This window comes from Falco punctatus, assembly GCF_963210335.1.
Source record: "Falco punctatus genome assembly, chromosome: 1".
NCBI classification, from domain to species: Eukaryota; Metazoa; Chordata; class Aves; order Falconiformes; family Falconidae; genus Falco; species Falco punctatus.
In genome coordinates, this window is record NC_137580.1 from 20118475 (window position 1) to 20185372 (window position 66898).

At 40.6% G+C, this 66898-nt stretch overlaps 2 protein-coding genes and 1 long non-coding RNA gene across 6 annotated transcripts; 1 reads left to right on the forward strand and 2 right to left on the reverse strand.

Annotated features, from left to right (window-relative positions):
• Positions 1–4710: 4710 nt before the first annotated feature.
• On the reverse strand, positions 4711–39894 carry LOC308058197. 4 transcript variants are annotated; one of them, XR_013925719.1, is made up of 4 exons: positions 39540–39894; positions 39179–39247; positions 8404–35272; positions 4711–7791 (listed from the first exon to the last, which is right to left on the reverse strand). It is a non-coding gene; the product is annotated as an uncharacterized lncRNA (long non-coding RNA). The 4 variants fall into 4 exon arrangements; XR_013925720.1 differs by having other exon boundaries at positions 39179–39894; XR_013925721.1 differs by having other exon boundaries at positions 4711–5640; positions 8404–8479; positions 35083–39894.
• Positions 39895–39989: 95 nt separating this feature from the next.
• On the forward strand, positions 39990–42791 carry MAD2L1 (mitotic arrest deficient 2 like 1). Its single transcript, XM_080373610.1, has 5 exons — positions 39990–40139; positions 40271–40417; positions 40485–40605; positions 41325–41428; positions 41980–42791. The coding sequence occupies exons 1-5, from the start codon at positions 40064–40066 to the stop codon at positions 42150–42152; spliced, it is 621 nt and encodes a 206-aa protein (XP_080229736.1). The 5' UTR covers positions 39990–40063; the 3' UTR covers positions 42153–42791.
• Positions 42792–43793: 1002 nt separating this feature from the next.
• On the reverse strand, positions 43794–47649 carry RPL7L1 (ribosomal protein L7 like 1). Its single transcript, XM_080373608.1, has 7 exons — positions 47498–47649; positions 47261–47369; positions 45312–45475; positions 44997–45134; positions 44623–44732; positions 44169–44381; positions 43794–43921 (listed from the first exon to the last, which is right to left on the reverse strand). Exons 1-6 carry the CDS (start codon positions 47509–47511, stop codon positions 44173–44175), a joined length of 744 nt encoding a protein of 247 aa, XP_080229734.1. The 5' UTR covers positions 47512–47649; the 3' UTR covers positions 43794–43921; positions 44169–44172.
• Between the last annotated feature and the right edge of the window lie 19249 nt (positions 47650–66898).

Genomic DNA, 66898 nt, shown 5'->3' on the forward strand with positions numbered 1-66898 from the left:
TGTTGTGCCTGATTTGGGGCCTGCTCCATTAAGGATACTGATATCAAATTTTTCTAATATTTTATTCTAATGCTGACCTCTTAGCCACATATGACCAAAACAATTCTGGGGCAAGGCAAGTTCACTGTGAAACTTCCAAAAGACTTGAACTAAAACGTTAAAGTAACAAGCTCTTTTTTTCTAACAGTGCCCTCGAAGACACAGCCAAACAAGAATGAATCATTTCTAATCTGTCAGAATGTCAGCTCACTGCCCCATGGAGAATGTGTACCAACAAGAGAGGTTAACCATGCTTGAGAACACATGCCATGATATTCTAAATATTGAGTCCTATAACATAGGTAGAGAAATATTTCAAGCTTCAGTTTCAACAGAAATTTTGAACTCTGAATTACCTGCATTTTCTCTACAGGCCCTAGGTAATATTACAATTCAGAGATGCAAAATTATTAACTCTAACCCAATCATGCCCATAACTGTTCCAAATTTGGTTCCAAGTATCATATCCAACTGTTTGGCTGGAAGCTTCCAAATTCATAAAGATCAGTATAGGACAAATTCAATCCTGGTGTTAGTGGATGCAACTTGGCAAAAGCCAATGCATTCACAAAAGCTCTGACAGGTAAGCATTTCTCAGATGGTTGGAAGCTCTACATTACTGTATGGCACATGCTATCTAAATCTAGTTAGCGCCAAAAGAACAAAGTTACAGTGTTTCTCTTGTGAAGCATCCACTAATTTATTTTGAATAGCAGATGCAAAACCATAACAAAACCGAATTCCATAAAAGAACACTTAAAGTGTAATTCAGAACAATTGAATAAAACCAGAAAAGCAATAAACTGCAAAAAAGCTCAAGGAAGAAGTCAATTCACAGGAAACCAGTTGATGTACTTCAGCTGTCTAAACTGCCCTCTTGTCTGTGCCCTCATGCATGTCAGAAATGCCCACACAGCCATACCAACAGCTGGCGGTATGCAGCTATTGCATAACATGCACCAGAACGTCAAAGGACTTAAGCTGCACTGGAAAGAGAGAAATGAAACCCAAAGAGGAGGAACAATGCTCTTCTAGTAACCCTACCGACTTAAACCCAAAAGCAAGCCTCTTCCCCAATGGGCCTCTGTAACTGTCCTGGTTTCAGCTGGGATAGAATTAATTTTCTTCCTAGTGGCTGTTATAGTGCTGTGTTTTGTATTTAGTATGAAAACAATGTTGATAACACATTGACGTTTTCAGTTGTTGTGAAGTAGCATTTACACTCAGTCAAGGACTTTTCAGCTTCTCATGCCCTGCCAGTGAGTAGGCTGGGGACACAAGAAGCTGGGAGAGGACACTGCCAGGACAGCTGACCCGAACTGGACAGAGGGATGTTCCATAATGTATAGTGTCATGCTCCATATATAAAGTGGGAGGAAAGCTGGCCAGGGGCCTCTGCTTGGGAACTGGCTGGCAGGTTGGTGAGCAATTGCATTGGTCATCACTTGATCTACATATTATTATTATTGTTGTTGTTGTTTGTTGTTGTTATCATTATCATTATTTTCTTCCTTTTCTCTCCCATTAAGCTGTCTTTATCTCAACCCATGTTTTCTCACTTTCACTCTTCCAGTCCTCTCCCCCATGCTGTCAGGGGGAGTGAGCAAACAGCTGTGTAGGGCTTAGGTGCCAGCTGGGGTTAAACCACGACAGTAACACACAGAGAGACACCACCTCTTAAATGAGGTCATTGTGTCTGTCAAAATTTTCATAGCTTCTCTGTGTCACACTGTCTGAAAACATTTTCTAGAGACCTGCATAGCCTCAGCTCCTCAGTGAATGTAAACTAGTAAGTCCTGGAGTACAGTCAATGGCTCCAATACCTAGCCACAACAGATCAGAACTTGGACTCCAGTTTTTCACATAGCTTTTCAATCTTTGTTTTTCACCTGGCCATGACAACAAAATGGACTTTTTGCTGGGGTGTGCAACTTACACTTCCAGTATTACCCTCAGTGGATTACAGAGTCAAGAAAACTGTGATTCTTTTTTCATTAATGAAACAATTCTCAGGCTGGATTGCAGTGATACAATACATTTCAGACATTCTTCTTCTCTGAATTAATGCACATGGGACTACTAATGTAGTACTTTTGACATAAGAGATCTTTTTTGATTGTACACTTTGTGTTACATAGCTTTACTAGAAACACTAATGGAAACATTAGATTTCTCTATTCATATTTTTCACTTTCACTTTGAACCATCTGGTAATCTCAGCCAGGTATGAAGTAAATTACGGATCTCCAATACATTTTGAGAACACTGTCTACTACTTAGACTAGGTAAAAACCACATTTTAAAAATATGATATAGACATTTAAAATTTGAAAGCAACGTTATCACAACATATACAGTAAGATAATGGAAGAAGGAAGGCACATTTTTGGTACTGATATGTACTTAGAAAGAATTATACCTCCATCCTAAAATCAGTTTTAGCATAATACTGCCTTAGGAATTCTGTGCTAAGAAAAAGACCAGATGGGACATATTGGTCCAATACCTCTTAGGGAGTAAAGGTATTTGGGTTTGCTCCTGTTAGAGTAGATTAATGTCACGAGAATGGCTATGAGAAATATGGGAGCTGCTGGCTGAAGAAAAATTACTCAATCTTGAAAGCAAGCAAGCAGTGTGGGCCACCAGTAAAGCAGTCCTTAGTGTAAGATACTGACCTCTTTTGTAATTTCATTGGTTTAAGAATTTAGAGTTCTTGCCCATGTCGGTCCAAAACATGATAAACGTTGGTTTGTGTTTCCATAAAAAGTCTATTGTATTTTCTAACTCAATTGAAGAATTGCTTGGTATTACACCACACTCTTCAGGGCTGGCAGCAAGCTAGGCCTGACTGACTGATCAGTATTTGTGATGCCAAATTTGCATTCTACATCAAGAAACCAAAATGCATTCTTTGGTGTTGAATTCAGGAGTTTGTGGTAACACAGTACCATATGTAGTAAGTTCTGTTCCAGATAGCACAAAAAAAATGGCGCAAGAAAGTCACAGAATCATATAATCATTTAGGTTGGAAAAGACCTTTGAGAACCATCAAGTCCAACCATTAAACCAGCACTGCCAAGTCTATCACTAAACCATGTCCCTAAGCACTGCATCTATGCATTTTTTTAACACCTCCAGGGATGGTGAATGAACCCCCTTCCTGGGCAGCCTGTTCCAATGCTTGACCACCTTTTCAGTGAAGAAGAAGAAATCCATGCAATCATGTGAGCAAATTACAGTGAAGCTCAGTGGGGACCATACAATAAAAGAGGATGGAAGTTTGGAATGGCTCAAATATTTGGAGGGGAGAGGACAGGATTGAAAACTGGGAGTAATGTGAGACAGAAAATCTTGCCAAAATATTTATGTGTGTCTGACCTAGGTAGGCTAGATCTTCAGATGAGAATCTGTTTGTAACCAGGGGCAGCTAATAAAAAGTAAAATTTATGGCTTTCTCATCGTAAACACTGTCCCAGATGTTCAACCACAAAGTACATAGGTTCACCACCTAACCAAATACGAGGAAGATCAATAAACCAACATCAGGGTATCCTTTTACCAGTAAAGGCAGAATATTTGACTAAAGAGCAAACAGTATATGATATCTCAAGTGACACACTAAAACTCTTACCATAAAATCATTGGGGATGTTCATATGAGAATTGCAATATGAAGACCAAACACCGTATTTTTTACTCTTCTCCTTTACAAGGGGAGTAACAGAGCAGGTCTTGAAACCTGGACAGGACTGATACTGTCCCTGATAGGTTATGAGAAGTTCATATAATGAGATAAAACCCCTAAAGGATGAAACATAGAATCATGCTGCCCTTTTATTTGTTCGGATGTAATTTCACATGGACTTTGATCTACATGCTAGCAATAATCTACTTCCTGCATTTCTGCACAAAGAATAACATTGGAATTACTGTACCTGTGACCCCAGTGCTGTACACCACAAAGTACTCTATCACAATCCTTCACTTCACCCATCAGCTGGTTTCCAGGCAGGCATTGCTGTCTTATGTATAAATCTGATTAATCACTGTGCACCCTTCACATTCTACAGCCAAGAACATCCAGAGCTTTAACTGTTGAAATACAAGACTTCCCTTGTTGCTTGCTGAGGAAGTCCAAAAAGCCTCAGCCTTAGCTCAAAATGCCTGTTGTCACTTGCAAATAAGCTTTCTGCTATTATTCATAAATTTTAGGGCTAGATGCATGAGTATGTTAATCCTCATGATAAAACAGCAATAAACTTGCAACCAGCAAAGGTGAATAGTCCCTGCAAATGATGGAAGACTAGAACAGCTTTGTGAATGTTTATGTGGACCAAACTTCAATCTTTTGTAATATTTGCCAGCAGACAGTTTTCTGTTTGCCTTTTTCAGTGTTGAGGCTTATGACCTCTTGTTACATTTTACATAAAAACCAGACTTCCCTGCTATTGCTTATTATACACATTAGAGAATTTTTGCTACTGAATTTTCAGAGATCATTGATGATAGACAGGTTGAGTACATCTTGCCTCTAGTAAATTTGTGAGGACACCATATGCCTGGTCCTCCTAAATTGTCTTAGTGTTTTTGGCTCACAATGTAATGAGAATGAAAGATGATGACTTATTCCATGTGAGAGACCTTAAGAGTTTATTGGGGGGGGGGGGGGGGGGGGGGGAACACACACGACAGTTTTGGAAACACATAGATGTTGCAAATTTTGGTTCTGCTTTGCATAGGAGATAAATGAAATGCTTGTCATTTGCTGAAAAGCTAGAAATAAGCAGACTGAAAAGAATTACAAGAGTTGTCATCATTTCTCAAAGCTAAATTAGAAGATCAAACAATTTAGAGGGTTGATCAAGGTGTGCAGAGACACACTTTGTTTTTTTGGTTTGACTTTCTCATAAGCATAGCACAATTAGCTATTCTAATCGGTAATTTGCATCTCAGCTACTTTTCTCCATCCATACCGAATGATGCAGTATGATGAGGCTCAGGTTTTGAGCTCTAGCCCACTGTTTCTGGTTAGCCAGGGCTTGATTTCAAGAATTCGGCTTTCAAGGTCTACAGGTACACAGATGCAAGAGGTATTAATGTAGGTTTTGGACCGCAAGAATTGATTATACACTCTCTTTGTAGACATACATAGCTGATGAGTATTATTTATGTAAAAGGATTGCACTGGAGCAAGGGAAACTTGGAAAGTGTAAAATATTCCATATTCTTTTAGACCATTTTTGCATTTAATGCCAGGTGCAGTTTTAATAGTCACTTTCTAGCTATGTTATTTTCTTTTAATCACTTATACCCCAGCATAGAAAGGGTTGTTATAGCTTCCCACTTATGTGTTGATGAGTTTAATTTTATTTATTGTCATTGTATAATTTTTCATGGAAAGAAAAAAATCACATCATTGTTTGAAATAATTATATTCTGCAGCATTCTGTGGCAGTGATGTGAGGCTCCATCTTTTTCACTGTTTCTGACATTACATTCCAGGATTATTTTATCAATATTTCAGTTGCTAACATTCAGTCCTGTAAGTGTTTATATGCATGATGTATTCTTCATCAGTTGTATCTCACAGTGATCCTGTTACCTAAAAAGGAATGCAGACAATTTTGAATGGGAAGCCCAACAAATTGTTAGATCCCTTCTCTTTCCTACTATATACTGCTGCTCAACACATCAGAAAATCATCTCTGGTCAGACCAAAGGTCCAGCTAGCTGAGTAGCACATGCTAAGGAAAACAAGGTATTTAGAGATTTATCCTTCCCTTCAGATGCCCTCTCAGGTCCTGGCGCTAAGTCACTCAAGAACCACCTGATGGCATCTAACCAGGCACCTCTTTTCTCTTATTGGAGCAAGTAGATTCAGGATGGAGTTTATTTTTCTGTGCTGAGATTTGTGAAGCCTGTCAATCTTCATGCTACTTCCTCTTAAGTGTAATAGCCTGACATACGTTACATGCTCCTGACTGTGGAGACCAGTTCTGGTTGCACATAAGACTGATCTGTTGTGGGATTTGGGACAGGACACTTTTTCTGTTTCCTCTCATACCTAGTACTGGCATGGTGTTTAACATAAACAGGTTTCAGCTGAACCTCAGCATTCTTGTAGCAATAGTAATAACACTGCACATTGCATTTCTTAACCAGTGAAAATAATTGCTAACATGGAACTCGGCCCCTTAGCTCTCCACAGTCAGCATCTGCATCTTCTTCCACTACTCTTCTCCATGTTGACAACACTTCCTTTTACCCTGTTTCCTCTTTTTCCCCTATTTCTGCTGGTATCAGAGGTAGATATACTGCCAAAAACTAAATTTTCCAAGGTAAAAGAGGTTTTCTGGGTTCTTGGTAGCAGATCTTTGCTTCTGGAATGAAGTAATTTTACTATCCTTATCCCATTACAAAAAAAAGAAGATGGGACAAAGGGGATTTAAAGACAGCTGAAGCCTATAGAGAAGCTGCGAAGAGCCCACCTTTGCATTGTATAGTAGGAACCCAGTAATCCACCACACTGGATTTACTCATAAAATGTTTTTTTTTTTCCATTTAGTTACAGTTTCAGCCTTTCCTTTAAAGACCACTGCTGTGTCTGTCTTCAACAGCCCATGTTTCTGGATCAAAACTTTCTTTTCTTCCTTGAAGGATACTGCTCTTTATTATGTCATTTGTAACAACAGAACTATTAGGCTAACGTAAATTTAGTCCAAATTTCACTTCCTTTCACGTTCCGTTTTTCCTGAAATGAAGTAGATGAGAAAAATACAGAAACTTCAATGGGAATAATCTTGCACAGATGGAGGGAACCCAGATGCATTTAGTAGAGCAGCTCTTTGTCAGTCAAAGGAGTCCAAAGGACAGATGTGTTGTTTGTTAATCATTCAGAAAACCCTTGTGATTAGGAACTCCTAGATCTCAAAAAGGCCAGCCAACTAAAAAGGATACACTGTGCTTCAACACTCATAGTAACTCATTTGGGAGAATAAGACGATTCCTTGCCCAGAAGTAAGAACAATGTAAATAAGGTTATTATACCTAAAAATCAGAGTGCATGCCCTAGAGGATGAGGAGATTTCAGTTCTATAAATCAGCTAGGAAGAGCTGGCAAAGTTCATTGTTCAACTGGCTTACAAATTTACAAGAAGACTAGTGCAGACATTTCTTTGAGAGGCTTAAGGAAAAACAGAGGTAGATTCAAGCCAATTAATTAAAACATTAAAGGCAAGTGAAAGCCATTAGTAAAGAACCTGAAAGCAATACACTGTGATCCCCAGAGAGTATCCCCCAACTGTACAGAGTATAAGGGTGGAGGAAAAGCAGAGCATATCCAATGAGAGCTAACATAAATAAAAGCACAAAGTCATGTGGACTATAGAAAGAGTTTAGAAAATAAATCTCTCCATTTTATATAATTCATGTGATACCCTGGAACTTCTAACTCCTGTTACATTTAATCAATATCATAATTAAAATAAATTTTTATTATTAGTAATTATTTGTATTACTTAGGACATGATCCAAAATCAGGGACTCTAGTTGCTAAACAAACAAAGTATATAGCTGCTGTCCCCAAACATGGGCAAATAATACAAAAAAAAAAGAAACTAAGATTAGTTAACAGTATGATCAATCATTTCAGCACATCTGCATATTTGCCTTCAGTATTTCTGTAGACCTCATGACCAAGTATCAGAAGCTAAAGAACAGTTTTGAAGTGCCTTTGCTAATTCACAGGGAGATCCTTCTAAACATAAAAGACAACTTAGAAGAAAGCACAAGATGCTTGTCTGGAAGTCTGTGTAACAGGGGAAGATGCTCTCATGGGGAAATCAGTTTGGCAGAAGTAGCAAAGCAGTGATGGAGCAGTGGCTCACATGGTAACTGGAACAGAGAAGAGGAACAGAGTTGTTGAGCCAAGTTGATGGTAAAGCATTCAAGAATGAAAGCTAATGGAGAATGGCAAAGATTTAATTCTGGACTAAAGGAGACAACTGAATGTCCTTGTTGAGAGATTATCCAAGGTTAATATGTAGAAGGAAAAGATGAGGAAACCAGAGGCACAACACCCCCACCTCTCCACCCCCCAGAAAAGGAGGAGGGAATTGGAGAGGATCTGCTTGGAGGATGTGCTGAGGGAGGAACTTAGGAGAGAACAGAGGCAGCAGCCAGACCAGGCATGATCTCAAGCAGACAAGCCCAGTTGGATGGGTCAAAGAGAATAAGCAGGGACAATGGTCAGAGACACCACTAACTCTGGATAGAGCTTCAGTCACACAGAGTTATGAGGCAGCTGCAACAGCCACTGACAAAAACTGGGCTCAAATACACACCATATTTAAGTATTGATACTCACTCACTGGTACTGCACAGCAAAATCATTCCTTTTTCTTGTTATTCTCAGGTATAAGGACTGACTGGGTATTGAACAGCTTTATGGTCTGTCTCTGGGATAACATAGCAACAGAAATGATACATGAACAGTAGGACCTTGGTTTGCAAAAAAACATGGATTAAAAAAAAAAATCTTTGTACACATTTTAGTAATTTTTTTCACTCCAAGTAAGCACTGAGCCCTGGAAATAAACAGATGAACACACCACTGACTGTGTCATAGGTAAATCCATTGGGAACAGTTTTCTTCTACCCTTTTTCTACAGATCTGAGTTAATTATTCCCTGCAGGTTTTATTTGTTGTGCTTATTCTTCATGTCATGGCCTAAAATATTTCCTTACTCTCTTAATCAGTCTGCCTCCTTACTGGTTGCTGCCCCTCCTTTTAGAAATTACTGTACATATCTCATTTGCAAAAACAATAAAAGATAACAGTTAGCAGTAGCAGGGGAAAAAAACCAACGAAACAGAAACAACTGGGAAGTTTCCTCCTCTCTAAAAATACTACAATGAGAATAAGTTCACTGTAGCATGTTATTGTAGATCATGAGCCTGCTCATTGTAGCACTGCACCTGAGGGATAAAAGTAGTTCTATAGGTCTGATCAACCAGAATTTAAAGTTTAGCTATTTTATTACACCAAATTAATCCACATATGAAGAGCTTGGAAAGATGTTAGAACATTTTATAATCAGTAATACTAATGTTCTCTCATTATGCATACAAAATATCCTGGACGATTATATATTCAGTACATTATTTTCTTGTTTTGATTTGTTAGGATAGACTAAAATCTCACTGTCTAGTATCTTTCACTGTTCTATATTTTCAATCTTCCCATCTCAGTTTTGTTGAGCTGAGAGTTACTGAACAAAGAGTAGGGAAAGAAATTCAAATTCCACTGTCTTCTACTCATAGAGGAAACAATCAACAAAAATTTGCACTTCCACATCAAACACCTTCACCCACGCTAGGTCCAAGGGCAGTGTAGTAATTTACAGCACACCCATGCATGCTCATGAAAAACATTCTTTTTTGTGTGTGTGTGTCAGTTTTTCCATACACCGTTGTGGGTTTTGGACAGAATAATGTTTACAGCAGTAGTGAAACACAAAAAAACCCCACTGTGTTGACAAGTACAAAATTACATCAGCTAACATATCACCTGGTTACCCTTTTACAGTTTTTGAAAATGCAGAAGAGATTTGAGGAGCCACAAGCTACACAGCAGATATTCAAGTTTGCACCTCATGCTTAGCAAATCTGAGGCAAGGTTTTGATCCAAGGGAAACTGGGATTTAAAATGTTTGCCCAGAATGGCTAAGGTGACTTCCCCACAGTCAGATCTAATGTGGGAGGCCCTCTACAGACAACATCATGAGTAAATCCAAAATGAAAAGAAGTATTCTTCCATTTACTTACCCACACTCTGCACTGAGTTTTTATAGAGCAAATAATTTAAGTGCAGATGAAGTTTTAAGAAAGGAAGTAAAAATTATTAGCTGTATATCGAGAATTATAGAAGAATGCAAAAAATTTTGATCATGGGATTTTGATCCTGCTAATCCATTTCAACATTTAGGTCCTCATCATTTCAGGCATAGCCTACACTAATCATACATGTTTAAGAAAAAAACTCATGTCAGGTAAGTATCATCTGCCAAGAACATGTATTTTTTAACATTCTTTAGCATGCAAGGAAATACTAGATTTCCATGAATTCACTGTTACGTTTTTACTAACAACTGTGGTGGATGTGGTGGACAGCAAGTAATAAGAGATAGGCCAGCACAAAAGTAAAATATGTGAACACATCGATTTATATAAACCAGCATTTGGCTATTACTGTTGGTTTTGAGGAGCAGTGTTGCCAGCTGTCACAAAATGCATAAACAGTTCATAATCTGTAATCGTTCCTTAGAAAGTTGGAAGACTATAAGGAACCAACTTTTCTTCCTCAAAATCTTCCATGGATCATGTTATTTAGTTCCAAAATGGACAGCTATTTCAGAAACCATATACCAAAAATACAGAGGAAAAAGTAAATTTCTCTATTAAACCATTTTGCAGAGTACTCTGGACACTTAATTCTGGGCATCATGTCCTAAAAGGAAGCAACTGTTATAAAATACATAGGTCCAGTGTAAATTAAGTATATTGGCTCATTTAAATTTGTGAAATTAACCTAGGTCAGGTGACTTCACCAGATGAGCATCTACTTCTGAGTGCCTTCACAACTTGTCATTCTTAATCCACGGATTAACTCAAAGCAAGCAAAACTGTACCAGTTAGGCAAATTCTACTGCTCCATAAAAGCAGAAAGTTTAGACTTCAATACAAGCTGAGCAACAGTAAACAGACATAAATCTTCACACCCTTCATGCCACTGTTGCTCATTGCCACAGGCCAGATTTCACCTCCTTCTGTTACATTACTTCAGAAGCCATATAGCTATGACAGTTCATAAGCATAAAGGACAATTTATGCCAGATGGGGAAAATAGCTTACGGATGAGCAGAGTCCAAGGGAAGACAAAAGGAAGCAAGGCCCTATGTGGCACAGATATGCTTCACAGCAGAAATGCATCAGAACTTATATTCAGTAGAAAGTACAGAAACAAGGCAGGTTTGAAGCTATGGAATCTACAGAAGGATGTAAGGACTGCCCTACTGACTCAGAACAAAGGGCCCATACTATGCAGTGGGCTAACCTACAGTCACTAAAAGACAGCATGTAAACCTGGCCAGTTTTTCTGGCCCACACAGAATCACTAAAAATGGCTGAGGCTATCCTGTTCACCCCCTCTGCTCAAGCAGGGCCACCTAGAGCAGCCTGCCCAGGACCATGTCCAGACAAGCTTTTGAATATCGCCAAGGAGGGAGACTCCACAACACCCCAGGCAACTTACTCCAGAGTTCAACCAAAGTGTTTCTTGTGTTCAGATGGAATCTCTTAATTTGTGCCTGCTGCTTCTTGTCCTGTCAGTAGACACTACTGAGAAGAGCCTGGCTCCATCTTCTTTATTTCCTCCCATCAGGTTATTTATACACATTTGTAAGCCCCCTGATCCTTTTCTCCTCTCCAGTTGCAGCTCTCTCATCCTCTCTGCACATAAGAAATGCTTTAGTCCCTTAAACATCTTTGTAGCCCTTCACTGGACTTGGTCCAGTAAGTCCATGTAGAGACATAGACTGGGGAGGCCAGAACAAGACCCAGCACTCCAGATATGTCTCACCAGTGCTGAGTAAAGGGACCTCACCTGCTGAAAATACCCTGCCTAATGTAAATCAGGAGGCTGTTGACCTTCTTTGCTGTGATGTCACATCGCTGGGTCATGTTCAGCTTATTGTCCACCAGAATGCTCAGGTCCTCCTCTGGAGAACTGCTTTCCAGCCAGTTGACCTGCAGTTTGTACTGGTGTCTGGGATTATTCCTCACCTGGTGAAGAACTTTGCACTTCCCTTTGTAGACCTCCATGAGGTTTCCTTCTGCCTGGTTCTCTACCCTGTCACAGTCCCTCTGAATGGCAGCAAGCTCATCTGATGTATCAAGTGCATAATTATCTGTGTGACTTTGTGCAATGATGTGGGCCCACTGAGGTTTTGTACAGTAGCATAATGACACCTTTTGTCTTGTTATCAATGTTCTCTCAGGGATGCCCAACATGATGTTGATTGTTTTGGCTGCCATAGCACATTAAGCCAATGGTTTTGTGGAGCTGCCAATGATGGTAAGATCTCTCTTTCCTGAGTTATAACCTCCAGTTCTGAGTCCAGGATTATGTAAGTACAGTTTACTTTTTCCTAGATGCATAATCTTTCAGTAATTTACACTGACACTTTTCTGTCACTTTTTGCCAATCTATTTTGTCCCTATATATTTCTATAATGTAAGCATGGCATTTTGCTAGCTAAGCAGCTTAGTATCAGCTACAGACTTGAAAATCTCACTGCTCTAGCCTCTTCTGCATGGTGCCCATGAAGACATGGAATAAAACTTTTGTTTGCACTTGTAATGGTTGAAGTAATCACCACATGCTATCCTATGCTTTCTACCCTTTCACCAGCTTTCAGTCCATAAGCAGACTCTTTCTGCAATTCCATGGTGACTCAAGTGTCTTTAATAAACCTTTGTATGAAAGGTGGTCAAAAGCTTATTTAAAACCCAGTATGAAAATCCAGTATGCCCACTAGATCCGCTTCAACCACATTCTTTTTTACATCCTTGGAGAACTCCAGTAAGCTAAAAAGTCAGGATTTCTGTTTAAAGATGCCGTGTTAACCTTAGCCAGACTGCTTTCCATGCATTCAGAAATCTTTTTTTTTTATTATTATCTCCCATCTTGCCAGAGAAGAAAGTCAGAGTCAGTGGACTGTAATTCCCAGGATCGCATATAGCACACTTCCCTAGGTAGGATTTACAGTGGCAATCCACAGTCCCCTGGCAGTTACTCTTTGCTATGTAGTGAGGCTGTAATACTTCACTGACAGCTCTGTAATTTCACATTATCTATTTGTTGTGCAATGGTTTTCTAACATTGAATCTAGGACACAAGAATACAGTGCTGAGTACTTTTGCTCTGAAAATCAAGACTTTTTAAAAGAGTTTTGGGTTTCCAAGCCGATAAAACTAAACTTCAAACACTTATTACCACTCACAAGGTCATGGATGAAGGACAAACTACTTTCCAGAACTCCTCCAGTTTCCTGTCTTCTCATAACTATATTATGCAGCAAATGAAGGCTCCTAACAGTCATGGCATGAAAAAATAGCAAACACAGGAAGATCACAGAAATAGTCAGACTATGCAACAGAGCTATTCAGAGTTGGTAGTTTTCCTTTGCAAAAGCTTGTGCAAACATTCTGTTCAATTTCATATCTGTGGGAGTTTGCATCCCCCACATCTAATTTTCAAAAACAAACTCACACAAACCCTTATTCTCATAATAAACATCCCCTGCTACATCTCACCTAAATTTTCCATGGAGCTGAGTTTAATAAAAGTTGGATTTAGCACCATTATTTGGATAAGACTTGTTGTAATGTTTCTGATAATCCTTTTATTCATCTGCACAGAGCGGCATAGAATTTGGTGTCATGACACTTCACATGACAAGAGTTCTAAAAAAAGATAATTTGAAGATGAGCTTAGTGATTCCAGCATATAAACCCCCCTCCTTTTGCAAAGGAGAAAAAACCCACTGTTCACACTAATGCCTTCTATGTGTAGTATCAGATGGAATAATTCTGGTAAAATACAACACAATGTTCAAAAATATTTTGTTTCCATGATCAAATTCTAGTTTCTGGACAATATACCTCAAATCAAATTTATCTGTGATGCTACCCATCACTACTGTGCCACATCCGACAATTTTTCTTACAGCAGCAGACATTCTTCAAATACTGAAAGGCAGGCAAAGTTTATAGGTGCTAACGTTCAGTTTTCAAATAGTTATAACTGTACTAAAGCTTAAGGTTTAGCATTTTTAGTTAACAACATTCTACCACACTGTGATCCAACCAAAGTAATCAATTACCAACGTAATCTGAGATCTTGCTCTTTGAAAATTATCCTGAGTATGACACAGTGCAGGAAAAAAAAAAAAAAAGATTTAAAGTTGTCTAGTATTATGATGACATTGCAAGGTCCTTTTCCTTTGTTACAAGTGCTTTAGAACAGCTTATTTATGAAAGTATGCACATCACAAACAACAGTGTTTCATGACAATTATCACTGCTGAAAGACTTGGTTTACTCACGTTTGAACGTGTTCTCTCTGAAACTACAGCTCCTAGTTTTTCAGCCTTCTAAGTACAGTAGAAAGCACTATATTGTGTTTCTTTCACCAGAGACTTTGATAATGGAGCTCTCTGTTCATGCTTCCTTGCTGAAGTTTGCATTGCCTTAGGCTGATTTGGAAGGCCATCTGGAAATTGCAACTGATTAATTAGCTGTAAGCCTATGATGTGAAGAGGGCAGATGGAAGAACACAGTACTTCATTGCTCCCTACCCTGCAAGAGCTACCAGTTCAATACCTGATCCACATCAAGGTCCCAGTCTCTTTCCAGGAAGATTTAGAAAGATACAGATAAGCCTGCCACAGTAATTGTATTTCCTTAGCTGCTTTTTCTCCCAGCTCCGTTTACTGGAGATACCACTGACAAAGATGATGTCTAAAAACCATGAGAGAGGGGAGCTGTCAACAGTTTCTTCAGCAAAAGTTCTGGCTTGCAATCCACAGAACTTAGGCAAAACCAGTGTGGTTTTACATTTATCACTCCTAGATGTATTCCCAAATGCAAAAGCTGGGGTATTATAAACCTAAATTTTGTCTAGTAGAAAAAAGACACTTGAGAATCCTCCTGGCCTGTGTGTATATACTGGATTCACTTGCACACATCACACATACACTCATAGTTACTGCCTATGATTTTCTGGCCAGAGATACAGAAACCCTTCACCAACATCCTGGTGTTGTAAATATCGCAACTTAAGTACTAAAAAGCAGTTTTAGACCAAGGAGGGGAAAGCTATTCAGCTTATCTCCACACCAAGCCTTTCACTTCCCCTCTCTCCATACACTCTAAGTGAGAAGGACAAGATGAAATTAATATCAAGTTAATCTTGCAGACATCTCTGAGAACAAAGACTTCCCCTCTAATGCTTTGGATAATGCTATCCTTGTGGTCAGCTTGAGTTTACAAAGTCAAAAGAGCTAGCTGATCCCTTTGGCCTAACAACTGCGTGAATAATGTTAATAAAAATAATACCCAAAAGACTGGAGATTAAAAAAAAATAAATTAAAAAAAATCACTCTGTTTTTCATTCTCCAGTTTAGGAAGTGAGGAAGGTCTGAAGACTAAAAGAGCACATGATAAAAATCTTAAAAATATTATTGTTATTGATAAGGTAATTACATTTTGGAGCTCCAGTCATGAACCACCACATTATCTAAGGTCTTAGGCAATCAAAGAGAAATATCTGATACAAGCAAAGTAAGAGAGACAGACATTACTTACTCCATTTAGAGGTATAACTATGCATGAACTACAAGTAATCAAGTGGCTCTTCATTTCTTACTGGATGCAATACAACATTGCAACAGACATCCTAATAAAGGAAGTCTAAGTTGGCTTACAAAGCACATTTACACAAAGCAAATTATTCTGTTGTTCTCTCCTTACTATTTTGTCAGATAATTTTACTTGAAAATTAAGACAAATAAGCAAAGAGGTATCATATTTGATAAATAGCTTTTTCTGCACAAATAGTATCACAGCATACCAGCTTAAATTTAAGTCTCACTTCTTTCAGATTCATCGCTGATGAAATATATATGCATAAGCATCACTGAAAACTGTACTTCCACAGGTTTTCCAAGAAACCTGGTCATAAATAATGACTTTAACTTAAGATCAACAACATCAAATGCTTGCCAGAAGACGGCTGGTAAGACAGTGATGCAGAATTACAGCACATCTACAATTAAAGTCGAGACAAAATTTAAGACATTAATTCTTCAATAAATATGTTTAAAAATATCTCATTGTACTTGGCTTAAAATGATATTTTGGTCCAGATCAAAATATAAGGCTCAGTATTTGTTCAGCATATTCTTTTTCTCTCTTTGTATTAGTAAAAAGCCCATGTTTTGAAACACTAAACTCCTGACTAGAGACAGAAAAAAGCTACCTGATGTCCACTCAAAAAAGTCTGTCCTTCCGTACTGAAAGCAGTCAACCTCTGCCTATTTTACCCTGTCATACTTGCTGACATCACCCTTGCCATTTTCCATTTGTCAAACAGCCCACTGACTAGCTATTTTAAACTAAATTGTAAATATTCCAGGACTAGACCAAGGGAAAGAAAAAAACCAGTATATTTGGTTTGCAAAAAATTTCCATCTCATTAATATTTTTGAAGTGGGTAAGTCTGAAGATCTCTTTTTTTTTTCCTCAGTAGGAATGAGTCCATACATTAAAGCTCTTCAGTTTTTTTCTTGTCCATAACAAGGTGAGAAGTTCAAGGCTTCTGATACTAGCTAACAGTAATATATATGTATGCAAAACCTTGTTTACCTTTCCCTCCTATTCTTCTTTCCTCTTCTTCCTTCCCTAAACCACCTCAGTGCCCATGCCTTGACATGTTGAACTCCACAGGTTAGGCTGCTTTTGATTTGCGAGGAGAGTTACAATAGTTAATTACAGAGCACGGTCTTCTGTGACTCAAACATTTTGCATTTATAGGCTCTTGATATAGTCCAGAGCAAGAGGCTAACCCATATTTAATTTGTCCAACACGTTTCTGGTTAAAGTTCCATCAAATGGGTGACTGGAATCCCTCCGATTCAGCTGGAAAAGTCACTTTGAAGGAGGCGTTTATTAGCAACATTTGCCTCAGTCACAACAGGAGGCCCTGAGGGCCTGGGGAAAATCAGTGGTTGCTTATAATAGTCAAAACCAGCAATTCCCCACAGGATAAAGTGTCAATAATAGGTTAGATATTATTATTTGGAATTGATTTTACAGCAGGTATAAAATTAAAGAAAATGAGGCTGTTTCTTTAGGCAGCAAAGGTCTGTGCTTTGAAATGCCCTCTAGCCTGACCCCCGCAGCCGCAGCCCCAGCCCCAGGAGCCGCAGGGAGGCTGCAGCAGGGCTTGCCTCCCAGCCAGTGTGCCCAGTGCAGCACAGCTGCTCCACATAGAGCATGATTAACATAGCTGAAGGCCCACAGCACTTAGCACAATTAAATCAACAGGCTGTAGCTCATTCCTCCAGCATGACAGGAAAAAGGCGCAAAACCCAGATGCCTTCGCTTTCTTCTATCTTTATGTTTGCTGGAGCGATTTTTGTGAGTGTTTAATCCTCTCTGCGGCCCAACATTCACACGGAAATTTAATGCATGTGGTTTTGACTGAAAAAGTCCCAAGCCAGAATATCATTAGCTCACAGTCTTTCAAGTGATATATTCAGCAGTTAATTCTAAGGGCCTTCTACATTAAAATAAGAAACATTTTCAGCAGTATTGTGAAGGAATGTACTGGGCAGCCTGTAACAATGAATACTTCTCATTTCTTGCAAATGGACACTGCAGAGCACCTCTACAGAGACCACCACAAACTCCTTTAGCAAAAGGAGCACTGTCAGACTGCTGCATCTTGAGAAAACGAGATTCTGTAATCTTTTACATTGTTTACTCATGAGGTCTTTCACAGTGTTTTACTTTCTGGACTCTCCTGAACGAGAGAAGACAGCTTAGTAAGAGAGTCCTGCCACATCAGACAGAATGTATTACTATTGTAACTGTGACAAAAATTCTTTGCAGAACACAGCAAAGACCATCCTTAAATATCTATAGAATAAAAATGACCTTACTGGATAGCTGCATTAAACAAAAATGTGGATACATTCTCTCCCTTTAGCGTCCCAGCCAGGCGTGGTAAGCAAAAGTTGCTCTTGTTCAAGCCAACAATTATTATCCTTTCTTGATTGTTTCACTGTCCCTACAAAATTTAATGGATACTGTTCTCAAAAGCATTAACGTTCAAATGTATCATGGAACTTAAGCTCCTCATTGACAAACACCTCTAAAATTCAGCCTAAGCTTAAGTCTTGAAATGCTATAGGCACTTAGAAGCCGAGTCTCAGTGGAACCCTGATACTCGTAACTCCTTTCTGAAAACAGACTGGCTCATAAATCATTGAACATTTTGTCCAAAACAAAGGCTACATTTTTGCCCTGTTGTAATCAGGTACAAATCCACTAGTCCAACTGGATTTATTCCCAGCAATATCAGGTCTAAGTTTCGCCAACCCTATGTAAAACACTTACTGTATAAAACTTACTTTCAATCCTGTCTTTTTCTTTTGAGGTAGTTGTGTGGATTCTCTTTTTTAGATTTTATTTTATTTTCCATCTTTATTCCCCTCTCTCTTTACCTCCTTCATACCTTCCTTTTACATTCTTCTCTTTTGTTAGTGTTTCTATCCTCATTCAGTGCTTCTGCATTGGCCCTTTTTAATAAGACTTCAAAAGTTATTTTTATGCATGTTAAAACTGGGAAAGTAGGACTGAATCTCCTGATGAACACAGTATTTTGAAAGAAACCAGACTGTATCTAGAAAAGGTGATTTTTGTTTTCCTTTTTTTAAAAAAAAACAACTTTACTGCTTTACCAGTCTGGATAGGTCCTCTGGGTCTGAAGATGGAGACCATAGTGCTCTTGATGGAGAAGGTAAAAAGTGCACAGCCTCAGTGAAGAATAAGATGATGGAACATTTGTTCTGTCCACACCAAAATGCATTAGCCACAAAAATTTCTTCTAAACCTGTCAATACATTGCCTTTTTCTCAAGGGAATCAAAGAAATGTTTGCATACAGGAGGTGTTTAGACAAATGTTAACAGCACATCACGGTTACTGACAGGGGCCTGTGAGCACCACAACCCACTGCAATGTTCTTGATGTTTGACAGCTTTGCATCAGCCTGTCACCCAGGTCTGTCCTGAGCTTTCACACCAGAGGTGGTTGGATCCAACAAAGAGTGGAGGAAAAGCTGAGAACTCTTTTTTTTCATGCACATTTGGAAGTCCCAGCAATAAGAATGCCAATACAAAGTCTTGGTTATCCAGCACTGTTTAACAGAACTTGATGTGGCCTTTATTCTCATACTATTCACCTGTGTACAGAAAAAGTGTGGTCTTGTACTTTCTCTGCTTTGAGTTGCAAACTAGTTGTTAAATCTTTGTGACAAATGTGCTCTTATTCAGTAGCAGGGACTGTTCTCAGTCTGTTGATACTTCAAGTATATCTTACATTCACCCTCATTCTCTTCCCTAAGCTGTCATCGGACTATGAATCTCAGAGCTGGGGGGACTTGCTAAATTTTCCTCACCGTGAGGTTTAGGCAGACTTCTCAGAAAACAGTGCTGGCATAAATACACATCTGACTTCAGTGCTACAATGCCTAGCTGGGATGAGACCTGAAGTAAAAAATGGGTAGTACCACAATTATGATACAAGTATCCTTCTACCATACACAGAAAGCAACAAAAAACCTGTCCCACCTTGCTCCCTCACTCCCCGTCATCAGTGCATGTCCTCTACATTACAGAAAAAGAAACAGCCCTTATGGGACCATAATTTGATTTACATCATCACATAACCAATACATTAAATAGTTGTTGGAGATTATTTTTGCCATGTCCTTGGTGCCGTGCTTTCTGATGAAGTGTGCACAAAACACACATCTGGTCTGTAAAGCTATGGAAATGCTGCGTGAACCATATGGTAAGGGCTGATGAAAAAAGAGACCAAGTGAAATCTTCAAGCCTATATACACTTGCCAAAGTTGGGGGTCAGATTCTAGTAATAGCCAGTACCAAGCTGGAATAATGTAATAACAAATGTGTGATGTTACATAGGTCCAAACATAGCAGGGGATTTCAGCGTGAAACCTAATGTGCCACATGAAATGCTGAACTTCATTAGGTGAAGCTTCTAACAATCACATGACACTTCTAAAAAAAAAAACTTATCAATACAACCCATGTCAGTGTGAAACTGTAAGTTTCCATGTGTCTTTTTACAAAAAGTACCAATTTAAACAGATTTTGCCACTTTTATGAAAATAAGCTGCTAGGTTTCTACCTGGGATTAGGATGTCTGACTAACAAATCTTCAAAAATGCATTTTATTTTCATAGATATCCTTGAAGAGCTTTGCAACCAAATTTACACTTAAGTATCTCTAAATATGGTATGAATCATTTTTCAAGTAAGATACTAATCTAGCTAGTTATATTAAAATACTTTGGAGTATTTTGGCTGTTTGGATTTGTGAAAGAGATAAACCAATAACAACTTTTGATTATGTAAAATCAGTGTCTTCTGGTGGCTTTGAAACTGTTACTTTTGATTATCAGTGCCAAGACTCAGGCACACCTTTTTAAGTTTTCAGTTTAATTTTACATATATGATTATTTCACTTTTATTTTTTTAAATAGGAGCAGGTAGCTGTGCTGAGTTCTGGTATTAATCACACATGGAAACAGAAAACCTGAAGTAAACCTGGTAGCATTTTAAGAATCCAGCTATTGTGAATTCATCTGGAATTCATTGAGCTACCCCTGGCTGTAATAAATTCATGCTGTATTAGTAGTAACATCACATATATGCTAATAAAATAATACTGATCTCAGTAGAACATCAGTTGACTCAAAGGATTAGTTTAAGATCAATTTTCTTTTAACTATGTTTTTAACATAGCTTTCTACTGAAGCACAGCTTCCCACAAGACAAAAAGACAAAAAAGATCAGAAGAAAAACATGCATAAGAAAATACACAATCTGTCATTTTTGTCTCCTTAGGAAAGATACAAAAAGCATTAGAATCATATAGTCTATCCCCCATGTAAACAAATACACTGTGCTTATTTATAAAATAATTTTCTCTGTAGGAAACAAAACATTCAACACTACAAAAGTGAACATGTGTAGATTCAAGAGAAGTATTAAGACGCATCCAAGTAAAAATTATGTAGCTCACTTAAACTGAAAAAAACGATGCAAAAAATCTGTCTGTAAAGAAGTACTGAGCAGTATCATCTGCACACTTCTGCTTTGTCAGGCATGCTAAATAAGAGAACACAAATAACATGCAGAAGATGGCACTGGTACCAGCTGCATGACTGGGATATCGTAAGTAATGGAAAAACAACAGCTTGGATACTCTGTGTTGGAAAGGGAAGATGTACTTAACTGTTTGCTATGTCTTGTGAGCTCCAACAGAAACACCAATGTGACTAGCGTTACCTCTTTGCAACTTGGGTCCTGTTCACCTTAAAATTTATACTTCTTTCCTTAGATGGCTAAGATGAACAGGCTGATCAGACATCAATGCTCACATCCACTTAATATAATCAATCAGCACTTCTAAGACCAATGAGAAAAAACAACAGGTCTTCCCGAGTCTACTGATTCAGCATCAGTCAGTAAAGGATAAAAAGTAAAAATAAAGAACTGGTAAGCTCACTGCTGCTCATGTTTTTATGCCAGCCTCAGTAATGTCATGATTCAATGCTATGCCAAAGGAACAGTGAAATGCAACCACAGAGAAAGAAACAAATGTGTCTAAAAAGAAACCTTGTCTCCTAACCAGCCAACAGCCAACTAACTTAATGTGTAGGTACACAATTAAAAGCATATGAGTGAGAACTTGTTGAAAAAAATCTTGCAATTCCAACTTCTATTTCTATCTACTCTCCTCTAGAGAACCTGGAGGGGGCAAGGGGAAAAGGCATCTCTCTTTTTCCCTGTACTTTGAAAATAGCCTGGCTTTCTTCATATTTTTTTTCAGAGAAAGAAACCACTGCAGGGAAAGGGGAAGGGGGGAATAGATAAATAGGGGATACCTGGTTTGGACAATTCTACTTTTCTCAGATAGTATATTCCACCTATGGACAGCAAGCCTTAGAAATCATCAACATTCCTTATATCAAACAGCTGCACTTTCTTATCCTTTTATTTCAGATTATCTTCCTCCCTGGTTCTATGAATCAACAGCAGAAACAGCTCTTAGCAGATTTTAGGGCTGTGATGATAAAAAAAAATCGTCTGAAGACCTAAATCAGAATTCTTTCTTAAGAAGCAAGATTTACACATTCACGTATCATCCGTGCATTCATGTTTGAGCCATCCCTCTCTAACTTTAAAGCTCCACCAGCCTCCTTCAAACAGATTTATCATAACAGTAGAGATCTCAAAAGATGTTAAATTTCCACAGTTTTCAGGAATGAGGAGAAAACGTAACCATGTGGGAAATGAATGATATCTCCCAGCCCTTTGTAGACCATCAGATAATCACACAGGAGGGTATTACAAATGTCCTAAATGCAGAAAAAGGTTGAAGGAGGTCTGCAGTTTAGCAGACCTCAGTGAATCAATCCATTTCCAAGCCATGCTCTTAGTCCTGTGGATTTTTCTAGAATCCTCTTCTATTTCATAGGTCTCATTCCTCTTCTCCTTTCAGATTAGCTAGCAATGCTTCCACGGATGCAGTTCTTACAGTAAGATACTTACAGTATCATCACTTTCACAGTGACTTTAATTTTAATAATCATAAGGTATAGCAAGATATAACAACTTAAAACTTCCCACTATGCAAATTCAACAACAGCTTTTATTCCTGTAGGTCACCTATCTACTGCTCTAAACCTACATTTGTGTAAACCTTTTAATCAGCTTCCAAATGCAAAAAAAATATATTCAGGCAATCTATGCCTACAGGACATGTGGCCTACCCTAAGCTCTGAAAAACAACACTGAAAGTGAAATGGACAGAAATGGGACAAACGGAGGAAACATGCAGAGACAAGGAAGAAAGAGGAAAGGCAAATGGGAACCCAGGCTTGCCTCTGTCCTCTTCAGAGATAAGACAGCAGAAACCCCGTTTTATTTTTTTCCAAAATTAGTTATCTGATGGAGGCAATACTTTGTACTGATCTATTTTTCACTTGCAGTTACTTCAAATACTGAGGTATCAGTATCTCTTCACATATTCTGCATTCCTTAGTGCTTGTCTCAATATTCACAACTATCCTTCTGTTGTGGTCCTAACCATATTCTGGATTTCAGTGCATGACCAGGAAGTTCCACTCCCTCAGTGGCATTGTTATGATAAAGCTTGTGTTTAAGGGAAGTATCACAGTAACAAATGCTGTGGCTTTATACTACTCATCTACTACATTTCTGCAAAAAAGCTCAACAGGGAGGTCTGCCAAGTGTCCCCTAGGATAGCCTTTGTGTAAAAAGGAGTACTTTGGAAGTTAATTAGACACAATCTGGTTTTTATACTGAGTTTAAAAAAAACAATTAGAGTTAATGGGAATTCATATGATTCTCATTCAGATTTGTTTGACATGGTTACTGTTATAATTCAGTTTTTCATAGCAAAACAGCAAAATGGACATTAAAAGTGACTGAACAGTGAAAGAATCCCAACTCCCTGGAATTCAATTTTCTTACAGCAAACTTACCCCTTGTGTAGGAGTTGTGAATGCACTGGGGATTAATTAAACAGCATAAGAAAGATATACTGAACATATGGACACAACAGCACTATAGAACTTGCTAACATTTCCCAAACCATTCACGCAGGGAAAGGAGACCTCCTTTGTGGAGCAAGCTGTCTCCTAGCATGTGTGAAAAAGACCATTGTTACATTGCCTTCCTCAAGCACAGCCAACAGCGAGGACAACAGCAACAGTCTCCCTTTGAAGACACACACACTCAGGAGATTAACTGAACTAGAAGCGGCAGAAACTATTAGCGGCCACCAACCAAATTATATAATTAGGTTTCCAAATAGTACAGCACTTTGATCACAAGGGCTACGCTGTGCAGCAGAGAGCAGGGAAGAGTTCCTTGAACCAAATCTAACAGATTCCCATGCTTCAACAATGGGCCAGTGCAGTGCTATTACCCCTGAATCCCAGCTGCAACTGGATCCATAACAGATCCCCAAGTCTATTTTAGGACAGGTATCTGCTTTTGTTTGCAAACCACCCATTGTCAGGCAAGGAGAAGAGGCTGTGCATGCTGTGGACAGCTAGGATGGGGCTATGAATAAAACTGGAGTAATGCCACAGGAAGTGGGACTCTGGAAAGAGGTTAGTGCTGAGCTGGGACACCTGGCACTACAGATACCTTGCACTCCAGGGACCACTTTACCTACCCCACTTTAGCAGAGGTTTAGCACCACACTACGATAGTAATAGGCTCTGCAAGGGTAGCACAGATCCCAGACTAATTTTGACACTGAACAATAAGTCGAATCAAAGGTTTCTCCTCTTCTTCCCCTCCTCCAATGAAAACAGCTATTTTGGCTCAAAATGTTCATGGAGGAGAGTTCTCATGGGTAACATTTTGTCTTTCTTAAGAAAAAAAAAAGACATAAATCACTAGATTATTTTATTATAGGCTTTTCTCCACCTTCCTCACATTGAAATGGTTATTTAAAATGTTTTGATGAGCTTCAATTTAGTGCCATGTTTTAAGTGCCATGTAAAGGTAAAATAAAATAATAATAATTTTTAAGGCAATAATAATGAAAAACTACCAATTCACACTTATATATTTTTTTCTAAACTGCAGCAAGAAACCAAACAGTCTGGAAGCTATGTCCAGCTATCCTGGACAGAAGGTATGCCACTGTAAGATGTTAATATTTCTGTCCTTGTGCTAATACAGTCACTTGTCCAGGACTAGCAGAAAACAAATTATTCTGTATTTCTGAAGTGCCACATAAAAATTGCCAGCTCTGGATGGATCTTGTGTAGTCTTGCGTGTTGCACACCCACAACTCACCCCCTCTGAAGCCTCTCACTCACCCTGATGAAATGTCCACCTCGTCAGTCCTAGCAACTGAAACACTAGTAGCTCTGAAAAGGCCCTTTCTCAGACAAATGCCTTCTAACCAGGACAACACAAACAGTGGGGCAGTGTACACAGCCCTTTACCTTTGCTGCTCTTAAATATGATTCCTATCTGGAATGTGCTCTACTGGAATGCTTTTGAATCCTATTCAATCATTACTGGGGAAACTACCCCTTTGTTTTCACTTCAGTCCCTACCTACCTACTTATTGTTCCTATTCATAGAGCTTGATGGCAAATGATTAAATGTAAAAAAAAAAAAAAAAAGTTTCTGTCAAAATGCTTGCTGGATTAAATAAACATTACATTTTGATGAAAAATGAAATCCCATTAAGTTCCAATGTCATTAACCTCAAATCTTTCACTTTTTTCACTGACATTTTCACATAACTGTATCTTCTGGCAATACTGTATTTAGCCAGAGAACTTTCAGCTAAATCTAGGTCTTAATCTGTCTCAGAAGCACTGACTTCGTACTCCAAAACTCTCCTACATTTTCCATGAATTTAATATATGTGTTTACAATACACTTTATAATCCACATAGGTTTACATGATCATGGTAAATTTTGATGTGATGAGCACAAAAATCATTTTTCTTGCAATCTACCCAGTAAAAACTTTTCAAAAAGATACATATCTCAAAAAAGTGTGCTTTAATTTAATTTCATGTAGATCAGAAGTTAAGAATAACTTCAGTAGACCTTCCTACAGAACCAAAAATCTTGGGTTTATTCCAGTTACCATGTCTGGATCCAGACATTTGTACAGCCTTCTGTATTAGAAGTTCATAATCTTCTGATTCTCTCCACTCCCTCCTTGATTAAGTACCTCCTGATAGACAAAATTTCCTGTAACTTTTCACAGGCCACATAATAACAAACTCAGACTACCAATTATTCAGTGCATTATAATACTGTACTTTCCTTTGACTGTGTTCTGGAGCCAGAATCAGACTTAAATTGTGTGACCTCTTTTAATAATACCAACACCAAACACTCCCTACAGGGTTCTAGAAATACCAGCTTCACAGCATTTACTAGACAGTTCCAACCATCTTCACACACTCATGGAATGACTGGGGGGTTTTACAACTGTCGGTTATAACTATTTCTATCAAATGCAGACCCAAAATACGGCAAATCATGACTAACTTTCAACTTTAGTCTTCAGTTCACAATGGCAAGATCCACTGGCGCTCTAATAAAAGTGGCACATGATGCCCTCTATCATATTCCAATATGCAAATACATGCTCAGTGGATATGAATTTTTGTAATTTTAGGGAAACACCTATGAACATTTTCCATGAAATTGTCACTTCAAAAGTGTTAATTTCATGTAAACATGGAACAAAAAAATCAAGCAACCTGGAATTCGTGGAATATACAGCAATCAAATGAAAGCTGCAGTCTGCTTGTACAGGAGAATAATCAAGAAACAAAGCATTCAATATGGGATATCACTCAGAACAGCACATGAAACAATGTTTTTTCACAAAAACCACTGTGTTCGCACCACACCAAAATATTCTTTTAAAGTGGATTTACACGCTGAACACTAAGTCAGGAAAAATTAAACAATTAGACTCTTATCCTTGTGCATGTAGGTAATTTCATTAACATTCGCTATGGCAAAGAGTGTTTCAATCTCAATATTTACTCTATAAGACGGATCTCTGCATTAATAAAACTAAGCTTGAGGCTCGTCCTGTCTGAATGCCTCTATTCCTGATCCTCCTTTCAACATTAATATCCAAATAGATTTACGAGCAAGCTGATCTCCTCTAGAATGAAATATATCCAGACAAGCTGAACATAAAGAGGGAAGAAAATACTCTTTCTCTGCAGGAAATACATAATGCACCTTTTACAGCATTCACTGTAAAGCAGGCTGATGTGCTAGGCTTGTATACCGATAAAAAGCTGCTGTTTCAATCACTTTTAAACAGAAACTATATGAGCACCAGCATAATTTATTGACAATTAAATACATTTACTAAAGCTTCCAGTTTGGATAACTTATAAAAACTAAGAGAAATACCATGTTTCAAATATCATCTATTCTTATTGTTTCTTGTGAGTTACTGAGAGACATCTGGCTTCACAGGTATTGTGCCAAAGCCTGTTACTGTTTACATGAATGTAAACATGGTTTAACTATACTGGTTTCATTGTGCAACTGAGCTTGCCTTGCTGAATGTTCCCATAGAGGAGAAATGAGATATTAAGCATCATTCCTGAAGGTATTACGATGTGAATTTCGTCATGTCATGACGAAGGCTGCAGGCTTTCACTCCTTAATAATCACATGTAATGTTATACTTGCTGTGTTAACTTACCCAAGTGTTCAGGAGAAAGGAGAGACTTAGAGACAGAGGATGGTCAAGCCCAAACCCTCACTATCAAACTCCCACTCACATACTCCATTACACAACCAGTTAGGATTCTTGCCACCACTGAGACACTGGTAAGGTGAGGAGTTCTGTTTGGCATTTTGTTTTCTTGGACAGAAGCAGCCAAAGATTTCTTCATTTTACAAAGATGCCAGACTTTGCTGTCGACCTTCCCACCACCAGGTGCTGAAAGCAGCAGAACCACTGTGCTGTCATTGACAAGGAAGACGTCACTGAGCATCTCTGAAGAAAAACAGGTGCATCTGGCAGGCTTAACTCTTCTGTGGATCCCTGAGGCTTCCCCTGTTCTGCCAAAATTTTATGAGAAAACAAAGAGACTCCAAGTGTTTCTATGGTGTGTAGGAAATGGCTGGGGCTGTGAACTCTTAAATACCTCCAGGAGACAAAGGAGACTGCTTAGTCCCAGAGCCTTTGTGCCCAATGCCCTTAAGATACCTATGGCGCACAATGCCCTAAGAAAGAAATCGCAGCGCTCACAGAAAAGAGACACAAAATTAAAAAAAAAACAATCCAATAGGATTTTGAGGATTCCTCCTTAGAGAAAAAAAACTGTTTGGTAAAGCTCTTTATCCAGAGCTTTCTTGTAACATTTTCATTAGTGGTCTGGGCCATGGGGCAGGGTGTACCCTCAACAAGTTTGCTGGTGATACAAAGCTGGGAGGAGTGCCTGATGCACCACACGGCCATGACAGGCTGGAGAAATGGGCTGACAGGAACCTCGTGAAGTTCAAGAAGAGGCTACGCAAAGTCCCGCACTCATGAAAAATTAAACTAACCCCCATGCACCAGGACACGCTGGGGGCCAACTAGCTAGAAAGCAGCTGTGGAGAAAAGGATCTGGACACCAGGTTGAACACAAGACAGCAGTATGCCCTTGCCACAAAGAAGGCCAACGGCATCCTGGCCTGCACTAGGAGGAGTGTTGCAGCAAGCTGAGGGAGAAGATCCTCTACTTGGCACTGGTGAGGCCACACCTGGAATACTGCGTCCAGTTCTGAGCTCCCCAGTACAAGTGAAAAATGAAGCTACTGGAGAGAGTCCAGCAACAGGCCACTAGGATGATGAAGGGACTGGGGCATCTCTCCTATGAGGAAAAGCTGAGAGAGCCAGGACTGTTTACCCTAGAGAAGATCTCCATCCCTGGAGATATTCAGGAGTCGTCTGGACATGATCCTAGGAAACCTGCTCTACGTGACCCTGCTTGAGCAGGGGGGTTGGACTAGATGACCTCCAGAGGTCCCTTCCAACCTCAACCATTCTGTGGTTCTATATCTCCTTCAAAGTGCTAGAAATAACACGTGTTATGAATAAGTACATATTGAATTACACGTGTAACCTTTTCACTTCTATTACCTGAAAAAAGCATCAGAGAAAAAGGGAACCAAATCCACCAGAGTGTGTTTTGTGTATACATATATTCATATATATAAAACCATGTCTGAGAGAGAGTAATACAAAAGCATATAACACTGTAAATACAAATGAGGAATATTTGAAACTTGTCTTACTCATGACTGCCACACACCATGTAAATTTATGCGTTTCCTGGTTTCTTACTTTATTCAGAACTTTGGTTTTAATTTTCCTCAGATATAGACAGATTTGGATGATTTATAAAATCTGCCAGCAAGCTGTTGCCAATTTTAGCATATACATGATTTAGACCTGGTTTTAGTTTAATTGACATTTTGCTTATTTAAACCACAAAAATTGGACACTGAGGAAAAAGCACTCACTTTTAACAGGATCATGGAAATATTAGCAACAGCAGTCCATAAATCACTAAAAATTATTTTTAGATTCCCAGAGAACGAACAGCCAGTGTGTCAAATAGAATGAATGGGGAATGGGGAAGGATGTTGGATGGGGAAGGAACATGTTTTCCTGGGAACAATTATTTAGCTTCACAAAAGCGAATCCAGTTATAAAGGGCAGTTCTATTCTACCAAGACAAATTAGGAAGAAATTCTTTACCATGAGGATGGTGAGGCGCTGGCACAGGTTGCCCAGAGCAGCTGTGGATGGCCCCTCACTGGAGTGCTCAAGGCCAGGTTGGACGGGGCTCTGAGTAGCCTGGTCTAGCGGAAGGTGCCCCTGCCCATGGCAGGGGGCTGGAACTAGGTGATCTTCAAGGTCCTTTCCAACCCAAACCATTCTATGATTCTATGCTAAGCACAGTTTCTAGTGTTCCACTTAATACAGTAAACCAAATATAAGAAAATTAATTCTCAAGCACATGAATAAGTAACAATACCTTTATCAAATACAAGACAAAACTGGGTCCATAAAAATCTCAATTTAGTGCTGTTACAGACACCGACAATTTCACACTACAAATCTCAAGAGGAAATAAGGGAGACATGCAGTTCTATGCCACAATTGCAGACCATGTCCTTCTCCTCTACCCAAAGGCAAGGTGAATAGGGCTGCAACCAGGAAAAGAAAGGGGTGGGTGGGTAAAAGGCTCATGACGGGGCTGAGTAGGGACTGATACTGCCTGTTTTAAGGAATACCAAGCGTTATTTAACAGAACTCTGTAGAAAGAAAAGCTCAGGTAGCTCTAGCTAGGTCACAGATCAGCATTTTGTTTCAGACCAATACACACTAGCTTTTATCCAAACCTGGCCATAGTAACTTGTGGTTATTATTCATTAACGCAGGGGTCAGGAGCTGTTTGTGAATTAGAACTTAATCAAGTTTCCCAAAATGCTTTTTAAATCACATCAAAAATTGAATTGTAAAGGTGGAAAGTGTGTCACTGCCTTCTCAGATGGCCTGCAAAGGCAAGCATTGTCATCTGCACACAAACACAAGTTATTCCCTTGTCACAACAGCACAGATATGAGCTTGGCCTATGTCTGGTAAAGTAGGTACAGTTGATACTTATGAGCTTTTAACATACTGAATGTTAGCTAAATCATGATTAATCACAATTCATCATCTCAAGAAATGGGGCCATTTTTTAGTATGTAAATTGTTTGCCTGAGTCTCAAAATACTGTGCAGGCAGTAGTTTCTCATTTGTGATTTCTCCATACAAATTTAAAGCCAACCATTTTCCAGTTCTGGTTGTGCTTAGCAGCTGTAAAATTCAGTTTATACTAACTACACATAAGAGAACGACTCTCTCAAGCAGAGGCGGCTGATGAGCAGTACCCAGACAAACATCACAGAATCTTTTATGAACCTGTTATTTATGGCAGCATGACTACTGCAACCCCATCTTGAAGTAGGTGAAATTGAAAAATGGGGTCAGAAGTAAAAAAGAGGTAACATGACACAGCAAGTCATAGGTAAACGAGAATGTGAGAGTAAATCCTGTGCTTCCTGAGCTCTAGTTTCTTGCATACTCCTAAGAATGCACCCATATAGAGGTCATCTCTGTTAAATTGTTTTTGTTACTGCATGTTTGAAGTTGCTACACAAAGCTTTTGTCTACAATGCTTACCCACCATTAGATCATGCCCTTTGGCTCTACGGCACCCTGTTTAATGTTGGAGGATACCTAAGTAACATGTCTGCTACTGCATCTTTCCTCTGAGTTTTTGTTTAAGACTAGGTCTGGTTTTGTTACTATCAGTGTTTTTTCATTTTTGATGAAATATCAGCACCACTGTCACTGGAGATGAAGTAACCATGTGTATGTCCTCTACTGCCTGCAGAGAACTTAGATTCTTTTTCCTCTTTGTGAATAATGGTGCCATTTGCTTGGTAAATATAATGCAAAATCAGCAAGGGTAATGCGTAAAAACCTGCAGGTCAGCACAGATTATTACAACTTCTACATTCATGTGCAACCTGGTTGGCCAAAATGTGCCCAAGGACACAGCAAGGTTAAGGCTGCTACAGAGATGAAATCTAAACATCATCAGTGTAATGCAAAACGCGTGTGTGGCAGTAACTGGAGACAGCCATTCACAGGGAGATAGAACTTTTGGCAGAGGTCAGCAATCTGGTCATGCTGTCAAGTAGAACGAGTTACATGTAACTTTGGGCATGGTGAAGAGAATACAAAAAGATGCAGAGCATTTTCCCCAGCAAATTAGCACAGGCAGCAAGCAGATATGGTAAATCATCCTGCAGCACTTTAGGAGATTATTTAGATAATAACAGGAGACACGTACCCCTGAAGTTTACTATGATCACTAGGGCAGCATATCCTTATTATTGTTTCCCACCAATATTGTTTTGTGGGGTTTAAACATTGCTTACAATGAAAATGTCATCTAAACAAATGCATCTGTCATTAAAAAGAAATATTGAAAGGGATTTTCGGTCATGAGTTTAATTCAGAGCAGATCTCAGTAACTTTAGATTTTACCAGTACTGAAAAGCTTACACAAAGTGAAATTGTATGGAAAATAAAGTATGTGAATCACAAAACTTGGCAGCTGGACTGTGATTCTGGACTCTCTTTGCCAGGTCTGACCATTAAAACTCAATCTCTTCCTTTTCCCTTCTGTCTTCAAATGAATTTTCAATTCTCTTTTGTTCTGTGGCATAGTTCCAACAGATGGGACAAAGAATGTTACCCAGCCAAACTAGCCTAAAGTTTGATGATGAGAACACTTCTCTGGGCATGGGAGACGAGGGTTTGGGTATCTTCTGGATGGAAAAGTTACTGAACCTCAACCTTCCCAATGCTAGAAGACTTTTCATACCATAGTACTAAATAAGTGAGCATGAGCGTCATCACTGTCACATCTCTAAAAAAAAAGAAAAAATAGAACCTCTCTGTTCTTCAAAATAGAAGTACAGCAGTGATCAAGGCATCTCCAAGGTAGAAGTTGCAGAAATGGGGTGTACCTAAGCTTGCAGGACTTGTAAATCCTTTTTTGGAACCTTAGATCAAAACTGATTAGCCTCCCTGACAAGCAAGGCTGGAAATGAAACAGAGTGCTGACTCCCAGCCGCAGTAGCCACAAGGAACAGCGTCACCTTGCAAAACATTGCACAGTCACACTGCAGGGTCCCTGCGGAGAGCTTGTAACAAAAAAAGAAACCCTGGCCCAATATGTGGCTTAAGCCAAGAGCACAGCAAAGCAATGACACCACCGCTTGATGCAACGGGGTAATCAGTTATAACTCAGCTTTAACCCTTTCTTGGTTTAACAGATTATATTGCATTTCTGCAAAAACTGCACTAACACTGCATTTAATTAAAAAATACTTCATTTTTTTCTCTCTGACAAATGTTAGATCATTGCTTAGATTGCTGCTTCATTACATGCAAGTCCACATCCATGGTCTTCTTCATTTACATCTTCACAGGCTTAAAGAAACTTATGAGATCAAAGATGTGGCAAATCATTCAGCTAACACAAATGAATTAAACTTTGCTGTAGCTTAATGATTTTTTCCTTGGTAACAAGAGTGACCTGAACCTCACAGTAAGTACCTACTCTTAGCCTACCTGTCCACTAACTGTCTGATTACAACCATGGAATGGCTTACCTTAAGCAATAATGCCATGTTTTCATTCAAATCAGATTTCAAGGAAGGGAGCCTAAGGAACTATTAGCATTACACTGCTACTCCCATGACCAAGCCATGTGCTTTCCATTTTTACACTCCTAGCAATGTCAGATCATGAGGTTTGGATGAGGCCATCCATTGTGTGAGAGATGCAGAAAACTAGCACGAACTTTCAAATATTGTTCCACTTTCCCTAGTTTTTTTCTCTAAAAATTTTTTTCTCTAAAAATTTTGCCAGTACTAACATAACAAGCAGTGAATAGTCCTTCTGGGGCCATTAACGACTTATAAAATAAAGTGATTTTATTCAAATTGTACTAGCAAATCCTTTCTTTGCTTGTTTTCCTAGCTGCTTTGCACATGGTCCCACTGTCCACCCTGAAGTTATTTTTTTAAGGGCAAACAGAATCCAAAATAGTCTTCCCTGGTTTCTTAAGTGGCTGCCAGACTGAAAATGAATCAAGGACTAAACTCTAAGAAACACTTACATACTTATTCATTATTTGATGAGTGTCATTAAAAAAATTAAGTGGGACATTTCACCTTCCTGTGATCTACTTGATTAATAGAGAGAGAAGAGCTTCTTTACACTACAAGCAGAATTGTATAAGCTTTGTACCTAGCTCAATGGTGTTCTTGTGCAAAGCCATCTTCTTTAATTGCTTTTAAGCTATCAGTGTTAGTATTAAGTATCAGTGTTAATATTGCCACAGTTTTCAGAGGAAGGTATTTTTAACAATCCGTGTCACTTCTAGATTGTTCATATTTATTCTGCTATTAACCAGCAGAGCAGACAAGTTCTGGTGAAGACATCACTGAATGTTTAGAAGTCAGGCATTGTCTCTGTGCTATAGGATTAGATTTCCCAAGGCTGCAATGTGCAGTGAGAGATGCCAGTAGTGAGATGGAGAGGAACAGCTCAAGGTATAGTCCCAGCACACATGGCCTGGGTGCCTCACGAAATATTTTAGCTCATCTCACTGTCATGACACATCGATGGCCATTTGTTCTTCCATTTTTTTTTTAAAGAAAGGCATGCATAAATTTCTCAGAGCACACAAAAAAAAGATGCTTTTCTTGAAACAAATTACGTACTTTGAAGAATTCCTCCTTCCATATAGGAATAGCTATCTTATTTAGAAAGTTATTCTTTACCATTTTCTTAATCTGTCCAATACTTAGGAGATAAGAATTTGAATATTTTGCATGCCTGCTTTCACTAATGGTTATTATTCTGACAACCAGGCACTTAACTCGCCCGGGGATTTAACGGTAGAAAAAAATGCATAAACACACCAATTTTCAAAAGGAAATTAAGGAATTACTCATATTTTTGCTTAAAATATTTCTAATGCTAATAATATGCTTTTCACAATATACTTACCTCTTCAGTCATCATAATTCTTAGGCATTATGTAATACAATTATGTAATTGTATTACTTAAAACAGAATTAATTGAACAAGTCCACCATGGTTATACATCAGAAGTGACCCAACTGGAAAGCAATTACTAAATAACAATTGTCACCTAACATGCTGTAAACATACAACTGGATCCTATCAAAACTCCTTATGGCACTATCAAGGTATATTTACTATGCTACCAATCTTCTGGACCCTTTTGCTCCTCAGTATCTGATGACCCATTGACAGTCTAAGCCTCTGCTGATAAATCTCTTGTACTACTCTTTAGAAGACCTGTTTTGAATTTAAAGCTAAACTGTGGTATACTGGCTTAGAAAGTCTAAACCACCTGAGAACTCCTCAGTTTTCCATTAATTTATCCATATGAAAACTTCAGATGTGACAGGAGTTAACATGAACTGGATTAACATTCATCTTTCAAATTATCAACTTTCAGCTTGGGAATTTAGTTGTAAAGGGGATTAAATTGTAAAGAGCTGGATTCAGTGGATTTCACATTACTTGTTACCACTGTAACATGACATCATCACGTACTATGTATTTTTCAAGGCATAAAAAGCTCATTCAAATTCTGGTTTTTCTGATTCTGAACAGGATTCCTGTCTTCACTTGAAAACTTTAAAAATAATTGTTCATCAGTTAGTCTTGAGTGCAACAGCAACGAAAAGTAAACATCAAAACTGGGCATCAGGTGAAATATTTCCTTCATTCTGGAACAACGTTTTTAAAACTAGCAAAAGAAATGCATCTAAAATTTTTCTAAGCTGAAGTAGGTAACAGCGAGACGAACTCACAGCAGTTCAACACTGAACTGAAACGATGCAGATAATATATGTGCCTGCTGCCATCTCCCGGTAGTTTAGAGGTAAAACCATCATAAATGTACTAACTTTTTTCCTACTTAGCCTTTAGAAAAAAATGCCAGGTCTTCGCGGTGGGCCGGGGGTGTGGGATGTGGAGAGAAAGACACAGTTGAGTGTTGTTTTACAGAAGTATCTTTCAAAATGCTCGAAATCCACAAAAAGTTCTTTCACTGTACAAGGCTGCCAGTATCTGGATGCACCTACCTTCTTACATTGCCTTAAATAAGGAAACATTAAATCAAATCTCTTTCATCTTATAGAAGAAATAAGTAGTTATCTGAGTAAGTCTAACTTCAAAATACATTCAGTACCACTGATAACATTTTAATTGAAAATTAATTTTAAGTTTCTACACTGTGTGTAAAACCAAAATAAGGAAGTCCCTTTGATAAGTCTACTCATATTAGAAGTTACAGTGCAGCTTATTAGCCCATACCAACTTATTTTAAAATAATTTTTTTTTAATGAATACTTAAAATGCAAGACAATCTTTCCCAGTCGCACCACTCTTTCACCCCTGTCCATGAAAGAATACAGTATTGCTTTATGCAATAAAATTCCATGGTTTATGTTTTGAAAAATAGCATTAGCCATCTTGAAAAGAAATACAGTTATTTTGACAGTTGCCACAAGGTATCTGTACTTAACCTGCAAACTTTAACACTAAGACTGTTGAAAACAAACTGTACCAACAACAACAAAAAAGAAAACAAAATGAGCTTGGTAATAAAATGTCTGTCAAAAAAGTGCAGTATTTTACATTGATTCTAGAGTTAATTTCAGAGAATAATACATCACCAAAGGAAACCTGTGAGAGGACTGTGAAGACACAATGGAAGACAGTAAAAAAGCTCACACACCCCAAAGCAATTTAAAGTTAGGAAAGTAACTTACAGACTTAGAAGATTTTAAAATAACTCTTACGTAAAGGAACAGTAATGGTACTTGGCTGTGCTGGTGGTCTACCTGATGTCCAGGAAAAGCTTCTCCTGGGAATCACCCAAATGTCACATCCTCCTATAGCACAGAAACTAAGCAGCTGACAAAGAAAGTAACAGTCACTAAGTATCAGGGAAGCTCAGCCAACTGAGGACTGCCTCACCTGGCAGGTCACCTACAACAACCACAAGCTGGGCTGAGAGAGGGAGCAGAATGCCTAACCTGCAGAAAAAGAATGAGCTCAACACTTGCCATGGAGTTTGAGTGCTGGCAGCTACAGGGATGGACAGCATTCTAAAACCCTAAGGAGAATCAAAGCAATGCAGAGAAAATAGGAGGGAAGAAGGCAAAAGGACTAGTTATTTCTATGGGCTCGAAAGTACAGGATCTCCTCCTGAAGCGTGGGAAATCACTCAAAAGAGCTTGAGGTCTAGCAGAAAAGGTGAAGCACTAAGGCTCTGTCGGTCAGGTTAAGACTTCCTTTCTCTGCACAGGAAAAACTGGCTTTACTGAGGCTTAATATGACAACTTGTTAATGTGATATGAGGGCTTTTGTAGCAAACAGAACTTTCATTTCATAGACTACTTTGCTCTGCAGGAAGGAGAGACCTGTCCACATGATCCTGAGGGGAAAAAAACCCCAACAATTGGGAACAAACTCTACAAGTGGATTATGTCTTCCGCTGAATGACTATGGGAATGTGACCTGGGTTGCCTTAAAAAATGTGAAGGCGTACCAGTGATATGGACTGTTCTAGGTTCGTTGACAATTGCTATGGAGAAGCAATCATTAAATGCTGCAGAAGAGCCAAGCTAAATAGGGAACATTTCCTTCCACAAAAAGAGAATTAAAAAAACTCTGTCATAACATGAACCAATAATTGACAAAGAGAGCAATGACTAAAGAATCGTAAGAGACCTAAATTAAATACAACTGGGATTTCACATTCCTTATGAAAATTAAGGTTTTTAGCATGAGATAATTAAAGCAAGCCAGCTCCTGGTGTGCCAGAACATATAACTCACCCTGTCAACTTTGTTCCTGAGGGTCCCTCAGAGCTGGTCAGGAAGCAGGCTGGCAGCCACAGAAATTATTCACTAACCCGTGGCAGGCTTTCTGCTGCCCTCCCTTGCAAGAGCCCTGCAGCCTTCCTCCTGTCACGTAGCTGTACATGCACCATCATCGCATGGAGCGTACCCATTCAGTAACACGACGAAAGGACTTACGTACTTACGACCCCATCACGCTTGACCGGGCTACAGTCAAGTGGTGGCCACAGATCAGTTACACAACAGATAAGCATACATTCCCTGGGTGCCTATGTTGAGGGGTATTGGACTGACCTAGCCAAGAAGCTGAGTGACACTGACCTAAACAAAGTGAAGAAAATGAAGCTTTATGGAGCTTAGGCCTCGTAACAGAGAAACAAAGATGAGATAATCAGAGAATGTGAAGGGAAAAGCAGCAAACACACATTGTCAATAACTAAACCTTCACACAAGTGTATTGGGGGGGGGGGGGGGGGGGGGGGGAGAAGAACATCTCGATGACACGAGAAGACAACGAAGAACATTCTAGTAGAAGAAATACAAAGGCTAAGAAAAAGCAGGACACTACTTAATGGAATTAAGACTGAACTTCTCAAAACTAATGAACCGGTCATGGAAAAATAGTATGTTAGAAGGCAAACGGAAATATTAGCAGCTTAGGAGAAAGGAGAGGTATTGAAAACATGCAGTTCTTATCATTAGATTACATTGCAGCATATATAAGAAATGTAAAGAAAAGCAGTAACTCATTGTAAAAGGGAAACATTTCCCTAAAGAGTGAGAAAAATTAAAATTCCAAAATGCAAAGGTGTTGCTTGGGTTGGTTGTTGTTGCTTGTTGGAGGTTTCTTTTGGGTGGTGGGTGGGGGCAGATGACATATCAGGGCAGAAACCAGTGTTAACTGCTATACAGAACTGGGAATAGAGAAGTGATCCAAAACTCTGTGAAATACCATGCCAGGTTCACTGAAGGAAGCTTAGTTTTCACGGAGGTACTGGGGATCATCACCACCTCTCAATACCTGCCAGATGAATCTTGCAAGGAATAAAGATGCAATTAAGCCTATGGTTGATAAGCATATCTGCCTGATCATATCAACAACAGATCTTCAAGCTATCTACAATGAAATGAATTTGGTAAACCAAGAAGCATTTGGATTTTTTTCTTCCATTTGGTTTTAACAATAAAAAAAGCTAGAGGAGAAACATTTAAGTATTAATCATAAGTTCTACTGGTTTTGCCTAGCCTCAGGCAACTGGGCTTTCAAGCCCTTATATATTTACCACAAAAATGAGCAGCTCACCAAAAACCCCAGAGAAAGCAAAACAGATGAAAAGCCAAGTGGGGGAAAAAAAGGGGAGTTGAGACCATTTTAGGATAGATGAGCACAATAGTACATAAGGTTTGAAGCAAAACAGCCAATATACACAGCTATCTAGCTTCTAGAAGCTGGGCTTCGGATGAAAAATGCTTCCATTACCATAGGCTTTGAAATACACCACTCAAAATATTTTATTCAGAAGATAAATGTGTAACTCAATCACTAGTGATCAAGACCCAGAATAAAGTTCTCTAGGTTAATAACTGAATTATTCAGACGCTTTCAGAACTTCAGCATATGATTACAGGTCTGCACTATTTGTTTTAAATCACAGCACCCTGAAGCAAACTGTACTTCCTCTTAGAGCAAAAACTGGAACAAACCAGGAGTCTTAGCTTTTGAGAAAAAATATTGTATTATGATAAAATAAGCCATCACACCATCAATTCACTCTTTTAGCACTTAGCCTACTGTGCCGTGTATTGATCATATGACTTTTGTCCTAGGCTAAAAAGGTCGCTTAATTTTAAGGCTGTTCTGATCACTTTAGGGCATCTAACGCAGGTGTATCTTAGATGGTAACGTCTACTCATTCCAGATGCTTCAGAAAATCCTATTCGGGGAAGGATTTCATTTGCAGCTCTTCCATGCCCAACAAACCCATTCACTTTTCACGTATTTGCTCAATGTTACCAGCTGACTAGCTGGCCACCTAGTTACTATCCCAGTAGACTATGGCCTCCCCTCTTTTTGATACTCTTCAAATATTTGAACACTTAACATTTACTTGCTGTTTTGCTTGGTCTTTCTTACCTATTAGCCTCTGCTACAGTTTCCTCCGTTTGATATCCACCGCCAACTGCAGTATCTTCTTTGGTGTCCCTGTAATAAAATGATTGAAGTGCTTTGACAAACCAGCAATTGCCCTTCACCATGGCAGCCAGGCAGCAGAGTGGGTATGCCCTGAGGGGTGAACTTGTGGGCTCCCTACCACTCTAAATGCCTCTTAACCCCTTTCTTTGTGTGTTACCCACTACCCTACGGATTTAAGGAAAAAGTGTCCCATCCTGCCTTCCCCGGTTCTCCCTGCCTGCCTTTTAATAGTGCTTGCAGAAAAGGCCAGTTTTTAGTCAGCTACCACATGATTTACAGAGTGAACGCTACCAAAAGTCACCTAGAGGTGCTTGCTTCGCTTCGTTCGTGCCTGGAAAGCATCACTTCAAAGTTCAAAAGCGTCTTCATAAGGACGAACGTACCTAAACACACCGAAAGCAAACTTCCAACAGCACTTCCAGGGCGAAGCCTCACTGCACCCCCAGCCTGCTCTTCCCTCAGCCCCGCCACAGGTGACGGCTCGGCCCCGCGCCACGCCACGCCGACTCGAGCTGGTGGGACGTGTAACGCGCTAAAACCTTTGTTTTCTTACAGGTCGCCGCCCAACCTGCAGCTTTCTATCGATAGCAGCCCCGCTTCGCCACAAAAGTCGGGCCGCAGCCAGCGCACTCCTTCCCCTCAGGAACCACCTCTCCTCAGGCGCGGCGGCCCCCCCCGCCCGCCTTCCCGCCTCCGGCGGCACGCGGCGCAGGCGCAGGCAGGCGGCGCGCGGCCCCAGGCGCACGCGCGGCGGCGGGGCCAGAGCCGGGCGGGGCGGGGCCGGATTTGAACCGGGCGGCGGGGAAGCGGCGGCCGCGCACCGCCATGGCTAAGCAGCAAGGCCGGGAGCAGCAGGGCATCACCCTGCGGGGCAGCGCCGAGATCGTCGCCGAATTTTTCTGTAAGGGGCCAGCAGGGGTGGGGAGGGGGGAGGCAGGAGGCAGGCGGCTGGTAGGCTTCCTGCGGGGCTACATGGCCGCCGGCGGAGGGCCCGGCCGCCTCATGCTGCCGTTTCTCTTCTCCCCTTCGCAGCCTATGGAATCAACAGCATCCTCTACCAGCGGGGCATCTACCCCCCCGAGACCTTTACCCGCGTCCAGAAGTACGGGCTTACCCTCCTGGTCACCACCGACCCCGAGCTGAAGAACTACCTCAACAACGTGGTGGAGCAGATGAAAGGTATGGGGGGGGGGGGGGGGGTGTCCCTGCCGGCGCCGCTCGGCGTAACTGCTGTGGCTTCTTTCAGAGTGGCTGTACAAGTGCACGGTGCAGCGCCTGGTGGTGGTCATCTCCAGCATCGAAAGCAGTGAGGTCCTGGAGCGGTGGCAGTTTGACATCGAGTGCGACAAAACCGCCAAGGAGGAGAGGTGAGTAATGCTGCCCGCCGCGCCTGCTCGTCCCTGTGCCCCGTAACTCTGCAGGGACATGGCAAATGCCGTGTATGTTAGCGCCGTCCTGGTTCCGCGGAGCAGCCCAGGCAGCCTGCCCTCAGTATGAGCATGGATGGCGTTCTTTCAAACCTTACCGAACCTATAGAATGGTTGCAAAAGTCTTCGAAGACCATCAGGTCTGACCACTGACTCAGGACTGCCAAGCCCACCACTAAACCAGGTTCCCTAAGCACTGCATCTATGTGTTTTTAAAACTTTCTTTCTTCTGCTATTCCTTCTGTTTGTCTGCAAACTAGTCATATGATTGAAGCATGTATAATCCTCAGGTGTTGGGTTTTATTTTTTAAAGCATCAGATCAAAACTTGATTTTTAATCTTCAACAAAGTACATAAAATCCTGTTGCAGGCACATGCCCTCAAGAACTACTGCTTTTCTGCTGTTATGCCAAAATGTTTTCATCCATGATGATCTGAGAATAAATGTAACGTTCCTTACAAGTACTATGAGGCTTCACAAACAACAATAGGAAACTATCACTTAACTTTTCTAAGCCTATCTACCTAGGGCTTAAAAAAGCATCACTACCATATCAAAATCCAACACCAAACAAACAGAGCTCAGTAGAGAGAACTATTTAGAAAAGTAATTATAGTGGAAGCTTCACTTTCTTAACAGAATTTTCTTATTTTTCCAGTGCACCGCGAGAAAAATCTCAGAAAGCTATTCAGGATGAAATCCGATCTGTTATCAGACAAATAACTGCCACAGTAACTTTTCTGCCACTGTTGGAAGCTGCCTGTGAGTACTCCTAACTTCACTGAAGAAATCAAACACTTCTTTTGGAAAACCTTAACAACTTTGCCACTTTAGAAAATCATTTTCTGCCATATAATTATTGCATGTCATATACCAGCACATTTCTGAGACAGCGTTTTCTTAGACTGAGATCAGGACAGAAGTCACGGTGACTTAACTAAAGTTATAAAATTAGTATGTGTACTCTGAGGAATATTTTCATAAATAATTATTTTGTGACAAGCTGTGGACAGGCTTGTATAAATAACCATTGAGTTCATGTGAAGTGTTACACAGAGCTCAGCTCCACAGCATTTTAACATTTCAAAATAAAAATTCACATAACTTTCGAGAAAATAGAAATGGCTACACATGAATATAACCAGACGTGTTTCCATGCTTGAACTACTATTTCTTTTCCACATAACTAGCATCAGTGTAATTATTGAGAACCTCGGTTCATGTCTCAAGTTATAGAAGATGCACTTTTTAATATTAAACATGCCATTTTCTTCTCTGTACGTTACTGTTAATTTGTTCCCACTTGTTTACAGGTGCCTTTGACTTGCTGGTATATACAGATAAAGATTTGGTAGTGCCAGAGAAGTGGGAAGAGTCAGGACCACAATTTGTAGCCAATTCAGAAGAGGTTCGTCTTCGTTCCTTCACTACTACCATCCACAAAGTAAACAGTATGGTGGCTTACAAAAAGGATTCCTTCCCCTAAGACATGGAGGGGGGCAGCATTTGTATATATCCTCTCACCCTGTATAGTTTGTTAATAGCACAGCTAAGCCATGAACATGTCATTACTGTTGCTCTTGCTGAAGTATAATACAGAAAAAAAGGCAATGTGTTTGTCTGTGATAACGTGGTGTAACACTAGACTAAGGAGGCATTGTTTTTAAAACTGTATGAGCTAATCTAATGGTGTGTTGAACTACCACATTCACTAGAAAAACTGCCAAAATCTTCGATTACCTGCCAGAATTATTTTCAGATCCTGTTATTTAGTATTTTAAGATTATAATAAACTACATTCTATTGAGAGGCTTAAGTTCTCTCTGGCACTAAAAAAAAAAACAACCTCATTTCTAACATGCCCATTCTTTGTTAAAAGCCTGGGCTGTTTTGAGAACCTACCCCAAAATGAATTAACAGCACAATTCTGAAGTTACTTGTACCTCTTTAAGATGAAAGCAGCTGTCTTGCAATGAAAATCTTAAATATGCAAAGCCTTGTATATTAATGACTGCTAGGCTTGATTCTGGGGACGGTGGTGTTTAAGTCAGTTTGTCTAGTGTTTGTCAAGCATTTTCTATGTATCATTTTATAGATTAAAGGTTGAAATTGTATAGTGTTCTAAGTCAGAGTGTGTATAATGCTTTGAGATGGTTTTATAAATCTCTTTTTCTAACTCGCAGAACTAACACCCTCAGGGCATCCTACTTTATTGTTACTTTAACTGTGTCCTCCAAGTCTCAAAACACACATTGTGGAGTCAATATGAAATCCATTCATGGATTAATAGTTTATGTCCACTTAAGTCTGCAAGTAACAGTATAAATGGTCACAGTGCTTTCCATATTTGTTAAATATACAGAGGACTAACCTGCTTTTGTACTCGAAGTTAGGGATTTAAAAGTGTGTCTATAAAACTTTCAGGCTCTTCCATTTTTTGCTCATTTCCTTCACCAAATTCACTTCAGCCAGAGTATTTTAACTTTTCCCGCTCTTCTAGAGAGATACACAATTCTTCCTGTTAATTTCAAATGTTTATTTAAAAATGTTGCTTACATGTACTCCACCACTGTATTACAAAGCTTCTGGGCTTTCCCAAAGCCAGCAGTTCTCTCCCCAATCTCGCAGAAGTGAAGAACAGGCAGCCTTTTATAAGTCAGTAGCACAAACTTCTGGCTTTTTAAAATAAATACAATCTAGATACTCTGAAAAAGTGTTACCTCATTCCCTACTAGGGCTTGCTCTGCAGTAACAGGAACACCTAGTGTCTTCTGCCTGTTAGCAATATCCTTAAGCAGGTGACTGCACTACCCCTTTACACCTAGGAGGTGCACTTCAAGAAGTGCAACTTCAAGCACTTCCCCTGGGGAGGACTGGATCAAAGCAGTGAGTGCAAATCAACTCCTGACAGAAATTTGCACCAGAGAACTGACAACCACTGCTTTATACCACAGATGAGATCAGGATGTAACTGGTACAGAGCCAGCAGTAATGAGCATTAAAAAAATAGAAATTGTTTTACAGAGATGCAGGAGTCAGATTTCTCCAGAAAGTTGCTTCTTTCTTGTACCAATACAATTTATCTTCTCCTTTAAAAAGGACCAGCCCAAAATCCATCACGGCCATCTCCGTTACCATCTGTATATTTTTTCTTTATTTTTCACAGAGGTATTAACAGTCAAGAGATATAGTGTATCGCTGCATAATGTCTGTGAAAAGGAGCAGGTTACAAATCCAGAATATTTCACAAAGACCCTGCACAACAGGAAAAAAAGAAAAAAAGCCCTGTCACATTAATGCATTCCCAGCAGTCAAGCCTTTATAGAGGTGTCCAATGGATTTGCTGATACCTAATGGGAACCCCCCCAGCCATGAGGGTCACTTCTGTAGGGCGAAGGATCAAAACCAAAGAAGCCCCCCTCATCTCCGATGGCAGTATAGTTATTCTTAGGAAACCGAACAAAGGGTAAGATTTAGAGGGTACACAACAGGTATTCCTCACCTGACTAGTTGAGCTGACGTATAAGCTGGTTGATTGCTTCACCTCTGCAGCCAGGCTTGCCCATTTCCTTGAGGAAACCCACTTTGTTACGTGAAGCATGGCGAGCCACTGACAGATGGAATGGCCACAGAAAGCTTGTGACTTTTTTGAAATACTTCCCAGCTGAGTAGATTTCATGAATAAGGTCTTCCAGGCAAATAATACCACACCTCCCTGCAGGAGAAAAAAAAATAATTAAAAAGAAAACAAACAAAACAACAAAAAGACCCCCCACAAACAACACATACATGAGAGATGCCTGACTTTATTACCTTTCCTCACACCACTCCAGAATTGCCAATCCCCCATATATGAGTCTTGCAAGGTACTTCTCCCTCCCCTCCCTCTTAGATCAGATTGCAAACTCTCAACATTCGCCTCTTTTCTTGATTAACTTCCTCATCCTCTCCCTTACCTAAATGTTCCTCTATCAGCATGTTGTCTGTCAGAGGCATCCTCTTTTTGCCAATCTTGGCTTGGCCCCGCTTCAGGATGAGCTCTCGTACAGATTTCAGGTTAGGGTGCCTGTACAAAACCAAAAAGTCAGATTCTGTAACACAGAGACACAATACAGCTGGAAGTCTCACCCCACTTCTTCATACACAGGAGGAAAGCAAACCAGTTATGTTTAGAACAATAAGAAAAAGGACAATAACAAGCTTTATATCTAAAGTTGATAAAGTTTTGAATGTTACTGAAAAAGTCAGCTATGGATTTGTGATACCATATGCAGAATCAAAAAGCTACAATATTTACAAACTACCATCAAGTCACAGGACTGGTACTTACCCCCACGCCACATAAGGTTCCACAATCCGCAGCATCTTCAGTGATAACGGAGTTAGTTTAACAAATGTTCCAGTGAAATTTTTTCTCAGACGCAGCAACTCAATCACTCTGCTTACCCTCTTACTCACTCCCTTAATACTGAGTAAGAAAAAAACACAACTATTATTAATCACATTTCTCTAATACAGCAACAGAAGGCCTCAGATTACCTACAAGGAGCATGTCTGGGTAAATCACACTTCCTTTGCTTAGAAATGATATTACAGCTACATATGATAGCAACAGTAAAGGTAAGGAGTAACAAAAGTTTCTTACTCTGCAATCCGCACAACAAAGGCAAGTTTGTGCTCCTGAGGTACCACTGTCTGTCCAGGTCTCTGCTCCATGCGCCTCAGCCGGGTTTCATCTCTGTGTTTTCGCCATGAATCTCGAACAAAAGCCTCAAGGCGTTTAAACTGGATTTGTTTCCCCTTCTGGTGCTAAAGACAAAAGGGTAAGAAATTATTGCCCTTCCCAGCAGTCTTAAGAGGTTTGCATCTCAAAGGCCAAGTGAAAATCAGAACTTGATGAGCTACACTATTTCAGTTTTGGAGACAGTAAGAAGAAAATAAATTTCATAATCTAAATCCAAGGGAGACAGAACTGAGGGACAACATGAATTTACAAGCAGCAAGCTATAATTAATGAGCACTGAACAAAGAGGTTTTCCCCAGGGGGGGGGAAAGAAGCAGGGGGGGAAAGAAGGGGGGGGAACAGAGCAAGACCAAGACCCAGGGTACTTCAGGCACAGGAGAAATCAAATGGAAGCATTTGCAGCCACAAACAAACAGATCTTTGCAACTGCATACACAGCTTAGCCAGCCACTGGGAAAGTCAGAAACTTATGTATCTGGGTAAAACAAATGCTACAGAAATACTCTAGCGTGACTCAAAATTACCATCCCACAAAAAATGACCAGGTTTAAAGTCCTTTTCTATAAAGACACACACACAAAAGAATCCAAATGTTCAAAGAATTTACTAAGTATTACTGATTTAAACACACAACACTCACCTCACTTGAAAAAATAATTAAGCTACTTTTCAGAATGATGGGAAAACTCAGAAGTTTTTTTTTTAAATAAAAGAGATGTTTAAATGCCTATCCTTAGCTCAGGAACAAGTACATCCACCTAAATCATAGTGCTTTCTCATACGAATAGGAGTTGAACATGCATGACAGTTACCCAGTACTACTCTAGATACACTACTGGCTAAATTACTAGGCCATTTTAAATTAAAGAATCTTATGTTACGTGTCTTCTATTTCACCTTGTAAGTCACCCATGAAATTGGTTTGAATTTTCAAAGCAGGTAGACCTAATCGAAATTTTACCACTAGGGTCATACTTCTAATAAGAATCTTAAAAGGTGACTATTTTACGTTACCACTTATGGTTCCACTTCCACCTTGGAAATACAGTAAGCCACTAATGCATTTACAAATGCAGTATCTAACAAAAACGGCAGGGGTCTTGCACACAATCCCACCAACGCCACAGAAACCAATTCACTGGGAAAGCTTTGAGGCAGTTCCAAAACAGGCACCTGCTACGTCAGCCAAGATGGAGCAGAACAGGTCTCAAATTCTGAAACAGAAAAGTGTGTGATGCTCTGCCAGGCTGGAAACCGCAGCCTGCCTCTGTGTTAGCAGACATGCAGACAGGGGCTTCACCGTGACCTGTCTGTGCTCCAACAGATTCACCTAGCTAATGACAGGCAGCTGAGCCTAAACGCACTCTCAGCAAAGCACAGTCTCCAGGAGGGTTTCCAATGCAAAGGCAACCTGGTTTCAGACTATGTAATCCCACGGCAGCACTACATTTTGCCACGCGTGGCTGTACACATACCCACCCTAGCAATCACTGATCCAAGAGGCACAATTCAGTCTTCCATATACTACTGTGGCAGCCTAGCAAGCCAGGAAACTTTGTCTTTTTCACAGGGCTCAGGGCCAGGTTCAGAAGATTTTCTACAACTGAAGAGACAACCCAGGCGTGCCCTCAGAGGTAACCAACAGGCCATCACTGTACCAAGGCAGTCTCTGCCACCTCCCCTCGCGGGGGGGGGCGGGGGGGAGGGGCGCTGAGCACCACGAAATTACGCATCCCCCCTCCAAAACACAAGCAGGGGACAGCTGCGGACTCCCGCCGGCCTCAGCTGACCCCCCCGCCCCCAGCCAGCTCCCACCGCCGCCCCGGGGACGGCCCCAGGCCAGCCCCTACCTTCCGCTTGTTGAGCAGCGCCTGCTTGGCCTGGGTGGCCTTGATGGCCTGGTAGGCCTTCCTCTTCTTCAGCAGGTTCTCCGGCACCAGCGGGATCCGCCGCCGCGGCCTGCAGGGAGGGAGAAGCCGGTCACATCCCGCAGCCGCGTACCCCGACCCCCCGCACCCCGCCGCCCCCAGCCCCGCCACCACGCAGCCCCCGCGGATGGCGGCGGATCGCGAGCGCCCCGCACTCACTCCTCCTCCGCCATCTTGCCGCCAGCGCCGCTGCGCACGCGCGAGGGCGGGGCGGGGACTTGGCCGCGCGCGGCTCCCCTGGCGGCGGCGGCGGGGGGCGGGCGGCTCCCGCTGTCACCGCCCGCGTGACGGGGCACGGGCGGGGTGGCGGTGGTTTGAAAGCTTAAAGGTTAACTGCGAAGCCTGCAAAGCAAGGCCGCAGCCCCGGCAGGGACTGCTGTGAAACCAGCTGCCTTCTCCGCCTTGCCTCAAAGCTCCCAAAGAATACTGGAGGAGAAAAAATTATTGATAAAAAATAATAAATAAAGGCACAGGCAGTATCCGTAAATGCCCTCAGCTGTTCCAGCCGGTGCCCGGCCAGCGTGGGGGCAGCTGAGGTGGGGGCAGCGCAGGCCTGGCCTCAGGCACGCTGCTGAGGCGGTGCTGCGAGAGGTGACAGCAAACCCGCACGGAGCTGTGCCCGCGGGGTGACGCGCCCTCCCTCCCGCCTGGCCGCAGCTCAGCACCCCTCAGGGGACGCCCAGGCCAGGGCTGTGCCCACAGGGCGCGGTGCCCTCCCTCTCGGCTGCTCAATGCCCCTCAGGGGACGCCCAGGCCAGGGCTGTGCCCACAGGGCGCGGTGCCCTCCCTCTCGGCCGCTCGATGCCCCTCAGGGGACGCCCAGGCCAGGGCTGTGCCTGCTGCGAGTGCTGCGCAGTGGAAGCAGCAGCCTCGCGGGGCTGTGGCCGTGCCTGACCACTGGCCCTGCAGCCCGTGGGGCCACAAGTGGTCCTTGGGCCTGATGCGTCCCCTCTGCCCAGCTGTCCTGGTGCGAGGGGGCAGCTCACCGTGCCAGGGCCCACCACGCAGTCAGTGCCTCTCGGAGACAGCCGGCCTTCCCACCCTCGCCTGAGCATCCCGGGGAACTTTGCTGGCAGGAACTGGCCATTTTCTTCCCTTCCGTGATGGCTCCCAAGCACAGCAGCCCTGCCCCCAACTGCCCGAAGGGCCGCACAGAGCCACCAGGGATGCCTGGGGTGTAGGTGGGTGGCTCAACACAGCCATTCTGAGGAAGGGACCCCAAATGTGGCCTGGGTCCTGTAAAGTGAGGAGGGCCAACCTCGCCTGCCGGGAGCCGGGCGGTGCGAGGGGGCGGCCCGCCATCCATGTCCAGCTGTGATGGAGAGCCGGGGTGGTTGTGAAACAAGGGCATCCTTGGGGATGGGGAGCTGCGGTGCAGACAAGCCGTTGGGAGAGGGGAAAGCGGGACAAGTGGTTTGGCCAGCAATCTCACCCGTAGGTGGTGCCATAGGCTCACACGAAGGAGATGTTGATGCATCTGATGAGGCTGTATTGTGTTCTGCCTCGACCTCTTTGCCAAGTGGGGTAGAAGAGGGGGGGTGCCTGCACGCTGGACATCTTCATTGCCTTTCTAATCAACTTCATTTACACCAACCGTAGTTTCCTCTTAACAGCTGAGAGCTTGAGCCTTTCACTAGAAACGACAGCATTTAACTGCTCACCTCAACGACTGCAAACCTTTAAGATGCTGTAAATTAGGCCACTTCTATTTTGACACCTAATACTTGAATATCTGTATTTAGAAACGTGACCCCACATTCCAGTACCTGCTCAGACATATGCTCTGCAAATAACACACCCCTTGGGGAGCAAACTGAGCTTCCTACCGACTGTTCTCTGATGCAACCTTTTGGATTATGAGACAGAAAGAAATAAGCTTATGAAACAAAGTGCATGAAACTTTCACTGAAGAAACTAGAAATAAATCCATACTATATAAATTTAACTCTGAAATTAGGGTAAGCTGCTCCGTATAAAAATAGCTGAAGTCTCTGGTAGCTCAGGACAGAAAATGTGGCCCATTTAAATCTAGACATGAACATGCATTGTTTAACAGAAGGAAAAGGCAAACGGGATCTTGGGTATTTCATTATTTATGGTAAGGAAAATAAGTAAATATTTCAAGTGCTGTTGCTAAGAAATGTCATACAGCATAACAGCATATGTAAGCTGGCTTGTTAAACTTTAACTAATAGTTATATTGTATTAATGAATGACTACTCAAATGCCCTTGTTTGCAGCGTTACTCAAAAAAAAATATTCTCACTTGCGTAGACAGTAAGCTGTTGTAAACTGAACTTCAGCACTCTGAACTCACATGCTCTCCTTTTTTCTTGACAAGGCCCTACATTTTCTGTGATTTCCACAAACTGTTATAGACAAATCCAATGACTGCGTGCTTACGCCAATCACCATCCATCAGTGATGGATTAAATGATTTCTCCTAGTTTATAGGCCATTCAGCATGATAGGTAAAATCTGTTTAAAAAAATTCTGGATATCTAGTTATGCCGCTTTCAATTATTACTGCTCGATGACCACAAACCAGCTATTGGCTTCCCATCAGTATTTTTGATGAAGCTCCATCATGAGTGCATTTTCTCTGTGCTTTGCCAACACATCTCAGAACACACCCAAGGAAATTATTTTTGAAAACAAGGTTTTATATAATTAAAAATGCCTGTTGGTTTGGGGAGGCTGAGAGGGGAAGGCAGAGGTCACCTTTAAGGACCAAAATTGAATACGTTGTACCATAAATAAGTCATCCATAAAGCAAGCCAGGAAACCTATCTTTTCATCAGCAGGTTAGAATATAGCCTTTTTTTCTTTTCCTGTACTGCATGGAAGCTTTTTGCACTTTCATTTATATATATATATATATATATATATAAAAATCAGAATATAATTTTAGCAAAGGATGTTACCTTTTGATACTACCTGGAGCAGGTCTTTTGTGCTGTGTTAAGGAGATGGTGTTTGAAAGGTTGAATAGAGAGATCAAAATCCAAACACTGCAGATATCTTTCCAGAATGGGCAGGTTTTTTTCTTCACCCTGGAACGAAAGAATTTTTTTAAAAGAAGTATCAGAAAGCTAGGTCCTGCTTTGTCTGAGGTGCTTGCATTTATAAATAAAATTGGGAATATTTTACAAATGACGAAGTGACCCTGCTGTCATCACACCGATCCACATTGGAGTGCTGCAGCACACTCACAAATCACTGCCCATGGTTTCTGCCTACCTTGGCTTGAAACTCTTCACAGCGCATCTACAATACTATTAGGTCCTGCAGAGCGGCCAGAAGCAGGTCCCTTCATTATGCTTGGGACTTCCCAAGAACATTATAGAGTAAATGAAAGCAACAAAGACAGACCTGCTCCCTTTTTTCCCCCCCACAGGCCTTACGCGGCTCACATTCTCTAGCCTTATGTCTTGCTAGCTTTCATTTTATAGTGATACTTTAGACAGATATTTTGTATCATGTATTTTCATGTTTATTTCTATTACCTTATTCACAGATACAGATACAAATGCAAAGTCATTAGAAAATAGCAAACTCATGCTGATGGGTGTGAATCTCACAAAAGGAGATGCTGTTGCTTTGTTTCATTGTTGGATGGGTGTAGCCCTCTGAAAAAGTGACCACAGCTCTTGTTTGGATTAAACATTTAAGGCTATTTTCTGACTGCAGTAGGAATAAACAGTGTGGACTTCAGCCACAGCTTAAATCTTCGCTTTCATTATGCCAGAGGCCTAGATTTCTGGAAGTATCTGAATGTCCTTCTCTTCCCATCAACTGAGACATTTGCTATTTGGCACACAGACCATTGGTTTTGAAGGTGAACTGTACATGGTTGTGGAATGAATAAATTGTATGCAAAGTTCTAGTCATCTACATTGCCAGGCTGTTTCTACACTTGTGCATCCATGGCAATCATGGACTCTAAATTTCTGAAGTTTTTAATCCTAGAAAACAGTGTATATCCCCAAAAGAATTTGTTATGACATGCCTACTGTAATAGAAATTTTGTTTAGATACTGCTAGTTACAGTTCTTATATTACAGCCTTTCTTAATATTTCTATAATGAGTGGATAGTTAATAGTAATATGATATAGTGCACTGCCATAGTTCCATAACTGTAAGCCATATACCTCTATATATATAAAGCAAGACAGCATGCCTGAGAAGCTGTCACAGTATTCAGGCTGGTATTTGATCTGCAGCTTGAAAGTGCCACTTATGCATATTGAAAAAGTAACAAAAACATGTTTCTAGTTGAGCATATGAATTTATATAAAAATACATAAAATGCATATATGTGAATTTATGTAAACAAATGTAAGCATAATAAAAACGTACATATAGTTAAGAGAAGAGTACGTCAAGAACTGGTTTGCTTTTGTGTGCAAATATTTAGGGCTTCTGTGATGCAATCTACAGCACAAAGAGGAGGGGTGATGCTGACCTGACTGCAGAATCAGTGCCTGCATTTTAGAGAGGACAGCTGGGTAAGGAAGCAAAAGGTGGATACCAACGTAGGGGCAACGATTCCAAAAGCTAAGTCAGGAGGTGAGGTAGGATGTTAGCATCCTGTCCACGAAACTTCTTGCCTTATTTTATCATCTCACTTCAAGAGTATAAAACCCCATTACACTCATTTCAAATCCCACAAAATCTCTATTGACACTGTGTGCAGTCTCAAAACAGCAAAAGAGCCACGCTTGAGGTCTGTCACTCTTGCCAGTGAACCGTGCCCCAAGCTGAAATCCATCTGTAATGAATTCCCTATAAAAAGGGCCAAAGAATTAAATTCTGTTTATTTTGCCAAACCGTGATCTAATCTTGGGAACATTTTAATGGGGAAAATACCTTGTGATTTTAAATTATGCCCATTTTCAGATCTTTTAAGGAAAAGGTTTATATGATTTGGAAAGAGGCCCAGGAACTACTCTATACATACACTGAAAGCAATGTTTAACAGAGAAAAAAACTGGGTGGTCCAAGACTTTCTTTCATGAAAATAACAATCATATGGAGATAGACTAATATTTAATAAAAATATTTTTGTGAAAAGCTGTGGATAGATGCGTTTTTTTATCCTTTTAAAAAGAAGGTTCCTGAACATTGGAATTTTTGTTAGAAATCCTGCAAATCCATTTCATGCCTCAAAAGGAGTAATCTCAGTATAATGTAGAGGCATGGGTGAGACTAACATAGGTGTGCACCCGCAGCTAGTGGCCAACTAATATGTCAAATTGGAAAGGCTAAAAAAGTTAAGTTTCTGGCTTTGTGTCTTCCTGGAAAAAATGAGTGGGGAAACCCAATTCATTTAACAATAAATGTTTAAGTTTTCAGATTTCTGCCTTTCTCTTTTCACGCAAGGGATTTGCTTTATTCAGACTTTACAAGTAACCCCTCAAAACTCTACTTTGTGACATTAAAATTGGTTGAAAAACTACAACTAACTGCATCACCATAGTGAGCTCCAGGTACCTGTATAAAACAATACTAGTGACTGAGTCCGTCCCAGCCACAGGGTATACACCTCCTGGGTACAGCCCACACGTAATGGGGTTTATTACATCTGCATCCATGGTGACAGCAGCTTGCTTGGCATAAGCAAGGTACAAATCACAAGGCTTTTCAGGATTTGACCCTAGATATGGCTTCCTAATACATAAGCACAAATTTGATCCAAAAAGGGGTTGTATATTTATAATTAGTAAAAAAACCAAAACAAAACACCAAAACCTGTCATAATAACTTAGGATTATTCTTCCATTTTCACTGAATTCAAAGAAAATAGGATCAGCCAGAACCCAGTATCATTTAAAATACTACTTTCAAAATATCGTGCAATAGAGATATTACAAACAGGTTCAAGTATGTATGTAAATAAAATAACTCTCCATTGACTATGACAGGGTGATAATTAATAACACATCCATTGCAATGAGATCGTGCTGCTTGCCCCCCCTGTTGTGGTATAAGTAACCAGCCCATCTTGCAAGCACCTATTTCTGTGAGAAATCCCCCTGGTTTCCATGGCCCCACAGACAACTCTGAACACCTTCCGCTTGGGGGCATTTACCGTGCTGGGCCAAAACTGACTATCTGTGGGAGGCAGGAACACTGCATCTCTCAAGAGGTACACAGTCCTACTTTATAGGAATGAACGTGAAATTATTGCTCAATGTGCTATTTCATTTATGCCATCATTGTCTTCTTCAAGCTGCCTCCTGTGTAAGAAGCAAAGACTAGGCAGCTATAAAATACTTTTTAATGTGGGGAGTTTCTCATGTACACAAGACGAAGTCCTCTAGCTCTGCCCCAGCAGACAGACTGGCCAAGTTTTTTTCAGTAAATGCTACTACTGCTATTTCTTTTCTTTCTTTAGCACAATTCATTTACAAGCATTGATGGAAAATATTCCAACTCTGAAAACTCAGATTTACAATAGCTATTGCGAATAGTTCACTAGAAGAAAAGCAGACTACTAATAACCCCCTGATACTATTCACGATTACTGTCTCTGGAAATTATATCTGGAGTTTTAAGTTATGAATATTAAATTGCAGATTTACATCTGTCAAAATGTTATGACATTTTCTAAAAGAGTGGTGGTATCTATTTACAAGTTTCCAAAAGAAACACTTGTAAGAAATAAAATGTAAATTAATTTTGTTTTACTGCTAATATACTTGTAAAGGCTTGATTACTGAACCTGAAATAGAAACAATAATGTTTTTTTATTACAATAAAAAGCAATTAAAATATTTTTTTCTGTCTTGTCTACAAGACAGTGTACAGAGTGTCTGCAATTTGAGTGTACTACAAATTTAATTGCATTTTTAAAGAAAAGTGAAGCTAAAAATAGACGTCATTATATATGGTCTCCACAGGTCTCTATGACCTCTCTCCTTCCTCCACAGGGATGAAAAGACACATTTTATTTGGGAAAAAGACCGATTGAATTATGTCTGAGATGAAAGACAGCAAGAACAGAGTAGGTGTCTTTCCCACACTCAGTAATTGGGAATCCTACCTCCTGCTAGATTATTTTTTAATTGAACCTTCGAGATAAAAATGCAACTAATTATGCCATTTAGGTTGCAGAAGCATATTAATAAGTACACCACAGCATGAACTATTCATAAAAATACTACAGACTGCAGAGCCATAAAAAGAGATGGAATGGAATAACCTTATTAGGAATTTTATCATTTCAATTTAGACAACTGGAAATGCTTTGTGTACCCAGATGCTTTCTGTCCTAAATGTCAATGATCCTGATACAATGGCAGTATGCGGTAGACGATGAGTTTTACCTTTAAAAAAAATATATATTATTCCTTTATGGCTCTGGTTACTGTCACAACTACGTAAAATCCTTTGACAAGTTCCGTTTTGGAGACTAGGGGATGGAGCTGTTGTTTCAAGCAGAAATAGCAATCAAAAGAGAATTAAAACTTCATCAGTGAGAACTGATTTGCAGTAACTTATGTAAAATCAAAGCAGAATAGTTTTACTGGTTTGTAGATTGCACTGTTGAGCTCTAAATGAAGCTGTGGTTCTGAGAGCTATAACAGTGCATGGCAACAGGGCTATAAAGATCCACTCACTTTTTTTCCTGTTAATTTGTGCAGGGAAAGTTTTGGTTGGAATATTTTATTTTGCCTACAATTATTTGTGGCAACTGCCTAGATCAAGATAAAGATACAGAGCATTCATATTTAACCAGGAAATATTAGGCAAGGAAATGCACAGCCTGAAGGATATAAGTGGTCTCCTGTAGCTTTATCCCAGGAGAGGGGCTGTGTCCCAGCTACTCTGAGCTGCCTACGCACGACAGGAGCAAGGGGAGGGAGGAGATACTTGCAGGGTTCTCCTCATGGCACAGCAGAAGACTTTAAAAGGCTGAGGGCAATAAGATGGCAGATAAAAATCAGTAAATGAAAATGCAGCAATGATTCACAAATTTATATATTAAATGGTGGGCTCTAGGCTATCTAATAAGCTTAGGAGTAGGATTTTGGAATTACAATAGATAAACAAAAATACCAGCTCAACGCTTGGGACAGCAAATGGAATACTAACTGAAAACTATTAGAGAAGGGATAAAGAACAGAGACCATCATTATATACTGCAGCCCCTTACACCCTCATTTTGAATGCTACAGCTTTGCTCACATTTTCTTCCTTCTGTCCATCCCATACCTTCACCCACCTGCCCCCATGAAATACTTGGAAAAGGTTCAAAGAAAGAAGATCAAAGATACAAAATAATTTCCATCTGTGGAACAGTGAAATAGACTGAACCCTCAGGCTGGAAGAAGGGTGCCCAAGAGAAGATAAAATAGTCTGTAAAATCATAAATGGTGGGACAGTTGCTCCCTCTTTCTCCCAGCACAAGAGGTAGAAACCTCAGATGAGGGTAGCAGGAGGCACGTTCGCAACAAACAGTAGGTTTTTCCAGCAAGTAAACTTGTAGTTAAGGCACAGACCTCTTAGCCACTGGATTCTGAGAAAAGTCAGGTGAATAAAAAATTAGGAGAGGAACTTCTTGATCCTATCATAGATTCCTGAGTCTCAGAAGAGCATCAATGAGGCACATCTGCCAGCCATTTATGTATTATGAAGATGCAAGGTCACATGCCATTTACTGTTGAAGATACTTTTCCTGCAGAAGACTGGACACTTATTTACAATATTAAGCTGGGCCTGAAAATACTCAATTCCTGAAGAGGTTAACTTTTGCAGTATTCTTTTCTCTCTCTGTAGGCAGTGAGACTCCCAAATATTCTTCCATTTCTCATAATAGCCATCGCTCCATTTTTTCTGACAAAGAGTGCAGATGTTTCTTTCACAACACCCGGTCCATTTTTTTCCTATGCCTTTCACACACTGATCCTAATACAGATCAGCCAATTCAAAACGCTGCTGAAAATGAATAGATCAAAGCCCTGGGGATGAACCAGAAATAAGAAATATATCAATGCAATGCCCCAAACCCTATTCTCCAACAATGTACAAGTCTATAACAAAAAGGAAAATCCAACTGAACAAAATCAGTGCTGTCGCAGAGGAGCCAAATGATCCTGCATTCTCCTCAGTATTTTCAATACTTATATTTGGGCGGAGATAAGAAATACAGTTGTAGGCCTATGTGCTGTTTAAAAAAAAAAAGTTAAATAATCTTTTAATTATACTGCTACCTGACTTTTCCCTGATAGGCTGATTTATATTAAAAGAACATCAGCATTTGTATGCACACCTCAGGTTTGGTTGTTTTTTATGTCACGTCTCAAGCCCTGCTGAAATGCTGTTACACAAACTGTGCCATCCTGTCATCACAATCACATAGCAAGTTTTGTAACACCTTTAAATAAAATTGAGGCAGGTCTGTTCGAGGCCTTCTGTCTACTTTGTCTTCCTACAGCAGAGAAAGTCCCAATGATTGTTCCTCCTTCCTAACATACTGCATTTTTATTTTGTTGTTGCAGCAGACAGATTCTTGGCCGACTTCCACATTTTTTTAAAAAAATGCTTGCATTTAAAACTGAAACATTTTTCATTGCATTCAAAGCATATGGTAGGTTAGATACCTGCCACAGAAGGATGCAGTCTCAGCATTGGTAACCCCTGTCTCTATAAGCTAGTTTTGCCACGCCAAGGGTTTAAACATTCCAGCCACTCCTCCCCTCCCCAGTGGATCTGGCCTTTTTACTAGCTCAGCTCTAAACTTTCCATTTTAACTGAGTTCTATCTCATTTTATGCTCCCCCTTGCTATTACAGCAAAACATTTGAAAAGGCAGACAGAGACTGGTTCCTTTCTTGCATATAGAAGAAGGGCTAATTTAATCTGGGTATGTGTCCTTCTCCCCTGTTCACCTGCACTGCATCCCATTTTCCTGCCTTTGAAGTACATCCTTCTCAGATCTTTAAACAGCCTTAGATAAATGAATCCATTCTTGCAACGATCTATAATACTGCTGTCTGAAAGCTAGAAGGATGAGAAAATTTGCCAAGAGCCTGGGAACAGATGGAATTGACGAGAAGGGGATTGAAGAGCTAGTTAGCTCCAGGTATTGCTATCTGGACCACAGCTGTGGGGAGCTCTCACAGCAAGCGACACACAGTTGCTTGGTTCCAGCATCTTGGAGCATCATCGTTCCAATTGTAATATTGATCGATCAACTGACAGACTGAGATTGCAGGGGTACGCACTCATCTTGAAAGACAGCAGCTTTCATATTGCTCAGCTTAGCAGTACGGGGATGTAAGATGAGGGGCATGCCTCAACAGGAATAAACTACACAAATTCAAAGCAACTGTGCTGCTTCTCTGTGCTGTGCTCAGCAAGACTTATTTCTTTCCCTGATAGTTTTCCACACATCCTGGCAGGATCAAGGCCCTTCTGTATCAGACACTGTTTTCACATTTAAGAGAGCGTTTATGACTCAAGAGACTATACGGAGGAAAAGCTAACAAAGAAATACTGGGTCGCATTTCTCAACCTGGCAGCAGGGTAACAAACATGTCTGGCTAGTTTCAGTTTTCTCCGCACATACTAATTATACCTAAATTATTTTTTGGTATGTTATATAGACAAAGAAAAAGAACCATCATTTTTTAATAGTAAGAATAAGCTCCTTCCCATCAGTACACAATCTTAATAGTAAAAGAAACTGTTTGGGTGCAGATGTGCCTTAAATGAACGTTCTCAAAACAGTATCTTCCTCATCGTCATCTGACACAGTGCAGTTGTATCTGAAAAGTACACAGACACACACGTTTTTTTAAACCAGTTTTGTCACTCCCTAACATAAGAGTTCGTGCTGTGTGAAAAGGCAAAGCTAATTAGCCAGGTAGATTTTATCAAGGAAGAGAAGGCTCTTAAATTTGCAGGAGGGGGGAAGAATCTGACCTACTTTATGCATATACTAGTGCTTTCATTGTAGGTGTTTTCAGTATTCCTAAAGGCAGCAGCCAGATTCCCTATATAGCCAATGTAGAAAGGCTTTGTGTATTTTCATACTGTTTAAATTAAGTGCTTCAACTTAGGTTTCAATATCTTCCTCTCAAAGAAAAATCGTTTTTCACAACCTCTTAGGCAACAGAAAATGGAAATAAATACCTTCAAATTCACCCCTTTCCAAAATCTTAAAATCTCCATTCAGAAACACTCCAAAATCCAATATGTAGAAAGAATGGGGAATGATAGCTTCTTCACCCCTCATTCTCTTCAAATCCAGACTAGCTACCTTTCTAGAAGATAAGCTCAAATGAAAAACACATTATCTACAGGATTCAGCACAGAGATAACAAGATGAAGTGGAATGGATTAGCAAATGCACTACTCTGACGTGATCTTACTTCTTGTGTCGATAAGAACGTGGGTCAGTGAAGAGGTGCCCATGCCAGGGCTGCCTAGAGCAGCTCCCCAGCTCCATGGACATACTGTAGCTGTGCCCGACTCCTGCCGGGCCAAACACTGCTCTCCTCTCCTCCTTCCCCTTCTACCTTGATTTCTACATGAAAAAAAGTGCTTGTGAGAAAAGAGCCACAAAACATTCTTGCCACATTCTAGTAAGGCTGAAGGACCACAGACTACATTGCAGCACATACCTGTAAAGGCCAGGCATATACTGTAGCCCCTCTATTTCATTTTGATCAGAAAAGGATTTGATTTGAAGAGCTCACTTCTTCATAGATACTCCAAAACCTGGAAGGCACTATGGAATGCAACTCTGTTATCTGTTTGTAATGATCTGAACAGACACCTGGAGCCAGTGGTGTTTTATTACGATTACGGATCATGCACCAGACGGTTTAAATAAAAATACTTCAAATTATGAACAGCTCATGAATTCTTCATGTCACTCTAACAGTTTGCTTTCCTGAGTTTGTGTTGTGCATGTTTTTTGTTGCTGATTGTCTTCTCCAGTTTACAAATGACCAAATCTACCAGCTGCTTTCAGAATAATCACATCTACCTGCAGACTATGAATGCTTCTGCCAGTACACATGAGCATTTCCACTCCTTTCTCTTTCTACAAAAAGGAATTCACTGGAAAGTTAATGTAAGGCTTTCCAGATGAAGCTAAAGGAGAAATCTAGGGGTTTCAGTGAAACAAATTGAAATTATTTTTTTTTTATTATTTCATTCAGCTCTAATTAAAATTAATATCACTTTAGCTCATACTACACCACTAACTGTAAGGAAATTTGTAGTTCAAACTTCCAGTTCGCTAAGCTTAGATGCTGCTGCACATATGGTATGTGTGATCACTGACTGTTCCTGATAAAAGCCCATATGGGCTACAACAACTATGCAACAAAGAGAGTGATGCTTCAGCCTCACTTGTTATTAACTTGTATCTCAGTTTCACTCTGCTTTTAACTATAACCTGTTTGCAGTCTATTGTGTTTTCCCCTTATGCATAGTCTTTCACAGCCATCACAGCTCCTCTATAACCACCAGTCAGGTATCTTGCCTTTATAACCTGGATTCACACCACTATCAGCAATACTGCCCTTCCACTGCACCATGACAGCAAGCCTGCAGGCTGGCAGTACAAAGCTATTTTCTTTTACATTCTGTTGCAATGGGAGGGCAGCAGCTGGGAAGAGCTGGGGGACAGCACTGGAGAGATGCCTGCAGGCACAGGGAGTGCAGCAGCAGGCAACATACTGTGTCTGCCTGACATCAAAACACCCTTCTGACTGAGCACAGGATGCGTATCTGAGCTCTGCAGAGCCCTCCAGGAGAACAGACCACATCCAGCCCTGGTTTGGGGAATAGCAAAAGGAAGGTCTGCCTGTGTTGTGGAGGTTTGGTGCAATGCCTGGCATGTAAGCATGCACGTACGGGCGCACAGAAGTGGAGACAAGACACTAGGCCACACAGACCATCGGGCTGAGCCAGCATGACTCAGAGCAACTACATCTTCTGAGCAGTGACCGGGTGGGCAGCTAGGGAGGGCACACAGCTCCTAGCAGCAGGAGTCAGCAGCCCTGGGCCACCAGCTCACACAGGAGCAATCACCACGGTCACTCTTTGCTGGTTTAAGCAGAGTATCCCTTCCTTGCAAGTGTAGACACCGAGAAATTCTGCAAAATTCAATCCAAATGCACAAGATGTGGCTCCCCAACTCGTGCTTTTCTTATCAGCTCCTTCAGATCAAACGTAATTCATCAGCCCTTTCTTGCAGCCCTCTTTTATCAACAGAAGTCTTACACAAAAGCAGCACGACCAAGAGCCACGCATCTTTACCAGTCTTCTCCAAATATATCAGATTCTTAGCACAGCAGTGTCATTAATAACCACTTATCATATCATGCAGTCCCTTGGGAAACTGCACTACCTGCCAGTAAGAAACTTTTTTCCTGTTACTTCCAAAGTGGTCATTAGGAGTCTTTCACAAATGTACATACAACAGGAAACATTCTTCCTCTTCTTTTTGCAACTCGATGTTGAATAGAAGTATCTTTTTTGTTGTTTGCTTGATAGATTCTATGGCTGTTACTCCTAAGGTGTGAAAGATTCCCTTCCATTGCTTCCAAATTATTTTAAAAACTAGGGCTTAAGTTACCCTTCCCCCGAGCTTAACACATTTTTATAAGGTTTAGATGCTTATTTTGTTTCTGTAATTTATCTCATTCATCTCCTAAATCTCTTTCCTTGCTTTAGCATACCCTTTGGAAGACACATGCCCAGAATACCTTAAGAATAATAATTACCACTGGTGCAAACACAACAGTTTAAAGGCATTAAATTGTAATTACTGGGTTTCTGAAATGCAGAGCACATGCCAATGCCAATTCACATGCTGGAGAAGATAGGGTGTAAGGTAAGAAACCAAGGGAGTGTCGCTTTGGTGGCCATCCATTTTATGCCTGCAATTTTTCTGCAGGTGTCCGGCAGAAATTAAACATGCTATCTGTAGTGGAAGGCTTATACATACCGATCATGAGAGTATCGGTCTATTGTGAGCTAGCACATTTCTGTATCTAAAAGAAATATGAGGGAACACCTATTAGCAAAGTAAGATAATCCACACATTAAGTCACAAGGACATTTAAAGAGATGACTGTGTTACTTAATAGGATGCTATTAATAAAGCAGGAGTAAGTGTACTGTTCTCTGACCAAAATGAGGAAGATCATTCCCAAATGTTTTACAGCTTATGCAAGACAGGTGACCGAAACATTTGGTTGTGCATAGTTTAAAACTTCTTTGTATGTATCCATCCCCAAGCGTCTAACAAAGCACTTGCTGCTTCTTTCTTGGTCTCAACAGCTGAGCAGGAAGGTGGTCATGGCCTCTGTCTCTTCCATGGCCTCCTTCCTCCAGGGCTCTGGCACCTCTCTGAGGTGTTTCCTCTTCAGACCCTTGTGTTCAAGCTAGGTTCAAGCTTTCCCCTCTTCTCCAAGTCTGATCTGGTAGAATTACAAAATAATTCTCATTTGGAGGGGTCTGGTGGTGGCTGGGCTTCTCATACTTTTGTATTGCTTTTACAGTGGCGGTATCTGAGCACTTCATAGAGATTTCATATCTCATTCTCCTGACAGGGCCACTGAATCAGAAATTCCATCAGCCCTCTAGAGCTGCTCTTCCTTTCACAAATGAACTTTAAGCTGAAAAAGAAGATTTGGCCACATACTCTGACAGCTTGTATTTCATTACTTTCTGTCCTCAAATGCCAGATCTTTATTATACTGACAAAAAAATGCATAAAAAACCAGAACTATGATAAAGCTTGGTTTATATAACACTAATTTAATAGTGAGCTATTAAAGGACAGCTAAAATAGAAACATACCCTTTAGCCCAAAACTTCATTTCAGCTGAACCTGTGCTCTTTCCGAGATAACAGGAGGCCCATGCTAATTCCATAAAAATGAACTTTAAGTTATGCTTACTTATTAGTATTTTCATTATGACTGATAAAAAAAAGACAGAAGTTTAATCTTAAATCTTTAAGCAAAAAATATTCCCACAGATATATTACTGCAATGAAACTTGCCTTGAAAATTACTCACTCTTAAAAAGCTATTATATATCAAGATAGTACTAAATTTGTGATTTTTTTTTTCATTTTAACACATGCTATTTTTCAGGAACAGCCTCTTGACTTTACTGAAATCAGAGTTAAGCAGTTTCTTTGGAGAGAATTTACAATGCAATAGGTGCTCTGGTTTGTGTTAAATTAAACTTAAATAACATCTGATCTCATGATCAACATGACTTTTAGGTACAAAGATCCCTTCACCTACAATATCTTTTGGTAGCACCTTCCTTACGGAAGAAATTCTATGCTTAAAAATACAACCTAAAAGGTCACCTTTGGCACGTTAAAACAAAAAAAATGAATTGATGGTTTCATACATTATTTTTGTTTTCCACAGAAAAAAAGTAAATAAGAGTGTTTACAAAAGCAAGAAAATTAAATAGGCTAAACTACAACACAAAGGCCTTTATAAATACAACTGAAGCAGAAACGAATGTATAACCTTCAGAGTTGCACTTGAAGCTCATTACAGTGGTGTTTATTTTAAGTGGACTGTAAAATTTTTTTATTAGATCTGTTAAGCACGGGGAAATAAGTAAGGGATAAGTCCAGGTAGTTAATGCACATGTTTACTAACTGATAGTCTTTGTGTATGGCTGAATGGGACCATGTCCTTATTGCAGGGGTTTACAGGGCTGTGGCCTCGCTATCCCAACTGGATGAGAACTTTCTGCCGCCAGTAGTTTAAAATCCAGCTGCAAAGCCACCTTCCCATGACCACACTGCTAAGGGCAGGGCTGGCCTGGGAGCAGAAGTGATATGCTAGAGACATCTCATGACATCCTGAAGACACTCTGGGAAGCACTGAGGCTCTCCACAGTCCTAGGATGCTGCCTTAGCTTAGAAAAGTCTGCAGGGTGCTTACAGGAAAGATAATTAGAACTGGGGAGAAACAGTTATTTTTAAGAGTCAGCTCCTTGATGCTTTGAATGGCAGCAGCTGTCTTGCACCTTGTGGGGGTGCAGGGCAGAAACCCCACAATAACCAGCTCTTGGCAGGAACCGTGACCACAGCACCAGCACCCATGATTTCAACAGGGCTCAACGCTTTCCACACAGACAGAACTTCTCTTTTTGTGTTTCTAGGAACTAAGTATCTTGTCTTTCTAACACTTAATAAATGCAGCTGCACTTAGCTAGGACTCTATCTTCCACAAAAATATCTCTGCTGACAGCTAAGCTACCAGGCTGTGCTGTTTTGTGAACTGCCCATGGCGGGCAGTGGGCAGCGGGCAGCGGAATCCCAGCCTGTTATGAGCAAATTTATTGTGTGCAGTAGGTAAATATTTGTACTGAGTCTCAGAGTTGCTTTTCTAGTATTTTTTCCAGAATCATATTAAAACTGGATTATGGCTTAATACTGCTTTAATAGTCTCCACTTTGCCTGCACAATAGTACAGAGAGCCTGTTACCTACCATTTTGCAACACTTTCACAGTCACATAGCTAAAATGACATTTCATTTGGTAGAGACCCTAAGTCAGGGGTCCTCAAACTACAGTCTGCGGGCTGGATACAGCCCCCCAGGGTCCTCAATCCGGCCCCTGGTATTTACAGACCCCCGCCCACCCCTCCCCCCGCCCCCCCACCCGCCAGGGGTTGCGGGGGAAACCAAGCAGCCTCAGATGACTGCCTGCCACTTCATCTGCACGCCAGGCCCCTGTTTAAAAAGTTTGAGGACCCCTGCCCTAAATGCATGTGGAGGGAGAACATGAGAAGGAATAGATGTCCACAGAAACCTGGCGAGGATGAAAAAACAGAAACCTGGCCAGCATCTCAGATAATGAAAACGAACCCCTGGCTTCCGTGGTGGAACCAGGTATGTCCATAACAAACAAGCATGGGCTGTAATCTGTAATGTACTTTAACTCTTCCAAACTCTGATACAACTATTCCATGTTTGTAGAGCTACCATACAGTTAGTTTCAGAAAAAATAGCTCAGAGTTATTGTTCTGCCAGTTAAAAGTAAGTAATATATGACAGTTTAAAAATCAAAAAGGCATCAAGAAAGCGTGGATGAAGCAGCCCTAGAAATTAATCTTCACTTCCTAAATGTTCAAAAGACTTTTTTCACTTGCTGCAGTAACAAAATGATCGCTGGCAAAGAGCTCTGTTTCCCTAGGAAAGGTCTTGACTTCTCTGAATGAGTCAGGGGCCACTTGAAACAGAGGAAAAACCTGTTGTGGTGACCAGTTCTGTGCACTTTGTCACAAGCTGTAGGAATTTCCCATAATTACAATTTGCAGGTAAATTGCCATCAACACAATAAACACATTCAAATATTAAATGTGAAGAGAGATATTTCTGGGATCTTTGAAGAAGGAGAAAATGTAATGCGATTAGAGTTGTTCAGAAGATGGCCACAAAAGAACTTCCTGTTTGAAAGTATTTTGCCTACATCTCCTACCAAGAATAATACTGAACAATAGCCATAATTTAAATTTCTACAGGGCCTTTGACCCAAGATGCTTACAAAACAAAGGAGGAATTCCTTCCTAGTTATCCAGGGTTTTGTTTTATTTTATAATCAGGGACAAGAGGGCAATGCTCCAACTTCAAGCCATACCTCTTGGTGGGGGATGGTGCTGATGTTCACGACACCCATCAGGGATGCTGGAAAGACTGTGCCTGACAGGCAAAATGCCTGTGGTCATCCACCCACTACCATACAATCAAAATCCCTTGGGCCAGCACAGGAAGACCCACTTCGCCTCACATGCTTTTCTTAGACAAGTAACCTGGGCAGTCCTTGCGCTTCTCGAACAGAAGTGTTGGAACTGTTGCCATTGCAACTACTGGCACAAGCTGGTTAAGTATAACTTAGTGGTTTCTAAACACATCTGTTCCTCAAATTATTTAACATGCTAACTTGATATATGTCTAAATTTAACCAGAATTACTATTATTTGGAGTGGATGACTCCTTAAGCGACCTAACAGCTAATAAAATACGTGTTGGTCTACATTTAAATAGCTTCCCTGCAGATGTGGAGCTAATTCCTGTGCTAACTGTACCTTGCATTTTACTGAAGGACGGTTCCTCTAGTCCACTGCTCTTAACTTGAAACAATCACCAATTGTAAAGACTAAACTGCATGCTTTAAAACTAATAAAAGAACAGAGAAAATAATAGATAAATGTCCCATTTGAAAGATGTGAAACAGAGGGGGACGCTAGAACGTGCCCAGTCTGCCTGGAGTTAAAGGGTGTAACAGCAGGAACCAGCTCCAGCTCCTTCCTCCATCTCTTCCCAGTAACCAGATTTTAAGCCTGAGCACACTCCTGTGGACTGTTGCCTCTGTTTAAGAGCAAATTACTTACAGGCACATTGGAGAAGCAAACAAATTAAAACCCTCTTGCCTCACACTCTTGCTTTATGTATTTGTGTCCTCTGGTTTGAATTTTCTAAAAGAAATTGGACAATTAAAACTAGACAGTTTGGCATGCAGAATTTCCTAGTGACTAAGTAGCCATGCTAGAGCCGACACATGGCTGTGAGATGGCATCATCCAACCAGTCAGCCAGAAGCTTGTAAAAAACTAATTGAAAGGATTAATGGGAAGTACCATATGCTCACAATTTGGATCTGGCCACAGGCAGTGCAGAGCACGCAGCGACTGAGTGCAGCACAAGGCCAGAAAAGGTCATGGGTGCCACTATCTCTAGAAGCCAAGAGAATAAATCTCAAATGAAAAAGAGTAGCTACATGTAGGACATGGATGTTAGTCGATGAAGGATCTGGACAGATGAATCCTAGAGGATTTTTCTGCATCTGTCCAAGATGTTTCTGCAAATCCAGCTGTGAGTGGCTGGGGACAGATCAAGAATTGTTCCTCTGCCTCAGCCACCACTGCTGCAGCCCAGTTTTTAAGCTAAAACATTCCACCTCTGTGGGTTTCGTGCTAAAACAAGGACTTCTAACTGGCATGTCAACAATGAAGACACATATCCCGCCCTGATGCAGCAGAGCAGAGAATGCTGGGCTGCCCAGCTGTGGCCAGTACTGCCAGGAGCCCCTGCCAACTCAGCTTTTAGGGTCCCCTGGGAGGTAGAAAGAGGGTCTTGTTAGGGGAGCATTGCTGGCTTACCACAGACCTGTTGTGTGATTAAGTGCCTGCTGTATCACTATATCCCAAGCACATGAGCAGAGTCACGGTAGAGGAAACTTCTTTCAGGTCCTGCCAGACACACCAGGGCTGTTCACAGCCTGGCCTGGAAAAGGAGATTTGAGCTGCTTCTCACAGGCTTGTGTTTTCTTTCTTCTTACCATACATCTAGAAACAACACACCTGAAGAAATTAACCCAATTAAAAACAGAGGTAAAGGACATACTGTCAGTATGTCCTTTTGCTTTCAGATAAATAGTTAAACTCTTCCCAAAATATCTGACCGCCAAAGACAAAGCTGTTTTTGTGACAAAGTTCAGTAAAGATGTGGGACTCTGCTAACTCTTTGGTATACTGAACTCTTCTCTGAGCTTACAGCCA

Excerpts from the sequence above, each read along its gene's own strand:
- MAD2L1 (XM_080373610.1), top strand. The coding sequence starts at position 40,064 with ATGGCTAAGCAGCAAGGCCGGGAGCAGCAGGGCATCACCCTGCGGGGC. Across the intron at positions 40,140-40,270 it reads GATCGTCGCCGAATTTTTCT|CCTATGGAATCAACAGCATC; the intron begins GTAAGGGGCCAG and ends TCCCCTTCGCAG. Across the intron at positions 40,606-41,324 it reads AAAACCGCCAAGGAGGAGAG|TGCACCGCGAGAAAAATCTC; the intron begins GTGAGTAATGCT and ends TTATTTTTCCAG.
- RPL7L1 (XM_080373608.1), bottom strand. Across the intron at positions 44,733-44,996 it reads GAACCTTATGTGGCGTGGGG|GCACCCTAACCTGAAATCTG; the intron begins GTAAGTACCAGT and ends GGTTTTGTACAG. Across the intron at positions 44,382-44,622 it reads GCTGATAGAGGAACATTTAG|GGAGGTGTGGTATTATTTGC; the intron begins GTAAGGGAGAGG and ends TTTCTCCTGCAG.